Source organism: Bidens hawaiensis, unplaced genomic scaffold (assembly GCF_021521415.1).
Source record: "Bidens hawaiensis isolate Kalapana, Puna unplaced genomic scaffold, B.hawaiensis_p1.1 tig00002717_1, whole genome shotgun sequence".
NCBI lineage: Eukaryota > Viridiplantae > Streptophyta > Magnoliopsida > Asterales > Asteraceae > Bidens > Bidens hawaiensis.
In genome coordinates this window covers 202,482-274,570 of record NW_027491146.1, presented here as the reverse complement: position 1 = coordinate 274,570, position 72,089 = coordinate 202,482, and the positions used below count along the sequence as shown (strand labels likewise).

At 36.5% G+C, this 72,089-nt stretch overlaps 2 protein-coding genes and 1 pseudogene across 2 annotated transcripts; 1 reads left to right on the top strand and 2 right to left on the bottom strand.

Moving 5' to 3' along the window:
- LOC143620841 (F-box protein SKIP23-like) overlaps nt 1–279 on the top strand; it is a 1,086-nt pseudogene extending 807 nt beyond the window's left edge.
- A 21,091-nt stretch (nt 280–21,370) lies between these two features.
- LOC143620845 (mechanosensitive ion channel protein 6-like) lies at nt 21,371–25,894 on the bottom strand. Its single transcript, XM_077092441.1, has 5 exons — nt 24,909–25,894; nt 23,333–23,456; nt 22,860–23,153; nt 22,305–22,507; nt 21,371–21,626 (listed from the first exon to the last, which is right to left on the bottom strand). Exons 1-5 carry the CDS (start codon nt 25,892–25,894, stop codon nt 21,371–21,373), a joined length of 1,863 nt encoding a protein of 620 aa, XP_076948556.1.
- Nucleotides 25,895–28,594: 2,700 nt separating this feature from the next.
- LOC143620803 (mechanosensitive ion channel protein 6-like) lies at nt 28,595–33,358 on the bottom strand. Its single transcript, XM_077092408.1, has 5 exons — nt 31,569–33,358; nt 30,531–30,654; nt 30,102–30,395; nt 29,812–30,014; nt 28,595–29,021 (listed from the first exon to the last, which is right to left on the bottom strand). The coding sequence occupies exons 1-5, from the start codon at nt 33,356–33,358 to the stop codon at nt 28,733–28,735; spliced, it is 2,700 nt and encodes an 899-aa protein (XP_076948523.1). The 3' UTR covers nt 28,595–28,732.
- Nucleotides 33,359–72,089: the final 38,731 nt, after the last annotated feature.

Genomic DNA, 72,089 nt, shown 5'->3' with positions numbered 1-72,089 from the left:
AAGTGTTGATGAGTTGGGTGATTGGGCTTTGTTTGTTGGGGAGAATGCGTCGGTAGCGATTCGGGCGTGTGATTTCGAAGGGTGTGATGGGAATAAGATTTATTTTACGGATGATTATTCGGAGTGGAATTATGATGGGGCGAATGGGGATCATGATTTGGGGGTTTATGATTTGGGAGATGGGAGTGTTGCGGCGTTGCCTTGTTACCCGAGGAAGTTTTATGATGGGAGAAGGTGGCCGCCTCCGATTTGGGTCACTCCGAGTCTAAATTGATGTTGTAAGTGTTTGATGTTGTTTGTGTTTGGGTCCTTGTTTCGTTGGTTACGTGTATATAGATTCGGTCTTCATTTAGTTTGTTGTGTATATGTAAATTTATGCAATGTTGTGACCGGTTTAACTACATAAATAAAAGACCAAGGGATTTAGGCACGTTTAGTGTAAAAGCTTGGGTTGATGCCTCAAATCAGTGTGTTTAGTTTTTTGTTGATTGTTATCTTTGTGTTAGTTTGTATAACAGTGGTGTTAAGTTACTTGTGTAGTCTTATTGGGTTGCTTAAACTAGCATCATTATGTCCTTTTTATTGGTGTTGGTTGATAAATTGAATTTTGATGGTAAACGTTTTTTGAAGCCTTTTGTTCTTTATAACTATTATTATTTTGACATAAATATTGGTTTTTGTTAAAAAGAAACGCTTAAAAAGGCTCAATTGTTCAAAATTATGTTGTGTTCCTGAGTTTAATAAACGAAAGTGTAAGGAAAAGAGAATCAAGAAAAAAAAAAGAAAAAGAGTGGAAAAGAAAGATTTAATTAACTACGTACCCGACTTCGAAGGAAATGGAAAGAAAGCTAAAGATTTGGGTTAAAAATCATTTCCTTCCAAATCTTTTTAACATGGAAGGATTTGGAATGAATGAAATAAACATAATTTTTTCTTCCATTTCTATCCATTTTTAAGAAAAAGATGGGTAAAACGATTTTTTTTACATCCTCCCAAATTCGTCCTATTTCCTTTTTAAATGAGACTCGGAAGCACAACGCTTTCTGAACTCCTTCATTTATCACGCTATGTTTCTTTTAAGTAGTTATGATATGAAATAAATGAGTAGAATTATGGTTTCATCATTCCAATTAACAATTAGCCACATGTTGTGACAATAGAACCAATCCCCTAGAACTCCCAAAGCACGAAATCATTTTCATCATCAACCAATTATTCACCTACTACTTTCTAACTTCAGCATTTCTTGTAACATGTTATGTTCATTGGTAAGGTATCTAACGTTGTTTTCTTATAGTTTCACCCTCAACAATCTCACTGTTACACAAATGTATTAAAATATGATTACCGAAAATCTCCACGCAAACACAACCCGTCAGAAAAATGATGAAACCTTCTCGTATCCCTTATAATAATCACCCGATTCTCAACACGCAATACAAACTTCGTCATGTTATGACAATCACCACAAATCCTCAAATTCCTTGTAATAATCAAAGGCACATTATCACCATACACCAAAAGCCCAAATGCAATAGCAAGTTTCTCACTATGCAATTTTACCAAATCGCCCTTCACGTCTTCCTCACGTCATGAACAACATTTTCTGTATTAACCACATAACCAACCTCCCCAATTTTATTAACTAACTAGTAGTTTGACCCCCGCGTTGCGGGGGCGGGGCAATTGATTTGAATATGTTTAGAGTTTGTGACAAAACAACACAAACCCATAAACATCTGAAAGATGAACTCCACTCAGCATAAATGCAACGAGGAAATACATAACCAAACTTTAAAACAAATCGCCTTGTGACCTAAATTACAAAGTAAACACATATGTATTACCTAGCGCTTTGCGGCGTCTTTAAACACTAATTGTTCATACAAATTGTAAATGCTGCAGAAAAATAACACGATTATAACCAACAAAATTTATTGTAAACTAAACTGCTTAAAATTGTATATCATTAGTGACTCTTAAGGACATCTTTACCAGCAATGAACATTGTTTTCTCCTTCCAAGTTCTTGGATTCAACAATATCATCTGTCAATCAGTTCAGCGAAAACATCTTGCATCAGTTCTTCAAAATTTGCTTCAACGATCGTCCCCAATTGACATAGTTGACATAGTTTTTTATGCTACAGTTCCAATACAATGCATCAGTTACTTTAGTATTTTGTGAAGCAGAAACTTTCTCAAACTTTAATCTTATTAATCAAAATCAATTTTCAAATATCGATTGAAAATACAAAAAACTTAAATGCATTCCCATGTCTAAGATGAACATTTTTTTTGTAAAGTTAGACCAAGGTTTGCATTGCTCAACGAAAGGTGATGTACTTGTTGGCTGTGAGTATGCTCTTTAAAAGTCATTAGTTTGCAGAATAAAAGTTGCTATTTAAAATTTAACTCATCACAGCCTCTTAGCACCTAGATATATATCGGCTCCAAACACACACACGCAAGTAAAAGTTTTACCTATATACGGAGTCAATGCTGTTGAACCGTTAGCCGGACGCCCTGTTTAGCTTGACTGTCTAGCTTGATCTGTCTATTAGACCACCATGGCTGCAACAGAAGATGCATGTGGAGAAACTCGCATCGGATTATGCCACACGAAGAGAGAATCATCACTTAACTCGTCACACCTACACGTATATCACCAAACATAAATTAAAATTTTAAAAGTACAAATGCAGCCATAAAAGTGTAACTAAAAGAAACATACCTTAAACTTTGACTTGCAAAACTCAAAACTATCAAATCAATTAACCTGCATTCAGTTGTATCATCATGTTAATAAACAAATGTGATCATCACATAATGATGTTCATTAGTTTCAAGCTATTACTGTATGCACAATATAATGATCTAGGGATGAGCTCGGTACCGGTACCAAAGGCAAAAATTTGATAAAATATCGGTATCGTACCAAACTGTACCGATCCGGAAAACTCAAAATGTTGGTACCAAATCGGTACCAATTCGGTACTGGTACACCCGGTTTGCAATAAACTGATAAACTAATGCATGTTTGCATATTAACAGTTGTATCAAAGCGTAAAATTAAAACCTCTTACCTTAAACCAATGCTGAATTACTGCAATCTAATGCTGAGTAATAAAATGTAAAAGTTGCTCTCTATTCATGTCCCATACCATAGTTGATGAGACCTAAAGCATACTGCAACCACAAAATATATGTTTTATAAACAAACACAGTTATTAAATTTATGCAGGTCCAACTTTCTACAACACATAAACCTATAATTCTCACATGTATGCATAATATGTAATACCAAACACACCATTGGTGGTGCCTGGTGGGATTTGACATTGCAAATATTAGTGGTCTTATTGAAGTTGACCTTCAAGTGTTTCTGATATCTACAATTAAAGTGTGGTCTGAATAACATGAAACTCTACAAAATCAATAATATATATATAGGCCAAAATCTATCTATCGATAAAAGTGCAAGTGCTAAAATTAACAATAAACCTAACTAAAAGCAGAGTGCATTGAACAAACAACCATAACCCAGCCTACAAACAAACACAAAAACTCCCAAAACCTTAATCAAAATAATTGAAACTAAACCAATACATTCCCTAATTTTATGAACAAACACCAATAACCTAAGACGCTTGATAAAACGGCAACCCGCGGTTACCTTGGTGTTTCATTAACGCTCTGACCTTTGAAAAGTCAACCCAAGAGTATAAGCACGCGGTTCCCACGGGTCTAACTGAATTAACTTCCTCACCGAGCTTGACGTCTCCATAAAGAGTGCACCCGTTAAGCAACGCTCCCCAAACGCCCGAGTCCGGTTCCATTGGCATGCTATCGATCAACGCACGTGCTTCTTTTAAATGCCCCGATTGACCCAAAAGGTCAACCATTCACGAGTAATGGTCCAACCGAGGTTTGACTTGTTGATTATATCGTAAGAACTTGGGCAATGTTAAGAACCACTAACATGTAGACTCAATCATAAACATTAGATAAACGTATTATTGACCATACTTACTTGTAGGAATGTTATCTTTGAACATGATGAAGCCATTATACTAATCTTTCTTACTTTCCTTTAGATGCCTTAGTTTTGATGGAAATAGTGCGCATATATGAGATGGTCATGGTGTTTGATTGTTTCTCTATTTATATGCAAGCAAGGCATCAAAGAGCAAGTGTCCTTTTATCTTTTGTAGTTACATCCATCAAATAACTACTAATAATTACTTAATTTATGGAGACTTTTCATTGTCATTTGGCAAAGTTCAAAAAATGATCTAGAAGACCATATTTACTAGACATTATTTCCATTATTTCCAACATTCTCCCACTTGGTCGAATGATCATTTGTGATGAGTATTAATTTTGGCCAAGTTAAAACACTCATCAAATCCCATATTGAAACTAAAGTAGATAGTTACAGTCATTCGAATTTCTATTAATTCGAGACCCCCAACAGTCATACTAAAGCCTCAATACAAAACAATTAAACGTAAGATTCAAATGACTATGATGAACCCTTATTGTACAATATTTAATTTTTACAATTTTCTATATATCATTAAGTGCGCACATACTTTATTATAGACAAAATAAACATTCGAGGAAATTACATTAGTAAATAATGCACACTTGATATGCTATTACAAAAGATCTTTACTAAAACCCATCCTTATCACTGGTTCTTGGAAAGTTTTGGGTGGTAGACCTTTAGTCATCGGATCCGCAAGCATGTCATCTGTGCTAATGTGATTGATACGAAGTTTATTTTCTTCTACTCGTTCACGTACGAACAAATACTTTGTATCAAGATATAATTCAGTGCCACTCAAACTATTATTGATCGAGAAACTAATGGAACTGAGTTATTAAAGTAAAACTTCAATGATTTTATGTAGCTAAAAATTTTGAGTCCGCTTATAAGATTTATTAACGTCTCATGGCACGTTGCATTGTACACTACATCGTATTCAACCATGTTTATGAAGGTTTGTTGTTAATTATTGCGTATGACTCCTCCATAAAAACTAGTCTGCCCTCTTACATAAAATGTACCTATGCTAAAAGTTGATTTCTTATGAATTTAAATTTAGCAAAGTCATAATCATAATACTTTCTTAGCTGCCTTCCAATTATATAAGCATAAGGTATCAATCTCATTTGTTCTTCTCAACCTTTTATTAAGATATTAAAAAGATTCAAAACATCTCCTTTAACTGGAGCCATTGATGGAGAACAATATTGCATGTTATACCGTGAAGGAAAACTGAGATAGACCATTGGGATGATCCAACGTATTTTGATGCCTATTATATAAGTGGCTTCTCTGAGATCCTCATGTCAAAATTATGTGAAATTAATCGCTTAGACTCATGCAATAATTTTAAATTATCACTTGTCACTCGGATATCATCCATATAAAGGACAAGTGTATATATAAAAGTTGCTTCCACTTATTTCGAGGTAGGTGCATTGATCCACTTAGTTTTTATAAAGCCTTGTTTTTTCATGGTTTCAGCGAACTTTAAGTACCACTGTTGTGATGCTTGTTTTAACCCAATATATTGTTTTCTTTCACTTACAAACTAAGTGGTATTGACCTTTAGGTTTAAAGTCTTCTGGTTGACCAATAAACATATCCTCATGTAAGTCACTATCAAGGAAATCATTTTTGGCATTTATATGATGTATCTCTAAGTCATAATGAGTTACTAATGCTATAACGATCCTCAAGAAAACCTTTCGTCATACAACTGAGTGTTATTATTAAGGAAATCATTTTTGGCATTTTTGGCATTTATATGAAAACCATTAGTAACTCATTATGTCCTTTACGAATACCTGAGAATCGTTATGGCATTAGTAACTCATTAGTAACTCATACAACTGAGTGCTATAACGATCCTCAAGAAAACCTTTAAGTTACTAATGACTACAAGAAAGTTTACTAATGCCATCGTATTCCCTTATTGGTACATGAAACTTAAAACTGTCTTGTAGTCATGACATATAAAATAGTTAAACGAGTTGTATTCATGTTTGAAACTTGTGTTCAGCGCGTCGCTTCATACCTGTTAAACCTGTTAAGACACGAATTGCCAGCCCTGCCTGAGTTTAACCAGTTGCTCTAGCCATCACATTCGTTTATATTTGAGAAAAAATTATATATATATATATATATATATATATAAACATCCAGCTTTATTTGAGAAAAAATTATATATATATATATATATATATATATATATATAAACATCCAGCTTCATCTTCTTCATTGAAACCCTAGAGTTTCAATTGGAAGAATCACTCCATGTTTATAGAATTAAACTTAGGGGTTTTGTTCCTTGTATCATAAACGTTAATTTGCATGTATTAATTACCTTAAATGATGTTGATTTGGTGTTGAACGACACTTCGCTGGAGCCGAAGGTTTGCCGGATTATTACGGCTATATTAGAGAGAGTTAGAGGGAAGGAAGGATATGAGCGAGTTGTAATGAGGCTTCGATCCCTATTTATACAACTAATCGGAGCTTATACGCGTCAATTTAGTTAACCCAATTTCCGGCGAAAATCGCGGGATTTATTAACGGATTAAAGGTTGTTATATCGTAATTAATATATTGATTATGGCATGATATCGATGCTTATTGAATAATTTATATTTTAAATGGGTTAAAGAACGCGTTTACGAGGTTAACGGCCACCTCCGGGCCGAATTCCGCCACCGGAGGTTCGCCGGAAAAACGAGGACGGGGAAGGGGTGGGGGGGGCTAGGTTAATTTATTTTATAAATATTATATTTTGAATATTTTACAGTTTAGCCCCTGAAGTTTCATAAACATTTTAAATGCAACTTAATATCTTTTAAGTTATAATAAGTATTTAAAGTTTATATTTATAACCCCAAACTTTATAATTAAATTATATAGTTTTCGGTTTTGGATTATTTACACGATTAACCCGTACGGTTCGATTAACGTTTAAAGCTCGGAATTTTTATAACAATTGAATAACAAACTTCACAACGAATGTTGAACAATAAATGTCGGAAACATTTTATTAATAATAAATAATACATCAAAATGACCCAACGGGTCGGGTTTACATATACAAATCCGAATTGAAAATTGACGAATGTCACAGCATAATTTGTCCCGAAATTAGTGTAAAGAATCCGTATCAAACAAATAGGGATACTTGGTTTGCATTTGGTCTTCCCGTTCCAAGTGAATTCAGCGCCACGTTTAGATTCCCAACGACCCTTTACCAAATGTATACGGCTACGTTTGGTCTCTTTGTCCATGCGGTCCATAATTTCACCGGTTTCTCAACAAAGTGCATAGACTCATCGATGCGCACTTCGTCAAGTGGTATGTGGAGATTTCCCTCGGCTAAGCATTTCTTAAGATTCGACACATGAAATGTCGGATGAATATTCGCGAGTTCTTGCGAAAGTTCAAGAGTATAGGTCACGCTACCAACACGATTAAGAATTTTGAAAGGTCCAACATATCGAGGGGATAGTTTGCCTTTCTTACCGAAACGAACAACGCCTTTCCAAGGAGATACCTTGAGGAGGATACGATCACCAACATTGAACTCAAGAGGTCGTCGAATATTATCTGCGTAGCTCTTTTGACGACTATGAGCGGCTAATAGATTTTGTCGAATTTGCGCAATTCGATCGGTGATCTCTTGGACAAGTTCGGGGCCGGTGATTTGGGTTTCACCAATCTCATTCCCAAAAATCAAAGAGTGCTTCGAATGGAGCCATACCAATGCTCGTGTGAAAACTGTTATTGTAGAAGAACTCAATCAAATGGAGATGAGAATCCTAGTTTCCACCAAAATCCAAAACACAAGACCTAAGCATATCCTCGAGCGTTTGAATCGTTCGCTCGGATTGCCCATCGGTTTGAGGGTGATAGGCGGTGCTAAGGTCCAAACAAGTTCCCAACGCAGCTTGCAAAGATGACCAAAAGCGAGAAGTAAAACGACTATCATTTGTATTATTATTTTTTTCTTTCTTTATTTATTTATTTATTTATTTTTTTGATATTTCAAAACCGATCTTGGAAAAATTGAGAATGAAGTGACGATAATAACCCGCGAGACAAAGAAACGAACAAACTTTGGTAGGAGAGGTTGGAGTCTTCCGATTCTTGATGGCTTCGACTTTGGCGGGGTCTACGTGAATACCCTTTTCGTTTACTATGTGCCCCAAGAACGGAATTTCGCTCAACCAGAATTCACACTTCGAGAACTTCGCGTAAAGTTGTTCCTTCCTCAAGAGATCAATGATGGAATGAAGGTGCTTTGTATGCTCGGTTTTCGACTTAGAATATATGAGAATGTCGTCAATAAAGACAATCACGAATTTATCTAAGTATGGCTTGCATACGCGGTTCATGAGGTCCATGAATACCGCGGGTGCATTGGTTAACCCAACGGGCATAACCCTAAACTCGTAATGTCCATATCGAGTTCGTAAATTGGGTACATCATCTTCATGCACGCGTAGTTGATGATAACCCGAACGAAGATCAATCTTGGAGAAGCAAGAAGCTCCTTGAAGTTGATCGAAGAGATCGTCGATGCGAGGCAAGGGGTAACGATTCTTGACCGTAAGCTTGTTGAGCTCGCTGTAGTCGATACACATACGAAAGGAACCGTCTTTCTTCTTGACAAACAAAACAGGTGCGCCCCATGGAGACTAGCTAGGGTGGATGAACCCTTTTTTCAAAAGTTCTTGGAGTTGGGTGGACAATTCTTGCATCTCGGAGGGTGCAAGGCGGTAGGGAGCCTTTGCAATCGGAGTTGCACCAGGCACAAATTCAATGTGGAATTCAACTTCTCGAACGGGAGGGAGACCAGAAACGTCAGCGGGAAACACTTCAGATACTCACGAACAACCAGAATGTCTTCAATCTTTTGTCCCTTCTTTTCAACTACGTGAGCCATGAATGCTACATACTTCTTGCGTAAATACGTATGGGCTTGAAAGTAAGTTATGAGGTTAAGGCTCGAGGGAGAAGGCTTTTCACCAATAACACGAAGAGTTTGACCATCGGCAATCGAAATACGAATAATCTTCTCGAAGTAAACGATTTCGGCACGGTGAGAGGATAACCAATCCATTCCTGCTATGATGTCGAAACTTCCCAATTGCATCGGGATGAGGTCGATTGAGAACGTGTGGCCATTAAGATTCATCTTGCAACTTCGAATAACCGAATCGATCGTCACGGATTTACCATTCGCTACTTCAATAGTGTACGAGCTCTTAAGTTTAGACCGGGGTTTAGCAAGCAAGGACTCAAATTCAAAAGACACAAAACTCATATCGGCACCGGTATCAAATAAAATGGTTGCAAAGTGGTCGTTTACAAGAAACGTACCGTTTACCACATCGCCGTTTTGTTGAGCTTGGTGGGCATTCATCATGAAGGCACGACCACGATTATCTTGGGGAGCTTGAATGGCTTTAGTGGCTTGACCCTCTTGGGGTGCGGGTGCTTGAATTTCTGGGAACGGCTGAGCTTAAGCTTGATTAGCCAACAACGGTGGAGCTTGTGGCTGAATGGCTTGGTAGGCTTGATAAGCTTGGAGCTGGAACTGTGGGGCTAGGGCCAGCTGAAGCGAGTTCACGTTCACGAGTTGTGGACACGCATTGCGGAAGTGGCCAGGGTCACCACAGTTATAGCAAGCCCGCACTGGGCTGAGCAAATTGTACGGGGTGGGGGTTTGGCGGAATAAACCGTGGGGGAGCAAAGATAGCGGTCTCACGACAAATGTTGCTAAGGTGTCCAAAACGGTTACAATGGCTGCATTGGCGGCAAGCGGAACTAGCGGGGTGATGGCGTTGACACGTTTTGCAAAACGGATGGGGTCCGTTATAAAGTTTCTTAGGAGGGGGTGCAAGGTTTGGCTGGGGTTGCGGTGCGGTTTGCTGGGTCAGCACGTAGTTCTTCCGCTTGTTGTTTCGGTGGCTCGAGGAATAAGCAGGTTTGGAGGGTTCGGATTTGGTTTCTTTGGGTGAGGGAAAGGGTTTTTCAACGGGTTTCTTGGACCCCTTCAATGTCAAAGTCCCGGCTTTGACATGATTATTGGTCAACGTTGCAGCAAGGTTGATCGCGTCACCAAGTTCCTTGGGAGAACTACTAAAGACACTATCTTGAATTTGTCTTGGTAGTCCCCGAATATACTTATCGATGGCACGCGAATCGGGGGTGACGAGATTCGGCACCAACACACTTAGCTCATTGAAACGGGTGGTGTAAGCGGAGTGCTTACCACCCTCTTGCTTAAGGTTCCAAAACTCAGCCTACAAATTTATAAGCTCATTTGGAGGACAAAACTGTCGGGTCATGAGATCCTTCAATTTGTTCCATGGCAAGGCCATGGCAGCTTCAGTACCGCGGGTCGACTTTTCCTTGACCCACCATGTAAGTGCGCCTTTCTCGAACATACCTGTAGCAAATCGGGTTCGCTTATCATCAGGACATTCAATTTGGTAAAACACGCTTTCCATCTTTTCGTACCACTGAAGTAGGGCAGCGGCACCTTGAGTTCCGTTGAAATAGGCAGGTTTGGCATCGGTAAAGTTCTTGTAGGTCACAACGGGAGCTGAAGGCAGGGGAGGAGGGTTAACGTTCGCCATGATGTTCTGGTGCATCTGGGTCATGATATTAGGGAGAACCGCTGTCAGGTGCTTAGTGATCTAGGAAGTTATCTTGCGGCTAGAGGTTCCAGATGATCGACACTTGAGGTTACGGGAAGCCATTCTGCGAACAAGGGTAACGAAAATCGTGAGACTCGGAATAGTGCATGATATATATAAAGAAAATAAATCTTTGTAAAGTTTGTCAAAGTATGAAAACCATAAATATAATATAAGTGTTGTGAGGGTCTTAGAGTTTTCATGAACCACCATGGACTCTTATGTTCCAACACAAAATCGAAATTTCGAAAATAGATCGAACCAAACGCCGGGTATTCGTGTATCACCACGACTTGACAGACTTTCGAGTAAAACACATTGTAAAACATAGAGGGTCGGAGTCACACGTTGCATGAACCACCATGACTTGTGTGACATCCTAAGGGATGCAACCATATCCATATCACAAAGAGGACATGATCACGGTTGAAAACATAAAGTGGTGACTCGTATGGCGTTTGGATGGTACATTTTGGCCTAATAAGTTTCATGCCCTTCCCGAACTCTCCAAGCAAGCAACTGGGTCCAGCGTTTGATTGGATATATGCGCATTGCTTATCCTTAGGTTTCATGAACCTTGGTGTCAAGAGTTTGGGAAACAAGCACGTCCCCCTTCCAGTTACTACATACCCGCCATGACGAATCATCTTTATGCAGAAGAATTATCGGAACACCCAAACGAAACTTGTTTGTAAATCCTTTGCAAATTTAGATTTTTAGGCCTAAGCCTTGGACTTGTGTGTGTGCTTGTGTTAATGAGGCATAAACGAATTTAAATAGTACAGCAACAATAGTAAGTGCGTTCAAACAATCAAATAGAGGCCCACATAATTTTCTAATCATGCAACCTAAATAATTAAGCTATAGCTACCTAGAACACTACGTCTAATGCCCTATCTTATAGCGACGGCTCTGATACCAATCTGTAACACCCCGGCTTAAAGCGGAAACGCCCGAGTGTGACGTATAGATTATTCAAACACACGTGACACTATTTGGTGACAATAATAATATTAATTAATTTAAAGCATCATGTAACACAATGTTTGAAAGTAACAATACAAATCCAAATTACAATCAAAATGATAATTTTGTTTATTAAATAACTTAATATTCTAAGTGTCTTCTCACCTTCAACCTCTAACAATAGTACCTGTAACATATATATAAAATACGGTCAACTAACTTAATAGTTGGTGAGTTTCCTACAAGTTTGAATAAGTACATAAAAACCTTGCAATTCCATGAAACTTGTGATAATTAAACTACTTCGCATGCAATGTCCTTTCCAGTTGGCAACAGCCAATGTACTTGGATCGGGGGTCCCTTTTCCACTCATAACAAAATGGTCCTGAGTGCAAAGGGGGGCGTATGATCATACTTATTGAGGCAGCCACTTGCTGAGCACATAATCAAGTAAGCACATATAACACACAAGTCCACGATATGAATTGCAGTTTAATAGCTGAGTATAAAATCGATTTGCGTTTAATAGGATATATATGCTACCCTCAAAAGTAAAAGCGTTAAAAAAGGGGGGTGTGAGGAACTCACCTTAAAGATTGAGGCGAAACGGATATGAGTAACTTGAAAGCGTTAAAAATGACCACAACCGAACACGTCACGTAAGCCGAAGCAAGCGATTTGCGCTAACTAAATTGAGTAAAAACAAGACTTAATCGATAATCGTACGGGTTTTATTATTGTGTATCTTGAAAGGTGTTACTTTATATTACTTTTATATTTTTGATTATTTTATTACTATTTAAGCTTCAACGAAAGATTGGTTATTAATACGAGTTAAGCACTTTAATGACGAGAAAACGAAGTTTATATGTTTGAAAAGATTGAACTATTGTTTATAAGTTATATTTATATTTATTGTGTTGACGAAACAAATTTTTAGAAGTTAAAGTTTACTTTACGTTTATTAAGCGATTTTTAATTACGGTTTACGAAAACGGGAAACTTGGTTTTTAAATGTAAAATAGTGAGATTTATTTTATAGTTAATTTACATAATTTTTATATTGTTTAAAAAAAGTTTTTATAAATTTATTTTGATTTTTAATTGATTAAAATGATTAAATATTTAATAAGCTAAAAAAATTTAAATAACAAAAAAATATGTCTGACCGGGTTTCGAACCCGGGTCTTTATGTTGTAAACTCTGTGTGTTAACCAGTTGCATCCGTTTAGGTTTGGTTTTTATTATATATATATATTAACTGTTATTAACAGTTTTATATGTTTTTGATTAATATATATATATATATATATATATATATATATATTGAGCTCCCGGGGTTCAAGTACCGACACGATCTGGTTAGGGATGTGCTCTTTAATATATTCAGGCGAGCTGGAATTTCTGTTAAGAAAGAAGCACCTGTGAATTTCCTGACTGACCCGTCGGAGGGAAGATCATCTCTTCGACCGGCTGACATTTTGGTATTTGGATGGATATGAGGGAAACACGTGTGTGTGGATTTAACAGGGGTTTCTCCTTTGGTGGGCTTAGGGAGTAGTGGTTTCGCAGTCGGTCAAGCCGCATTAAAAGCTACTTCAGGTAAGGTGGCAAAACATGAAAAGGTGTGTCTTGACAACCAACATGTATTTATTCCTTTTGCTTTTGACACTTTTGGTTTCCTCGCGCCTGAAGCTGTGGAGCTACTTACCCGTGTTCAGCGGGTCATGCATAGTAATGTTATGACTCTAAGATCAGCAAATATAGTTTTTAAAAGATTGGGTTTTGCGATTCAAAAAAGGGTAGCGGCGCAGCTTGTTGCCCGCTTGCCTTCTGTTTCGATGTAATCAAATAAACAATTAATAGTAAATTGAGTAGAAGAATAATTAATAATAATAATAATAATAATAACACGCAGTTCAAAAGAAATAATAAAAAGCTTGACCCGGGTTTCGAACCCGGGTATGATGTTTATGAATACCTGAGTTTAACCAGTTGCTCTAGCCATAACATTGGTTTAGATTTGAGAAAATATTATATATATATAAATATCCAGCTTCATCTTCTTCATTGAAACCCTAGAGTTTCAATTGGAAGAATCACTCCATGTTTATAGAATTAAACTTAGGGGTTTTGTTCCTTGTATCATAAACGTTAATTTGCATGTATTAATTACCTTAAATGATGTTGATTTGGTGTTGAACGACACTTCGCCGGAGCCGAAGGTTTGCCGGATTATTACGGCTATATTAGAGAGAGTTAGAGGGAAGGAAGGATATGAGCGAATTGTAATGAGGCTTAGGTCCCTATTTATACAACTAATCGGAGCGTATACACGTCAATTTGGTTAACCCAATTTCCGGCGAAAATCGCGGGATTTATTAACAGATTAAAGGTTGTTATATCGTAATTAATATATTGATTATGGCATGATATCGATGCTTATTGAATAATTTATATTTTAAATGGGTTAAAGAATGCGTTTACGAGGTTAACGGCCACCTCCGGCGCCGAATTCCGGCCACCGGAGGTTCGCCGGAAAAAAGAAGACGGGGAAGGGGTGGGGGGGGGGTGGTTGGGTTAATTTATTTTATAAATATTTTGTTTTAAATATTTTACAGTTTAGCCCCTGGAGTTTCATAAACATTTTAAATGCAACTTAATATCTTTTAAGTTATAATAAGTATTTAAAGTTTATATTTATAACCCCAAACTTTATAATTAAATTATATAGTTTTCGGTTTTGGATTATTTACACGATTAACCCGTATGGCTAGAAATAACGTTTAAAGCTCGGAATTTTTATAACAATTGAATAACAAACTTCACAACGAATGTTGAACAATAAATGTCGGGAACACTTTATTAATATAATAAATAATACATCGAAATGACCCAACGGGTCGGGTTTACAAATACAAATCCGAATAGAAAATTGACGAATGTCACATTAAACCCGCTCTCGATCATAAAGTCAAAGTGGTCAACCACGTGTCTACCGTACGTCCGTACCCGTGCATTGCTTATGCAGCGAGCATCGCAAGTCCACACTATATCATATCCGGTTCTTTCATATCTTCAAATATTTCACGTGAAGCCATTAATCTTCCCGATTTTGCATAAACGTTTAAGAACCAGAGTTCCACGATACTAAATTCGGTAACTTGATCGTTTGAAACAACCAAGAAGCTGCATTTAAGTCAGCATATTTCCCGTACATGTTAACAAGTGAATTCACAACTTTCATTTCGGATAATAAACTTGTTTGCATAGCCAATCCATGAATATAAGTTACATAACCTCCTTCTACATGCCCACAAGCTGAAAGTAATGATATAATTGTTAACAACCTGTTTTAGAAATGACTAATATTTGCTAGGCTAAAAAAGCTACTTTAGAACATTTTTTAGTCAAACTGACCAGGGTCGACTTTCAGAATTCACGTGCCCTGGCCTAGACGAAAAAATATGTCCCTTAACTTTAACGTACAAAATAATACAAACACTTCTTTTTAAGTGGCGATTAAAGTCCCTCGTGGAGAATCAACACGTGTTTATCCCATTCGCCTCTGACACTTTCGGTTACTTAGCTCCAGATGCCGTAGACCTTTTAAATAGAGTTCCAAAAGTTATGCATAGCAATTTATCGGCCCATAAGAATCAAAACTTTGTTTTTAGTAGGGTTGGGTTTGCTATCCAAAAGGGGGTTGCGACGCAGCTTGTTGCCCGCTTACCGGCCACTTCATTGTAAATTGTTTGGTTGTTTTTGATTATTAATGAATCATTCAACATTAAAGTTACGGTAACGAGCATAACAATTAGTTAGCAAAATCATGGTATTAAAATGAGCTTATGACATACTAAATAGGTTAATAGCTAATCGAGAATTTGTGAAGCTCTCCTAACATTGTTGATAACAAATTGGTGAATCAACTCTTCGCAGTGTATGCTCTCTATTATTCCGTTCTCGATAGTTATCATCGCCAACCAGCTAAGTTTTTCTTGGGACATTGTGGATCCAGGGCCGGCTCCGAGAAAACAAAAAAAAATTTTGGGCCAAAGGCGAAAATGTTTTTGGGCCTTAAGTAAAATGCGTATTTTGTTGGGTTTAAACAGTTTAATTTTTATATGGGATTACTTGTTTATAATTTGGGTTGTGTAAAAAACATTTGTATAAAAAAAGAATTAAACATGTCTCAAGTAAGGCTAGAACCACAACCTCTTGGCTATGAGTAATACCAATTTGCCATTAGACCAAGCTAGTGGCTACGTAATTGTGTTTAAACATTAAATATAAATATTGTTTTTAATAAAAACGTATATAATTTTTTTCAAAAAAAAAATATTTCGGGCCTAGCGGGGTATCGGGCCCGTGGCCGTCGACCACTCTGCGACCCCCAAGGGCCGGCCCTGTGTGGATAAATAAGATTTCAATAACTACAATTTCAAAAAACTCTTTTCTGCAGATGCTACCAAGACTGCTAGTGTTTGAAGTCGACGTTGTTTTTATCCCGCCTATTCATTTCAGTTATTTATTTAACATTATTGATTAATTTAAAGTAATGGGTCTTTTTCAATTTTTAATGGACCTATAAGTCTTTGGACAATTTAAAAAATGTTGGTCTAAAAGTGCTTGGGTATTATTGTGCTTGGGTGTGTGTGTGTGTGTGTGTGTGTGTGTGAGAAGTATAGTTTGAAAACCCTCTTGAGTTGAGAAAACCCTATATAACATCGTTTTTTTATTTATTTTTTTGTTACATGTAATATATGTTGTTACATTTAATACAAAACATCGAAAATATAAAGAAAAATGTTTTGTTATTTTTTTTACATTTTTTTAGTAATTTTTATATATGTTTTTAGGAGGGAGAAAATGCAAATAAACTTTAACATTTTTTATTAACTTTAATTGTGAACCACAAGATTTAATCTTTAATTAAAAACATGTGGTTAAGAATGAGTTTCTAGAGTTTTCACAACTCAAGTGGGTTTTTATTCTAACTTAACCATATATATATATATATATATATATATATATATAGTATGTATGTATATATGTATATATATAATATCAGGAACTTTTAAAATTTGTTGTGCCCCCCAAAAAAACATGACCCAGCCGGACGCCCACATCACCCAACCTTAGAGCCGGCCATAAAAGAGACTATTTTGGTCTCTTTACTCTTACCGAGTAAAGTGCCATTTTCGTCCCTGTGGTTTGGTCACTTATGCGAGTTTCATTCAAAATTTTTTTTTTCGCAACTGGAACCTTGAGGTTTCACGATTCATGCCAATTTAGTCCAAATCGCTAACTCAGTTTATTATGTATCGTTAAGTCAGGGGCATGTATGTCTTTTTTCTTTTTTGTTAAGTTTATTATTTGTTTATAAAAAAGACAAGTGAATAAATTTATAATAAAACAAAGATATATTAAGAAACTAAGGTGCTGTTTGTTTTTTAAGACAAAAACTGTCTGCAATTTGATTTCATGTCTGTAACTCAATCTGAAAATATAATACTGTTTGTTTTATAAACTGGGTATCGTTTGCATAAGCTGAAAATTAGTTATCTATCATACATATCACAGTAGATAGAAATCATTTAACATCTGTAGACTAGTAAAATAGTTGGTGGTGGGCGGTGGACGGTGGGTGGTGGTGGTGATGGGGGTGATGGTGGTGGGTAATGGACGGTGTTGGTGGTGGATGGTAGATGGTGGTGGTGGGTGGTGGTGGCGGACGGTGGGTGGTGGTGGTGATGGTGGTAGGTGGTCGACAGTGTTGGTGGCGGATGGTAGGTGGTGGTGGACGGTGGGTGGTGGTAGTGGACGATGGTTGTGGCCGACGGGTGGGTGGTGGTGGTGGGTGGTGGATGGTGTTGGTGGCGGATGGTAGGTGGTGGTGGTGGGTGGTGGTGGCGGATGGTGGGTGGTGGTAGTGGATGATGGTTGTGGCTGACAGGTGGGTGGTGGTGGTGATGGACGGTGGTGGTGGGTGGTGGATGGTGGTGGTGGTGGTGGTGGGTGGTGGCGGTGATGGACGGTGGTGGCGGCGGACGGTGGGTGGTGGTGGCGGACGGTGGTGGTGGGTGGTGGTGGTGGCGGACGGTGAGTGGTGGCGGCGCATGATGGGTGGTGGTGGTGGTGTTGGACATTGGGTGTTGGTAGGATGTTAAGAAGTGTGAAGATGTGTGAAGAAGTTGAAAAATAGCTTCTTTTTTAAGACCATAAAAGCAGTTTGCAAATCTTATTTAAAGAAAAAAACAAACAGTCTTCAGAAGCTTATGTCTGCGCGCCTGCAGACATAAGCCTCCTGCATATGTTTTAAGCAAAAACAAACACAACTTAAATAATATACTTTATCTAACCTTCCCCTTCCCTATCCTTGCCTGCAATCCACAGCAACCTCACTTAAAACTCCGGCGAGCCCATCGGCACTGGCCATCCATCTTTGTCTTCCTAGCTTCTGTTAAGCTACTCAACACCACCATCCAAACAACCATCACCAATTCAATATTTTCAGATCTTCACTGGAATAGGATAAAGGGTTTTTCCCTTAATAATTATCTTCAACCTTCAACCCATGGCGACGGTGGTGAACTGGTTATGTCGAATCAATAAAGGGTTTTGCCCTAATAACTCTCGTCGGCATCTCGTTTCTAGGTTTTTATGGGAAAAAAAAGGAAGAAGAAACACCATCGATCTTCTTTACCATCCATTACAATACCGATCGAGAGTGGGTTCGGAGCGGCTGCTGCCGGTGGCAACCACTCATTGTGGCGTTCGATTTGCAACACATTAAGCACCAGTGCTAGTGACCACGCGGTGTTAAGTACTAAGACGGTGGCAACCGAATACTTTTGCGGTGGTGGTGTTTTTCGATGGCGGCGGAGAATGGTAGCGATGGTGGGTGGTATGTAAAGCGATGAGATAGAAAGAAATCTTTTTTCTTTTTATTATTGTTACTAGGTTATGAACCGTGTGATACACGGGTTTGGGTAAAACAGATTCTAAAAGTAATATAAATTTATATGTAAATACAAATTATATTTTCATAATTTTAAATTTGTAATCTATATTTTAATCAAATTGATACGTTTGATGTTTTGTTAATGTTTCTTTTGGTTTTAAAATAAAGGAAAATGCAGCTAAAAAATACAGTAACATATTCTCATGTCTATATATGTATTAGTATTACCGTTAACTAATATAATTTAAATCATACTAACAAAATGTCCTGCTCAATTACTCACAACCTTTAAATCAAATATTTACTTGTTATCATCCAAAAGTATGATCAACCAAAATAATTTTGCATATTATATTTTAATAATGTTACATTTGAATTAGTACTACAACTAAGTAACAACAATTACAGGTTACTGTAAATAAGAAATAAACTTCAAAATCCATACATAATTCATAATATTTAGTCACCCAAAGCAAAGCTAGTACATATTTTAAAATATTAGTGTAAAATAATGTTATTTGATAATAATGAAAATTACATAATATAAGTTATTATTACTACTTACCAACAACAGAATTCTGAGTTAAAGAATTGTTTAGAAGCATTTCAAAGTCAATGAATGAGAAGCCACATAAAGATCCAACTGGATCATTGCACCTCTTAACAACAAAATTATCATTCAAAAACCGTTTATGAGGATGATTTGTTAATCGATAGGTACAAAGGTTGTCGTCAATGGCAAACTTCTTAATTAAAACACATTCTTTCTCAACCAAGAATCTTTCATGCTTGAATAAGTAAGCATTCATAACAATTGCTTGAATCTTTGTACCCTGAAAAGGAGTAAAATTGTTAGCTGAAAAGGATTAAAAAATCATTAAATAATTAAATACTTGACTGAAAATTTTAAAAGTTACCTCCTCATCTATAAGGATCAATTCTACTGCGTGAGTAGTATTAGGATGCCTGAATGAAGGTAGCTTCCACAACTTGACAATTCTAACCTTAATAGTAGCATCAAGGGTTGATACATCAAGTGAACTAAGCTTTGTAACTTAAGAATTGTCAAGTAACCTGTATTTATTTTCCAAAATTATGTATCAGAATTGAATGAAGAAAATATGATATAATAAGTATAATATACCTGGAACTCATTTTTGGAGAAACCCTGCCACCAATATTCTCCATATAGAAACCAGATGGGGATAAGTATGTTTATGCGAGGGTTCATATTTATAGGCATTCTAGTCAACTGCAAAATAAGATCATGCAAAACCAACTCAAGTCAGTTAAGCTAAAAATGTGCAAAAAAACTGAATAAAAGCAGTTTTAACCGGTTATTCAACAATAAAATGCGATAAAGAAGTTTTAAATAGTTACTCTTTTTGTTTTCAATTTGAATTACAACCTTTAGGATAACAAATTATTAACTTAAATACAATTACGATCAAATTCTGATTTGAAAAAAGAGACACCATTAATAATTCACCATGTGATCAAATTAAAGGAAACCTAATTTAAAAAATTCAAGTAAATTAAAAATGAAGTGCTGGATACTAATGTGTAGATCTGTAATCTATATTCTTCAACAATAATATAAATGAAACATTAAAAGGATTCGATTAGAGATTTTTTACAAAACCCAAAATACCTAAAAAAAGAGACGGTTTACAATTTAAACAAAATTATAAAACAATATCCCATGATTTATCTATAAACGCTTGAATCAGGGATTAGGGTTTACCATAAATGTATCTCCAAAGCTGTTGATCGGGAGGAAGGACGGAGGAGGCGGTCTTGTGTCAACGGCTATTGGAGGGGAGAAAGAAATTAGGGATTAGGGTTTGATGAAGATGAACGTGACAGCTGATATGTTTTATTTTATTTTATTTTTGAACTGCAGATATGTTTTATTTGAGGAATTTTATTATTTTTTATAATAAATGATATTTGTTTTGTTTATTTATTTTGTTTAATGTTTAATCTCTGTAACGGTTAAATAAAGAAAAATATTGAGAACATGCCACTTGTCAGAATTTAAAGGAGGGGCTTTCTCTAGATGACACATGTTCATAAATAGCTTTCTTTTATTACTATAGAGATTGTTTATAGGATCTTATAAAAGATTTGAATTTTCTGATATAGTGGTTTTAAAATGTTAAGGGTATTTTGGTCTTCTCCAAATAAATTAACAGAAATTTTAGATGCAGTTAGTGATTTGGATAAAATTGGCAAGAATCGTGAAACCTCAAGGTTCCGGTTGCGAAGAAACTCGCATAAATGACAAAACCTCAGGGACAAAAATGGCACTTTACTCTTTTGGTAATTTTCCTTTAATATTGACAACTTTGCTCTCTAAAATTTCCTAAATTAACTTTTTGTGGAGATATTCATATGAGGTATCTCATCCTAAAATTCACTCACCCAAAAAAAACAAACAAACTATAGTTGTGAAGTTTTTTCTCATCCATAACCAATGCATTCAAAACACGTTAATAATGTTGAGTATTGATTAGTTTTGAATGAGGAACATAGATCCAAATTGAGACTATTATCTTAAATTCCGTTTATGGTTATGTGTCGTACATATTATTCAAAACCAGAACTATCCGATGAGCACCTTCAAAACATTACACATAGATTTATTTGTTTTATATTATCGGGTGCTATGTATAATCATATACTGACAAGTGTCCCAATCAAAATTTTCGCACTCCTTCGATGTTATCAATGTTAACACTGAGAGCAGGCAACCTGAAGTCGATTTCAAGATCTTTAAACACCTTTATCATCTCTAAAATCAACTCACTTCTTCTTTCCCATCGTTGTGACATATAGTGATGGTTTACCACATGCGTAGGCCACACCACCATCTTTAGCGTGTTCATGTCGTCTACGCCTTTTACAACTATTGTTGGATCGTCAAACCAATAATCACTCTTGTTGCTGATATACCTAAAAATAGATAACGCATCATTGACTTATCTAGTTAAATATGATTATAAAAAGGAAAATTGGTTTTAAACAACTATACCCTATTGTTTAGTAACAGTCAAAACTTCACACTTGGCTGATGACAGTCTCAACTAAATGTGTATTTTTTTACAATGGTCCGCGATTAACAGAACCCTAACGCCTTTAGTTGCAAGTCGCCGGAAAAACGTTTTTTATCAGAAAAATCACATTTTTGCTAGAAAACTCAATTTTTTCGACTGAAATCTCTTTTTAACCTTAGATCGGACCTTTATGAACATTTTTCTAGTTAAAGCCTCAGTTATTGAGGTCACCTGAACCTTAAAAACTCTGTCGGGGTCAATTGATGGTGGTGATTCATTGGTGGTGAGTCAATCGGTGGTGGTGTTCATGTTGAGTATTCCAACGAAAAATGTAAGTTTTCTGGCAAAAAAATGTTTTTCCGGCGACCTGCAACTAACGGCGTTAGGATTCTGTTAGTCGCGAACCGTTGTAAACAAATACATCTTTAGTTGAGACCGCCACCAGCCAATTGTGAAATTGTGACTGTTATTTGTCAACAAGGCATAGTTTGAGTTATTTAAAACCAATATTCCTTATAAAAGCTAAAAGCCTGATATTGAAAGTTAAGAATATAAGTTTTGTAGCTTGTATGCATACTTTTTGATCTGTTTTTTTATTTCTTCAATCTTATCTCGCGGTGTAGAGATGTTGATGGAGAATTCAATCTCGTCATCCATTGCGGGGCTACGACTAAAGTTACCAATCGATTTGGTAGCTAACACGCTGTTTGGGTATATAACTTTCTGGTTGTCTGATCTCATAAAGACCGTGGTAAGCATAGTCATCTCATCCACTGTTAGCTAAAACCAAAAAAAACAAGGTGGGATATGAGTAATGAGTTAAAACAAACTTGTACTGAAATAGTTAACCTTTTTAGTTAAGAGAAAACAAGCATGGTTGGGTTAATAAAAAAAAAAGTTTTGTTCATTTCTTTAAATAAATAAATAATCTTAGTTATGATCACAGAAATATTATTAATATTAATATTAATATCATACTAATTAAAATCTTTGAATATAATGTATTCGAAGGTTGTATACTTTAAAAATAAATTTTGTCCGGCTTTCAACTAGGATGATGTCAAAATACTTATGAATTTATTTGTTTGAGATAAAACAATAAGATTGACCAATTAATAAGTAAATAGCTTACCTGCTTGCCATCTACTTCACATCTATCACCAACATCGTAAGGATGCATGATAAATAAGAATACTATAGACTCAAACACTCCCTTTCCAGTGTTACCAATCACATACGCACCAAGGGCAAGTTGAGTTGTGACGAATATCAAGAAATGTGTAACCGGGACACCACATATTATAAGCCAGATGATCGCGATCATAATCACCACAGTCACGTCCATGATACGATGGAGATCATCCACTGCTGTTTTTGTATCGTTGACCGATAATGCTAGAGTCCTCCTTTCTGTATATGCTTCCTTCTTCATTAATAAGAGAAAAATAAATTTGCCACACTAAATTGTGCAGATATTTAACTTTTTTAAAAATATTTGTGTCAAATTATAAATTATGAAATTTTCGTTCTAACTATAAACTAATCGGTGTACACTTTTCGTGTACATAGTTCTAATCAACAAGCGTTTGATAAGAACTTGTTTACCATCCAATGCTTGAAACCGTCCTCGGTTATATGAACTTCACGGATTGATCCAACAAACAGTTCTTTTGCTTTGGAAACCTTTTCTTTACCCAACCGATCCTCCAAATCTCCGATAGTGATATACCTTTTTCAAATTCATAAATCATTAAGACTAATGTTGAACTAGAGTGAACATAGACATAACTCTTAAGATACATTATTGACTTTCTTAATCAAACCAATAAGTAAAAAAAAATAATAAAAAGTTAACGGAATTTATATATTATTTATTTTCTTGAAACTAAAGAACATGTGAAAAGTCAAACAAAGTATATTTTTATCCATAAACCTTTTAACGAGAGTTTACTAAATTAATTCCATTGTTATTAGAATAATATGATTGTTATTAAAATAGTATAATATTCCTGATTATATTTGACATAGTTATGTATTAAAATAATATAATATTTCTGGTGATCTTGATACTTTGATATCAACAAAAACAGAGTAATTAATGAATAACCAAAAATTAAGTCTAAATAATCAAAACTGTTTTCTATTGTAAAAAAAGGTACTGACCAGTTTGTTGTCTACTTGTCTTTTATTTCTATGTAAATTAGATAACTGATATTAGTTTTTTAATGATTTAAGCTTCTTTTGACAATTTTAAGCTGCATCTAAATTATTCAGCATGCCTCTGAAACTTAATCATTAAAAGGCTTTATGAGCCATTAAGAGATGTAACCAAACGCATGATACCTCAGACCGATTCAAAGGTAATCTCTTAATGAAATCATTAAGAGACTACCAAATAACCCCTAAGTGGTTTTACTTATCTCGCTATATATTAGTACTAGCTTTTGAACCTATATATTACACAAGATTTGTCAAATAACCAAAATTTAGGTATTCAATCATACATAATTTAAGGATTTTCTTCTGTATGCATAGATTAATTTTAATATTATCACACACTTCAAACGTTACATATATTTAAATTTTACATTTTCCTAAGGTTAAAATAATGTTTTTAGATGGCATAAAGTCAAATATTGGTAATTACCTAAACATATTAAAAATGTTTAATATAATCAATACGAATGTAAGTTAAATAGTGTTTTATAAACTGCAAGATTATAAATATTGTATTTATTCAACAAAATTTGTCGTGCACACATAATTAAATATCTATTATAAACATAGGTCGCTAATTATTATACAATAATGGTTCGTAAATCATTATTTAACTAATTTTATAATTCATTGTTTGATTTTAAACTTATTATAGATATTCAATCGTTTATATGTTTTTTAAAAATTTCATGTTCAAACTTTCATATTTAATAGTAAAGTTAGATGTGACGGGTTAGTTAATTTAGTGTGATTTAAATTATATTAAATACATTTTTTTTATATGGGTTATAACTAATGGGTTATACCAACTAAATCCATGACCAATTAATAGCATGGATTAAAAAGAGTAAAAATTAGAAAATAAGAATGAAATTGAAGTTAGGACTGAATATGGTTAAAACACATCATCTTTTTGTTTATTAGTATAACTAGATAGGTGGATTAAAAGAGTAAGATTGTTTACTTGGATTGTTGAGTCACGCTTAGATAAATTTCACGAGCATCGTTTGTAACTTTTCGGTATTGGGCGCGCAACGAACACTCGTCCTCTTCCTCCTCATCTGACCGAACGGGTAGATCCTCGTCTACTATAGACAAGCGCGGTAAATCTCCCGCTTGTACAGTTTCTATCATGCGTCTCACTTTTAACGCGGTTACTTTCTTCTTCCCGAGCACCCAACTAGACAACTTAGTATGACCGCACGCTTCCTCTCGGTCTCTCCCCTTAACGAGATCCCCGCCGAGCTTCTTTATCACATATTGCTTGTATAACGACACTTTAATACGTCTAAAGAACGCGATCAAATGGAAAGAAGCCGCGAGAACCTTAACAATAATCGTCTTTAAAAGCCACACAAGCGCGCCCACTATTAAACATACCGTAACTTTTGTAAAAAAATGACGAATATGATTTTTGCGTGCGACAACAAAATGCGATGCAATCACGAATAAACTCAACCAAATGAGGTTTCGGATTGATTTCCTTATACCGTACACGACATACAAAACGCCTATTTTCAAATGAAACTTGGACTCCACTAGTGAGACGATCACTTCCACGACCAGATTAGCGATTAACCTCCCGCATATAATCACTAACACGAGTAATTCCCATTTCCAAACCGCAACATCCCACATTTCTAGCTGTTTTAAACGAGAAATCGAAAGTGAGCATATAAACAATGCTAAAAGTAACAAAAGCAACACCCATTGAGTGATTTGTAGATAGCAGTTTTGCTTTAGGTTGCTCGTGTCTTCGATGATGCAATCGATATTGAAATCGTCTTCCTTGAACCATGCGTAGTCTTGCTTGGGACCGCGCTTTCGTTTCACATTCGAAACATGATCAAGTAGGGGGCAGTAAGCATGAGTTTGTGAAGGTGCATCATCTTTGACCTTGATAAGAACCTCATTTAGTGAGTTGTTGGTTGAGGTTGTGGACCGGTCCATGGGAGATATTGGATGTGGTTGAATGAAGACCTCTTATTGATGCATTTATAGGCATAAAAGACCTTTAACCAGAAGTTGGTATTACAACTCATTACATGATATTAGTCATGACACGAATATAACAGATTTTGAGTTGTCACGTCTTACATGCTTTTGTTTAATAAACATGTTGTTTTCAGAGTGACATGTTTAACCCTTTTAATAGTTTACCTATTAACCTGTAAAATAAAATAAAAGTGGTCAACTTGGCGTGTCTAACCTATTTATTACAATTGGCCAACTCGTCAACATGTCTGACTCGTTTGGATAGACATGTTACACAGTCATGCTCATGTAACACGATTTTCAATGTGTTTGAGTTAGGGCTAATGCCTTTAACATATCTGAATAAATATTTGGGGCCGTGCCCGGGTTTAAAAAATATTCAGGTTTTGAGTTGTCATGTCTAACCCATTTAATTAAACAAGTAGGCCCTTGAATCCACAATTAAAAATAAAAACAAGCCAACTTATCTAGTTTAACAAATTTATTATAACAATCACACGCCTTGTTTAGAACTTTATTATAGCCTATTTACATACAACTCATCAACTTGGTTAACTCATTTAGATACATACGTTAGACGGGTTGTATTCAAGTTACACGATGTTTTAACATATATAAATAAATCGATACAGGGGTTTCTGTAAGGGTCGAGAAACACATGGAAAATCAAGAATAAGAACTTGATTCGTAGAGAACCATAGAGCATGAAACACACTTGTCATTGGGGACTTTAGTGGAGCAAAGGGTAGAATATTAAGTCAAAAAAATTAGTGAATTACAACATGGAACCAAACTCTTCTTTTATTATGCGAATAACATGACCAAATCAATCACTTTATATTTTGGATTAAGTTCTCCTTCAAGGCACACCAACGATCACAAATTAAAGAAAGAGACTTCACTAATGGACCACAAACTTTAAAAAAAAAAAAAAAAATCTTTGTACAGGATTCCAATGGTGTAACAATAACAAGGGAGACATGAATAGACATTTATAGAAAGGAATGGTAAATATAAATAAAAATGATTTTGGATACCATATATATGTCAAATGTCATAAGTTAACTAATACTTATAACAAATTAAGTAAACATCAATATAAATAAGAGAAAATACATTTTTTAAATACTAAATTATTCTAAAACTTGCTAAATATTAATTAAAAAAATGATATTCGTTCTCTAATATTATAAAAAATACGAATTATATTTTATTTTTGTTTTTGAGTCAAATCGGTCTAATTAGAACGACTAGATCTGATTCTGACTGAGGCTAATCACATATGATTGATTCTTAGTAACTAAGCGGAGTTAAAGAAAGTCACATTGACGTCATATATACCCTGTAGCGATTACTTGATGAGTACTCGACTTTCTAGACTTACTTTTACAGCATTACCTATAGTAATTTGTAATTGACTGAAGTTTGTTTCAATTGCTAGTCAAAGTCATACTTGATCCTAATTAAGCAAAGTTTGTAATATTTTTGTGTGTTCACTATTTGTAACTAGAAAGGTTCTCAAAAATGGAGTTGTAGGAAAGACATGAAAAGAAATAAGGGAGATTAAAGAGAAAAACCAAGTGTTGAAATTTCAAGTTGATTTCACTCAAGCTCACTAGCACGTATAAATGCCCAAGCCGAGTCCGAGCTCAAGGCATCTCACCGTACAAAACTTGAGTTGATTTGTCATCTCCCTAGTTTGAATAAGTGTTTTTCTGAGTTTGAGTTGAAGGCAACATGCTCGTTTAGAAAGTCGAGTTGATTTGGCTCTAAGTCCGTTTTCTCATATATAAATGTTTGAGATCAATCTAGTTCACTAGTAAAAAAAACGCGAGTTGATTTGATTTGTTGGCTAGTGTTTGGGATTGCTTATTATTTAAGTGAAAAATGACTTTTTGTTTAAAGGACTTATTAGCTTATGAATTTTTTAAAAGAAGTTTTTTAAAAAATGTTTGGATTAGCTTATGTATTGGGGAAAACCAAAATGACTAAAAAACACACTCTTTTTTAAAAAGAAGTGTAATGGATTTTGAGGATTATAGGGGTGCAATAGTTAATCAAACCCATTAAGTTAATAAGTTACAGATTCCTAACTTTTTAAAACCCCTTTATTTTGCATTCTCTATAAGTTAAAATCCTTAAGGCCTTATGGTTTGCCAAACGCATTATATAACTTATTAACTTTTTAAAAAGTTTATAAGTTATAAGTTGATAAAAATAAAGAATTCCAAACACCCACTAAATAAATCATTTGTTTTTTTTAATTTGTAAAATACAAGAAAATAGTTAAAATGAAATTTTTATTCGTCTCATCCCTTTTAAAATTCTATTGGAAAAAAAACCATAAAGAACCATTCATTTATTGAACAAACACATGTATTGTTCGGGTTAGTAAACAAGCTAAGCCCGAGACGAAGGCAGCTCGGTTTGCTTGGATTTTGAAATACATATGTTTAAACCAAGCAGCTCAGTTTTTCAGCTCGGTTTGAAACCAAGCTGAGCCCAAGCTTGCACTAAAAGCAACAAATTAACATATATGCAAAAAAAACCACCACACAATCTTGCTCCATCTGCTTAATCCTTCATTCGCCATTTACCATTTACGATCCACAAAACCGCAAGAAACAAAACAAATGGACTGAATAAAATGTACTATCACCGAAGATCCTATTCTTTCAAGAATCTTATATAACGAGGTATTTACATATCTATCTAGTATTATTCTACCATGTAACAAAAGCAAAGAGTAAAACATAACGAAAACGAGTTCCAAGTGTCTAAATGAATGATTAATTAATTCGTGCATGCGGTCCAAGTCGAGGGAAGCCGGTTTGAGGCCAAAGACGGCATGTTGCGGACATTAACATCAACAGGTAGCATGCGGTATTCAATATCAAGGTCTCTAAAGACTTTAATCATTTCCTCAACTAAAAGAGCTCGACGTTTCCACCTTTCACCCATGTCTTGGAAGTTCATACGGTGTGATATCCATACCGAGATCTTTAGCCGGTTCAAGTCTTCAACGTCCCTCAGAACAATCGTAGGTGCCGGGTACCAATGATCACTCTTGTTCTCAATATAGCTGAAATAATAACAAAGCCGTTCAGACCATTAATATAGAACGCGTTTTTTATCGTGCGTGCATCTAGTATACTCGTTAATGATATACTAATATATTCAGTTTCGATACATATAAAACGGGTATGAATCTTTTCGAGTAGTCAGACCGTTATCACCCCCTAATACCATACCTGCCTCAAACCCATGAACATTTTTATAATTAATATCATACCCGAATACCCTCCTGCTAGGGGTGGCAAATGTGACCCATGGGTTGTAATAAAATGTATATAATGGGGGGTCAAGCTAAAAAAAATGATTGAAATGGGTCAAAACGGGTTGACATTTCTTGAGTTTTTTTTATGGAACGAGAAAAACGGAGGAAACTTTTTATTTTTTTTTACTTTTTTAGTTTTTGATTTATATTTCGAGTTATGATTTTTTAATTAATTTTTTATTGAGGGGTTTTTGAAATGGGTGGAGATTTCAGAAACCCCTCACTAAAATATTCAAAAAAAATAATTAAAAAATCATAACTCGAAATATAAATCAAAACCTTAAAATGTAAAAAAACTAAAAAAGCTTCCTCCGTTTTTCTCGTTCCACAAAAAAAAAATAAAAAAAAAATCAAGAAATGTCAACCCGTTTTGACCTATTTCAATCATTTTCTTTTTTTAGCTTGACCCATTCTAACCCATTATATACATTTTATTACAACCCAATCAACCCATGGGCCACATTTGCCACCCCTACATCCCGCATTAGGTAATTTTATGGAAAAGAACTGTCACTAAAATAAAACAAGCAGGTACCTTGTAATCCTTTCTTTCATCAAAGAAATCTTTTCTACAGGAGTCGATACATGTATACAGAAATCGATAGCATCTCCCATATCCGGACTACGATAGTAATTAGCAATCGGTTTCGTGGCCAACACGCTGTTCGGGTATATAATTTTCTGATTGTCAAACCTCAAGAAAACCGTCGTTAATATATTCATCTCCTCCACTACCATCTACAATAAAAATCATCAAAATAAACATGATCATAAGTACACGAGTCAAAATTTAATCTTCAAAATAAATTATGATTAAATGTTTACATGAACACTGTCAATTTCACAACGATCACCGACATCAAACGGGTGCATCACGAACAAGAAAATAATGGCCTCGAAAGTTGTCTTGCACGTGTTACCAAACACGAACACGACCAGAAGCAGCTGTGAACTTAGGAATATAAAGAAATGTGTGGTTGCCAATTTAAGTATAAGAAGCCAAATAACAATAATTAAGATCCCGACAACCACGTTTAACATTTGATGAAGTTTGTTTACAGCTGTCTTTGTGTCATTGAGAGATAATGCAAGCGCTCTTCGCTCTCGGAATACATTAACCTGAAAGAGAAATAACATATTATTTTTCAAATATCTTATTCAGGTTATGGTTAATCCCTAACGAGTTAAATGGGTAAGTTTAAAATAATATTAATTTTATTAAACTTAAATAAACACGATTGGAAACATTCGTACCACCCAGTTTTTGAGAGCTCCTTTGCTAATTCCTTTTGTTTCACATTCTCCATCAAAGAGCCGTATTGCTTTCAAAGCTTCATCCTCTCTCAAAAAACGCATCAAATCCTCTAAAAAAATGCGTCTGTCAAAGCAAAATTACAAAAAATGGTGAAAAGACGTTCAACATGAATAATGATCCATCTATACGGTAACATGTCTAACGTTTTTGGTTCTCAATTTTTTTTATAATAAAAATTATAATAATCTTTCGTAAGTCAACCGACCCATATAAAGCTCAGTTATGTTTGTCAATCACAAATTCATGAGACATGACAAAACTCTGGATCCTAAAAATAAAGCTGAGTTGTAAGTAGTTCTCAAGCTTGAGTTTGGATTGGGCTCGTCTCGTTTATAATTAAATAATTATTTTATTAAATCATTTTTATAAGACCATTCTTTTATATATGTTTATATAATTATAATAGCTACTAAACTTAATATATACCGCTTAGCTATTTTTATCATATTTTAATCTATATTAATAATTATTAAGAATAGGCTCGTTTATGCTCGCAAGCCTAACCAGGCTTCTATATGGGAAGCTCGGGCTCAAACTTGTTTATTAACTAAGGTACAACAAAGACTCAAGCTTGGATAGCTCAAGAACAGCTCGGATGTTAAAAGTACTCAATTCAAGCTTTTAGCGAGCTGATCTCGAGTTAACCTAATAAACCGTTTAAAGTTTAAACTGATTTAAGATATTCATTATTTGGTTAAACATTTTGAAAGTTGAATATAGATTTTCAACCATAACCGATAACCAACTTAGGAGTTGAACTCGCTTAAACCAAAACCAACCAGAATTGGTTCCGTTTGAACCATATTGAATTCGTTTTGGTTCGGTTTTTGGGTATCACCGAATAAAATACCTGGCCAAAAAACCCGAAAACCGAACCAATGAACAACCTAATTACAAGTTACAACACGAACAACCGGTCGAAAATATTCGAACACAAAATCGATCAAGACAACATTAAATAAAGATCAAGAACTTACTTGGAGCCTTGTTTAGCCACATTGTTAAAAATTTTCTTGGCTGCAACTTTTGCTTGCTTTTCGTTCGTAATCTGCACCGCAGACTCATCCTCATCCCCGGTCGCACCCTGCAACTGCTCATCTAAAGTAGACAACACGCCCGTACGAACAATATTCATCAACCTTTTCATATTCCAAGCGGATATATTCTTCTGATTCAACCGATGCAAGTGATCAATCGTAATCCCCTCATCAACCTTCTTAGGCGTAACAACTTCCGAAAATTTACCACTTTTACCGGTCATGGGCGGGTTAACATTAGTTCTCGGAGTACCAATAAACCTCCCACTTTTCTTAAATATATTCGCCTTCAAATCGGCCGGTAACGTGGCCCCCGCGCTCTCAAGCTTCTCAACCTCCTCCAACATTTTATATTCTTCCTCGCGCACATGTTGAATCTCAATCAACGGTGGGCCCGATAACGACTCGATCACGTACTGGTTGAACAAAGATTCCTGAATCCGGTCAAAAAACGTGCTCACATGGAACGACGAAGCGAGTACTTTCACCAACAATGTCTTTAATAACCAGACAATCGTCCCAACCAACAGACAAACCCAAACCTTAGTCACATATGGCAAAAAATCCTTCCCGTTTTTTATTCGTTCTTCGACTTTCTCATCAAATATGCATTGCCACGCGATTAAAATCAGCGTTAACCACAAGCAGTTTTGAACTGCTTTTCGCAGGCCGTATACGAAATACAGAACTCGTTTTCGTAACACAAAGTTGCGCTCGATAAATATAACAATAACGCGTATCCCCCAACCCGAAACTAATCTTCCACATACCACAACTAAAAGCATAACCCCCCATTTCCATAATTCAAGATCAAACGCGGTTTTGTGCTTTAAAAATGGAAGTGTGAGTGTGCAAGTTAACGCGGCTAAAATCAAGATCAAACTAAACAACTGAAACAATGTCCATTTGCTATACCTTAATTGCTTATACTCGTCCGGTAAATCATCTTCAAGAAACGGATCATCCTCGTCGATTTCGCTTCCGCCTTTATTCAAAACCCCAGATTTCGACAACCTGCCGGATCTCTGATCCGGCTCGGGCTGATCTAGCAGCCTCGACTTGGTTTTCGTCCTCAACAAGTTCGATTTCGCCCTGAACGAGGCGTTGGCGGAAGCAATGACAACTTCATTGCTTCCGCCAGCAGCTCCGGTCGAACGGCCCGAGACGTTCGACCGGTGCCGAACCTGTTGCGGCGGCTCGACCACTTCCTCGTGGAAGGAAACCCTAACGTCTTTCGGCGTTAGGATTCCGTAGTTGTTCGGACTCGGACTCTCCGCGATCCTCGACAGCGTCGGGGATTGCTGCGGAGAGGCCGAATCCGATGTTATGAAGTCGAATTTGTCTCCGTCGTTGGAGAAGTCATAGCTTGAGTCTCTCCAAACTTTGTTTGGTGGGTAATTTGAGTAGTTGAAGTTTGCCAACTCTACTGCTTCTTTGGAGGAAGAAGTAGTAGTGGAGCCCAAAGAAGCAGTAGTGTCTAGAATTCTTTGGAAGGAGGAGTAGAGCCCAAAGAAGCAGTAGAGCTTGGAGCAGCATTGTGTTCGCCGATGCCCTTTTCGACGTCCGTTGTTTGTTTTTCGTAGTCCGTAGACGGACGCATGGTTGTAACGGAAGCGAGGTCGATGACTTTGTGATCGGTTTGGTTTAGTAAGATTTGGTGTTCGTCTGGGATGGTTTGTGGTGGGTGTGGTGGTTGGTGTTCGGTTGAAAGATTTTCTGAATTTATCCATGTGAATGGAAAGGTTTAAATCGGAGATTTGAGAATAAAATAATGGGTTAATCGGTGGACTGTAAACGAAGCAGATGATGAATCATCAAAGTTACTTATAATAAAGTAGTATAACAAAGAGACGGAACGGACATGCTTTTTGTCTAAGATAATACACCCTTGAGTTTATAATGTTTTGTAAGTTGAGTCCTTTGGGTTGTTTTTGTTCTAGAAACTCCTGATGTTCTTTGATGTTTTTGATGTGACAATTATCAATTTTGTGCCTGTTTGAACCATATTTGAACCAATAAGCTATTTTGATATCCTTGTGACAATTTTTAAAAAAAATGAGTTTTTTATTTTAAGTATATATTGTGTTTACTTTTGTGATGATATCAATTTATGCCCATTTGAACCTTAAAACTATTTTTGATATCCTTGTCAAATTATGAAAATGAGTTTCTTTATTTTAAGTATATATTGTCTTTACTTTTGTGACTTTTAGTAATTTATGATTTGTAGAAACTTAAATAGGTTGTGATATTGGTTTGTTAATTATTATTTGGGTGTAAATTTTAGAAAATTTGACTCCTATAAGTTAATTAAGATTCATATATTAATGAGGCATTGAAGTTTTATTATAAAAACAAAATATATGAAGTATGTTTATTTTTAACTAAAGTATATTTAAAATAAAAGTCCTAAAGTTTAAACTTTGAGTTGTTACATCCAATGCTCACATTGAAGATGCCAGTAAGAAATGTTAAGGTGCATGTGGTAGGACCACTTTACCTTTATCCTACTTTAGAAAGAAAAAAATAATAAAGAAATTGTTATAAATTATAGTTTTACTATTGCTTTTGAAATAGTTGTTTGTAATTTTATTTATATTTATTTATATTTTGATACTAACTTTATTAGCATACCAAATTATATAGAATGCATTCATAACATGAGACTTGATTTTTCATAAAATTCATATCGATAAATAAATAAATGAAATCGACACATTACAACACTGTTTTCAAATTATACATTTATTTTATTTACTTCTAAAATACTTTTTCGTAAAAACAAAATCGTACCGAATATAATACCTTTTTAGATACAATATAATTTTGGTAAAAACATATACCAAAAGTTGGATAAAATTATGCGACAAAATTAATGCAAAAAATAACATTGTGTCATAAAATCCATACCTTTTAACGAAAAAGGAATAAAATGTATTAAAAAGGGAAAAACAATACAGATTTTGTGAAGTATAGATGATTGAGGGACCTGTTTTGTATAAATTTTTATGGTTTCTTTTTAAAAGGGGAGAAAGATTATTTAGATGTATATTGTTGATGGTCCGATCATGGACGTACAGTTGTCAACTTGGTTTGTATTTGTCGGGAGGCCGCGTTTACAAAACAGTGCAAAATTATTGCACGTCTTCTTTCTACTTATAAAAAAGGTGGTACCAAATTTTATAATATATTTCCCCATATATGTTTATAAAGTTTTAATAAAAAAATCATTTCTAAAAAGTGAAGATACCAAATTTTATTTTATTTTTAAAAACATATTTTTTATTAATAAAAAAGGATCCAATTACTATAAATATGTTTTTTTCTTTTTTTAAAAAAAAGCATATTGTATGTTTATATTAAAATATTTTGTCTTATAAGAGCAAAATATTAGTTAAATCTACTAAAAATAATATATATTACGACATATATTATCTTAAATATCATTGTTTCTGAAAAAATGAATGAAGATGATCGGATAGATCAATGACCATTAATGATTCAAATTGACATTAAAAAAAAGTAAGTGTTCAACTGGTTTTATACATTTTTACGTAACTTTTGTTTTGCAATAAAGTTTTTCTTGTATGTATATAAGGAGATTACGACTATCTACATTAAAGTTTATCCATGCCTAAGATATCAAAATAATTAAGTAAATTCATGTAATAATGTCAAATTTGTAAAAGATCATAACAAATAATTAAGCACGTATCTCTTAAACAATAACAAAATGTGTGTTGAGATAAATAAAATAGATTAACAAAATAGTGTCCCTAAAGGAAAAATAGAAAGTAATTGTAACAAACTTTTAAGTTGGAAACCGCATAATCAGTTTTATTTAGCGTTTAACAGAGAAGAAAACGAGAGTAACTTTTTTTTTACTTTTAAACGGCCAACAAACATAAAACGCCCAAGTATTTTGTACAAGGTGGTCCAATGGCAAAAGACCAGCGCCATCTGGCACAATCTAGCCATACGAAGCCCTTAAGCATCTCTAAGTTATCTCCAGTTATGGGGAAAACCCACCGGCCGAAGGCCCACTGGTAGTAAACCCAGGCGTCCTCAGGATCGAACTGAAGATCACAAAGATCTCAGTCTTCCTTTATCGAGCCACTCATGCTCCTAAAGTTTGTAAGTAAAGATTGAACTTGAGTCTACAATAAAAAAATTTATGCTTCCTACAACTACACTACATTACTACATTGATAAGTACCCATTTATATGTATACATAATGGGATTAGGATGAGACATGGCTATTCAGATGTAATTTTTTAGTTTATCTTATGTAAGATGTCACAATGAACAACTTCATCAACTTATGTCGAAGATGTAAAAAATCCTGAAACTAGACAACAAAATCTTGTGTTTACATAAATAATTACAACAATAAAATAATGTTCGTACCGGAAAATGAAATGGTAAATATAAAAAACAAGAGTTTAAACGATCTCAAATATAATGTTTTTAATGTAGTTAATATAATATTATAAATTATATAGTTCTGTTTTATATTTATACTAATTACGTTTCATTAATTTAAATCTCTAGTGGGTAATCGCATTACTGCCAATTTATCAACGCTCATGCATGAATAAATGAATTTATGTATCTTTTTATGTATAGTTATTATTGTCTAAATCCTTTAATTAATATTGTATTATTCGTTTAATTTTTAAAGTAAATTATATCTTGTTCTAAATCACATTTTGTTGAAACTTTCAAAACATAATTCATTAGCTTTTGATAATTTTTTTAACAACGAATTGCTTTTAATCCTTGTCGTTTATAGAACTTAAACCAAGAAACCCCTCATCTCAAATTCAGGTGTTTAAAGGCTTTGTATTTATAATGGACAACCAAGTCACCGACCCCATTAGTAGCTTTTAATCAACCCATCACTCACCCGTCACTCTTTTAATCTTTAATTTATTTTTCAAAATGTTTTTTTTTTTGCTACTAATAAGTAAGGTTATGCATCGGTATTCATTTATAAATTGTAAAGTATAACTTTCATATACAACTTTTAACTTTGTAATGGATGCTTTAAATTATAACAAATGAGTCTAGTTTTAAATCATATTCTATTCAGCTACTAAGATTTTCCTATGCGTCTCTTTCATTTCATGAATTGTGACCATCTCTTTTTGTTTGCATCTTGATTAAAAAATTTGGTTTATTTTGTTTTTAGCTATTTGAAACCTTTTATAACCAAAGCAACAACTTATTAGCTTTTTAATCACATTTTAGTAATATTAACTCCTCGTATATCACATCTATTGTTAGTTTTATTAAGTTTCTTTCTCTTTCTATCATTTTTAAGTTAAAAACCTTATTTATATATTTTCTTTCAAAGAAGGACGTACACGATACTCAAACGAGCTACCAAATTGTTAGAACTAAATGACAACGATAGTAGTTAGGATGTAAAAGAAGATATTTGAGTTGAGCAAGTATCATCGACCATCAACAGCAGGGGAGGTTTTAAGGGTAGGTACAAAATTTTTAAAAAAATCCTGATATTATATATATATTTTTTAGGATTCCGACTCACTAAGTCACTATTTTTATAATACTCAAACACTTTATTAGCTAAGTTTTTTAAATTACCTAAAAGCTTAGGTCCATAAAATATTGAATAGACTCATCCCTTTTAATTAATCAATAAAATTTAAATAAATTAGTTTATCGCTATAAACTATTGCCATAAAATATTGCTTCTAATATCATGAGTTTGCTAATTATTATGTATATTGCTATAACGTTAAACGTCGTTTAAAAAAATAGTTTGTGTTGGCATGTTTGTTGGTACATAAATGTCAGTAGTTCATAGTCTAGCGTTTGTAATCGAGTCTGTAATGTAATTATGTTTAAGTTTATGTTTATGTATGTAAGCGAAGTTGTCAACAAGTTCGCTTAGGCGAACTTGTTGAACAAGCGAAGTTGTCGACAAGTTCGCCTAGGCGAACTTGTTGAACGAGCGAAGTTATGGACAACTTCGCCTGAACATATCGAGCGAAGTTGTCGTGTCTATATATACTGTAGCCGACGGATTGTTTAGGTTACGAGAGAGGAGTCAGTTGTTGAGTTCAGTGAACGTGCCGAGAGTCTGTAATAGACGTGTTTCAAGTTATAATATATAACGTGTTCGTTTGTATCGCGTGTGATTGTTTTACGTATTCTACGCTCGTAACTACCTACGCAGGGATTCCGCACCTACGTAGATAGCGATATCCCGTGTAAGATCCGTCCGGGAACCTACAATTGGTATCAGAGCTTTGGCTCGATTGTGTGGTTCGGGATTTCACGCGGGTGTAGAAAACGTCTCGTTTGACCTATTCGCGGGACGCGTTTTCGTTGATATTGTGTTATACTCACCTTATACCGTCATATTCAAGCCGTCACACCGACCGGAAACTGCTAAATCGTCGAAAACAGATCTGAATATTTTCAGTGTTCTTCGGGCGAAGTTGTTGTTCTTCAGGCGAAGTTGCCGACGCTGGAAGTAGGGTTTCGGCGAAGATATAAGGTTGAGCGAAGTTATCCACAACTTCGCCTACCTCATAAGTTCGCCTAAGCGAAGTTATCCTCAACTTCGCTTACCTCCTAAGTTCGCTTATCTTAAGCGAAGTTATTCTCAACTTCGCCAAGTCACGCGAATTTAAGGATTTTCCAGCGAAGTTAACACTTAAGCGAAGTTATCCTTAACTTCGCCTATAGTACTGTTTGGAAGAATTTTTGTTTTTTCGGGTTTTTTTTTTCTTGTTTTCGAGAAGATGTCGCCGATTAACATCTCAGAGTTAGTCAAAATGGAAGTTGAAGCGGGGTCGGCTACTAAGGCCCCAAGGTTGATGAAAGGAACCGACTTTGTGGCGTGGAAGGATAGGTTCATTCAGTATATTAAATACCAGGATGCAAAGATGTGGGTGTGCATCCAGGATGGATATATTCCACCGACAATGGAATACGAAGGTCGGGATGTGATAAAGAAGTACAGCAAGATGGAGGAAGAAGAGAAGAAGATGTATGAGGCCGAGAGCAATGCCCATGCTGCAATTACTATGGCTCTTCCTCAAGAGATTCTCCATACATTCCGGAAGTACACTTCTGCACGAGAGCTTTGGGATGCTCTTGAGAATAGATTCGAAGGGAACGTGGGTATTCGTGCCTCGAAGATTAAGCTGTTAAAGACCCAGTTTTCTGTCTTCAAGTATTTGAAGAACGAATCGCTCGATGATATTATCACCCGATATTATCATTTAATGACAGAGCTGAACAAATATTCTATTGCTTACAGAGAGGAGGAAATAGTTGAGAAGCTTCTCGATGCTCTCCCACCGAAGTGGGAAATGTACACTGTTCTAATGAGGGAAGACAAAGACTTTCCTAATTATGACTTGGAGACAGCAGTAAACAAGCTCAGAACCTTTGAGCTTAATATGGTTCGTAAAGAGACACCAACGGATCAGGTTCAAGACCCTGGTATGTATGGTGCCAAAGTTAACTCAGGCTCAAGTTCGAAGTCTGAATCTGCTGCTTACTACTCCAAAGGAGAGTCAGGTTCTAACTCTTCTCATGAAGGAAATGTGTCAGTAAACATGAACGGTGATGTTTGCTTTGTTGCTGGAGGATCAAGTGCTTCGAAACCTCAAGCATCCAAGAGTAGTTTCTCTCCCAGTGCTTCAAGCAATAACTACACTAAGATGCCAATGAGTGTCAAATCTGCTGAAGAGCAGTTTGCACTCTATGCATCTTTTATTGCTTCTTACGAGAACTACATACAAGGGAAGATTGTGGACCCTGCTGCTTTGGAAGAAGACTATGACCAGATCGATCCTGATGATCTGGAGGAGATGGATCTGCAGTGGCAGATGGCGATGATAGTCAGAAGAGTGAAGCGTTTCATGAAGAAGACTGGCAGAAAGTTTGTAGGTGGAAAGCCAGGATTTGATAAGTCAAGGGTGAGGTGTTACAATTGTCAACAAAATTGACACTTTGCAAAGGAGTGCACTAATGTACGTGTAGAACGTAGTCAGAGGAGGACTACACAGCAAAGTGGAAATAACAATGGGAATAATGCCATGATGTCTGATGCTGGTGAATACAACTGGAACATGTTCTCTGGAGAACTCTTTGAGCAGGCACACATGGCGAAGGTTGCAGCTGAAGAATGTATGAAAGCTGCTGAAAATGAAAAAGCTTTCATGGCTAATGACCAGAACTCCGAGGTATGTACTAAACCTATCTGTACTAAATGTGAGAACATGTCTGAACAGCTTGCTACAATTACTGATCAGTATGTTAAGTTGGATGCCGAATTTAAAACCTTGAAAGAAGATCATCACTTCACAAAGACAAGAGAAAATAATTATAAAATAAAAATTAAAGCTTGTGAAAAAGACGTTAAAAGTTTAAAAACAAAATTAGCTGAGAAAATTGATGTGATCGATCTAAGCTACGAGGTTTTAGAAGAGAAAACCAAGTTAATCGCTGAGAAAGAAAAACAGATTGCTGATCACCAGGTAAAAGTGGTGGAACTAAATAGGAAACTGGAGCAATTCCGGAATTCCTCTGCTATTCTTGATCACCTCGTTAGTGATCAAGGTTCCTCACCTAAGAGGGGAGGAATTGGTTACCATGAGGTTCCACCACCTTATAACCATAATTATACTTTCAATCCTAGTGTTCATGAATCTGTTAATTTTGTAGCTGATCAGACAGGTCCTGCTAAGGAAACTGGTAAAGTACCGGAAGTTAGTAAAGGCGAAACAAGTTCGCCTGTCTCAAAAGTTAAAATTTCTATTTCAAGTCCAGTCTCATCTGATTCGGATAAGTCATCCAAGTCGGGTAAGACAAAAGAGAAGGAAGTGTTACTCACTAGTGGAGAAAAAGTTAAATCAACTAAAAGGAGTACTCCACTCAACCCATATGTCCCACCTTATGTGAGACGTACGGTTGGTAATACTGCCTCCACATCTAAAACATCTGCTGAAAAGAAAGCTGAACATAGGTGTTGTTTTAGATGTAATCAAACAGGGCACCTTGTTGCTGATTGCCCTCTGAAGCAGCGTTTCAGAGAGGTGAGGCCCTCGAAAACTGAGACTAAGGTTTTTGGTAATCGTTTAAATGTTAAAAATGAAAACCATTCAAATTTGAGAGATAATACAGGTTTTCAAAGAAACACATCTCGTTTTTACACTACTAATAACCAAACCAAATGCTATAATTCTTTTGATTCTCTTAATGTACGTCGGTTTGGTTGGCCTCACTATCAGTCTCCAAGGAGGTATCCTGTTAGGACTCGTGGAAATTTTTCTAATGCTAACTTTGGTCAGCCAAGGTGTGTGAGTTCTGTTAAGAAGGTTAATCGACCCAAGACCAAGAGGTCTTGGGTCCCCAAATTTTAATAATCTCTTTTGTTTGTGCAGGAACAGTTGAACAGGGCTTCCAATAATCTTTGGGTTGTGGACAGCGGCTGTTCCCGGCACATGACTGGTAACAAGGATTTGTTACAAGATTTAAAACCTGTTCAAGGAGCAAGAGTCAGTTTTGCCGGTGAGAGTGGAGGCAAAATAACAGGAAGGGGTACGGTAACTAACGGGAAGATGACGTTAGAAAATGTGAACTTTGTTGAAGAACTGAAGCACAATCTGCTGAGTGTGTCGCAGATTTGTGATAAAGATTATACCGTACACTTCACGAAGACTGATGCGATTGTGTTGAAGCCTGGTTTTCAAATACCAGAGGAGTGGATAGTAATGAAGGCTCCACGTGATCGAAATACGTATATGATGGATTTAAGTTCAACTGAAATGTCAACGGAAGAATCGTGCCTTTTGACGAAAGCAAGCGAATCGGAATCTGAACTGTGGCACAGGAGAATGGGGCACATTCATCTTCGGAAGATGAACCATATTGTCAGACATGGGCTTGTGTTGGGTGTTCCCTTAAAAAGTTTCAATTTTGAAGACAAATGTCTTGCGTGCAAAAAGGGAAAACAGCACAAGAAGTCTCATCTCACCAAGAAAGTAAATTCAATTGCCAGTACACTAGAGCTGCTTCACATGGATCTCTTCGGTCCTGTGAATGTAAGAAGTCTAGGTGGTACAACTTATTGCTTGGTGATCACTGATGACTACTCACGATACTCGTGGGTATACTTCCTGAAATCAAAGGACGAAACGGCTCAAATGGTGAAGAATCTGATTACCAAAGTTGAGAACATTATGGATAAACGAGTGAAGTTCATCAGAAGTGACAATGGTTCCGAGTTTAAAAATTTTGAAATGGAGATCTTCTGTCTGTCAAGAGGGATTGAACACCAATTCAGCGTTCCGTATACTCCGCAACAGAATGGAGTGGCTGAAAGGAAGAATAGAACTTTAATTGAAGGAGCCAGAACTATGCTGGCTGATTCGAAGCTTCCGGTGGTGTTCTGGGCTGAAGCTGTTTCTACAGCTTGCTATGTACTGAATAGAGTTTTAACGGTAAAAAGACTTAATAAAACATGCTACGAGCTTATGCATGGGAGAAAGCCCAATTTGTGTGGACTTGAAGCTTTCGAGTCCCCGTGTTCAATTTTAAAGGCACATTCAAAGTTTGGTGAAGCAGCCGATGAAGGAATCTTAGTCGGCTATGAAGTTGGGACTCCCAACAGGCGTGTCTTTAATACAACGAACGGCAAGGTTGAGGTGGTATGTAACACCGACATTACGAGCTACAGATCGCCAAGACCGAGCATCGGACCTCCTGGGATTTTCGACTATGATAGGCTCTTCAAGTCTTTTAACATACCTGATTTGTTTTGTACAGAAGAAGAAGAACGTGTTGCTACGAAGATGATTCTAGATGAGGAGGAAAATTTGGCACATAGACAGCTATTTGATGATTGTCAACCTTCCTCATCAAATTCTATCGGTTCCCCTGCAGTCTCTCCTGAAGAAGAGTTTATCAATCCATTTCACTCTCAGCCAGAAACAACCATTGATGAGCTCTCTTCTAATTTAGAAGATAATTTGCATGTCGGTGCTGTTCCGACCACGAGAATTCACAAAGAACATCCTTTGGAGAATGTTATAGGTGATGTGTCCTCCGGTGTACAAACCAGAAGTAGCTTGAATGAGCACACCTGTGTTTATACAAGCATTAAGGAAACGGGTATAATGAACGAATGTTTGTACTCATGCTTTATTAGCCAGATTGAACCGAAAAATTATCAAATGGCTCTTAAGGACAGCTCGTGGGTCGATTGTGAGCACTGGCAGTCTTGTCTCTTAGAGTTGGTCCCGATCTGATTACACCCTTGTTGAAACCCAGACATACACATGTTGCGCGCAGATTTATTGTTATCTATGTATTGTATTAAACTTGATTTCTCACCAACACGCAAGTGTTTGACGTTTATTTTAACACATGTTCAGGTTTGCAGTAGCTGTTTTGGAGCTTGTGGACACGTAGGAAGTTTTCTTTATTTTGGACCTAGATTAAAATGTATCAAGACAAGTTATTGCTGTTCGAATATTATGATTTATAATTTGTGATGATTTATGTTATCTTATTTATACTTTGCGTTTGCGCGAATGAATGTATTTATTAAATATTGACACCCAATAGTGTCACGAGTAATGAAACAATATGTGGCGCCCCGATGTATAATCCGCCTTTGGTCGGGGTGTTACAGATTGGTATCAGAGCTCGTTGACTTTAGGATAGGTGGTTAGACGTAACGGCCTAGAATACCTAAGAGTCCCTTCTCGCGCATGAGAGAAATCTCATGTTTGCGCGCTTATTGTTAATTACTCGTTATTTATGAATATGCTCGCGCTTGCGCAGTATATGATTTTATGTTTTATTCCGCGATATTTCGATTTTTGTGAATTTCGATTTTTATTGATTTTTCTTACATATTCGTTTGTTGGGTTTGAAAATCCGAAAAGTCATGGTGATACATGAATAGTTGATTTTCAATTTCCATTTACGATTATGTTCTGAGGTTGGAGACTTGAAAAGTCATGGTGATACATGAATTTTCAACCTCCAATACTCATTTTCTTGTGTATTTTATATTGAAGATTGAAAAGTCATGGTGATACATGAATCGTCAATCTCCAATACTCGTTTGCTCGTATATTTTAAATTGGGAATTCGGAAAGTCATGGTGATACGTGAATTGTCGATTCTTGATTCGAATTTGTTACCTTTATTAAGTCTGCATTTAGGGTCATTTAATCTACTTTAACTTTTGATAGTATCTAACTTTGCGAAACCAAGCTTTATAAAGTTATACTTTGCGATAAAACCAAGATATTAACTAAAATTAAAACTTTTATAGAATGCCTCCGCTATCTCGCCGATTTCAGAGAAGAGAAGCCTCGCGCATGCGTAGACAGCAACGTTCCCAGGAAATGGCCGCCGTGATAGCCCAAGCCTTGAGCCAAAACAATACCTCCAGTTACAACATTAAGTCCTTTAACGCGGGTAACCCTCCAAAGTTCACAGGTCTTGAAGGAGCCACCGTGATGCTCCAATGGCTCGAAAAGATTGAAAACACTTTCCTCCATACCCAATGCCCCTCAGACAGACGAACCCTATATGCTTCCAGTGTCATGGAATCCAGAGCGCTTACATGGTGGAATGGAGTAGCTCATGCGCGTGGCGCAGAGGCTGCTTCTAGCATGACATGGGAGGAATTCAAGGAAATTCTTACGCGAGAATTCTGCCCTCCCAACGAAGTTAAGCGCCTGGAGGAAGAATTCTGGAACTTGAAGCAATACAGCGGAGAAGCGCGCGAGTACGCGACGCGCTTCCATGAACTAAGCCTGCTTGTCCCTCACCTTGTTACCCCTTCCCGCCGAGCCATAGAGAAATTTCTTGGGGGTCTCCCCATGGAAATTCAAGATTCTGTATGGGCCAGAAACCCAGTTACCCTCTCTGACGCCATCGAGTTGGCCGCTGTGCTCAGCGACAACCATGTCAGAGCAGGAACCCTGTTCCTGCGGGGAACAGAAAAGACCACACTCACCAAGACTGTCCCTGAACCAACAGAAACCAAACCAGAACCCTCAAACCGTAACAACCTTAAGCGCAGGCGCAAAGCCTATGCGCTTACCAACCCGCCCATTGTCCAGCAACCCGCATACCAACCCCCAGTTTACGCGCCTAACCCTCTGTCAGCCTACCCAACTCCCCCTATAGTCCACAACTATGCCTTAACCAATCCAGCACTCCCTGCCCCGCCAACTAAGAAACCTTACACAGGAAACCACCCCTTTTGCCCAACCTGTAGATTTCACCACCCAACCCAAACCCCGTGTCGACTTTGTAACCGATGTGGCCGTACTGGTCACACTGCTGAGAACTGTAGAGTCCTTCCCGCCAATCCAATTGCGCCAACACCACCAGTCTACCCGCAGAACCCACAACCAACCTACCAAAACCCACGACCCAGATCGTGCTTTAACTGCGGTGATCCCAGTCATTTCCGGAACGCGTGCCCGAGACTGCAAGTGCAAATCACACAAGCGAATCCGGTGAACCAGATTTCAAACCAAGTAACGCGTGGACGAGCTTTTAACATAACCGCGCACCAAGCGCAAGCGAATAATGACGTAGTTAATGGTACATTTTTGCTTAACGGATTTTATGCTTCTATACTTTTTGATACTGGCGCCGATCGAAGTTTTATCTCTCGCGCCTTCGAGCAGAAGCTTGCGCGACCGCGCAGCGATTTAAAAGAAGATTTTTCAGTTGAATTGGCTAATGGCGAAACTGTTTTAATTAACTCTGTGATTAAAGATTGCACGCTTAACCTTAACGAAAACGATTTTCTGATTGACCTCATCCCTATGCCTCTTGGAAGCTTTGATGTTATCATTGGTATGGACTGGCTTTCGCATAATCGCGCCGAAGTTATTTGCGCCAAGAAGTTGATTCGCATTCCTCGAGAAAATGGTGATCTTCATATTTACGACGAAAAACCCTCCAGCGGTCTTAAACTTATGTCTTGCGCCGAAGCCCAAAGACTCATGCGGAAGAAGTGTATTGCATTTCTAGCCCATGTGGTCAAACCTGCTGAAGAAAAGAAGCTTCGCGATATCCCTGTTGTGCGTGATTTCCCTGAAGTTTTTCCTGATGATCTTCCTGGTATCCCTCCCGCTCGTGAAGTCGAGTTCCGTATTGATCTTGTCCCTGGTGCTTCCCCCGTGGCTAAATCTCCTTACCGTCTTGCGCCCGCTGAGATGCAAGAATTGGCAAGCCAACTTCAAGAGTTGACTGCTAAAGGATTCATTCGCCCTAGCTCTTCGCCCTGGGGTGCTCCGGTGTTGTTCGTTAAAAAGAAAGATGGATCGTTTCGCATGTGTATTGATTACCGCGAGTTGAACAAACTCACCATTAAAAACCGGTATCCCTTACCGCGTATTGACGACCTCTTTGATCAACTCCAAGGTGCCTCTTGTTTCTCGAAGATTGATCTCCGCTCTGGCTATCACCAGTTGCGCATCCGCGATGAAGATGTTCCGAAGACTGCTTTTCGAACTCGTTATGGCCATTTTGAATTCTTGGTCATGTCCTTCGGTCTAACCAATGCACCCGCCGTTTTCATGGATCTAATGAATCGGGTGTGTAGGCCTTTCTTGGATAAATTCGTGATTGTGTTTATCGATGATGTTCTGGTGTATTCTAAGACCAAGGCCGAGCACGAGCAACATCTTCGGTTGGTGTTGCAAAAGCTTCGAACCGAGCAGCTCTATGCTAAGCTTTCCAAGTGTGAATTCTGGTCTGATGAAGTACAGTTTCTTGGCCATGTTGTGAACAAGATGGGTATACATGTCGACCCATCCAAGATTGAAGCAATCAAGAACTGGATTACGCCATCCTCTCCTTCTGAGATCCGTTCCTTTCTGGGCTTAGCTGGTTACTACCGGCGATTCATTTCGAACTTCTCAAAGATCGCTTTGCCTTTAACAGCTCTGACGCACAAAGGTAAACCGTATATTTGGGGCTCGAAGCAAGAAGAAGCCTTTCTAACGCTCAAGCGTTTGTTGTGTGAAGCTCCTGTTCTTGCGCTACCTGAGGGTAATGATGATTTTGTCGTGTATTGCGATGCATCCAACCAAGGTCTCGGTTGTGTTCTTATGCAACGAGGCAAGGTTATCGCTTACGCATCAAGGCAACTTAAGGTTCATGAAAAGAATTATACAACTCACGACCTCGAACTTGGTGCAGTTGTTTTTGCCTTGAAGATCTGGAGACACTACATTTATGGTACTAAGTGTATCCTCTACACTGACCATAAAAGCCTTCAGCATATCTTTGATCAAAAGGAACTTAACATGAGGCAACGCCGATGGAACGAACTCATCAGCGATTACGAATGTGAGATCCGGTATCATCCTGGTAAGGCTAATGTGGTAGCCGATGCGCTCAGCCGAAAACCCTGCCAGCTTAACTGTATTTTGCCGCGCACGCAGCTTCACTTCGCGCCGATCCAAAGCAACCTTGAATCGCGTATTCGTGACGCGCAGCGCGCATCCATCAGTAATGGTAACCTTCGCGCCGAGTTAGCGTGTGGCGCGGAAGCACTCTTTGTCCCTAATCTGAGTGGAATTCTCTGCTATCTCAATCGCATCTGGATTCCCTTTGATGAGAATCTTCGCGCTGATATCCTGAGTGAAGCGCACAAATCTCGGTATTCTATTCATCCTGGCGCTGATAAGATGTACAAGGATTTGCGCATAACTTATTGGTGGCCCGGTATGAAAAAGGATATTGCTGTGTTCGTAGCTAAATGCCTGACTTGTTCTAAAGTAAAAGCTGAACACCAACGCCCATCTGGTTTGCTCGAACAACCAGAAATTCCTACGTGGAAATGGGAATGTGTAGCAATGGACTTTATTACCAAGTTACCTTTGACAGCAAGCAAACATGATAGCATTTGGGTAATAGTGGATCGTTTGACTAAGTCTGCTCACTTCCTGCCCATTCGTGAAAACTACCGTGTTGAGCAACTCGCGCAGCTTTATGTCAAGGAAATTGTCTGCCGCCATGGTACTCCTTTGAGCATCATATCCGATCGCGATGGCCGTTTTATATCTCGCTTTTGGAAATCTCTCCAATCTGCGCTAGGAACTCGCTTGGACATGAGTACGGCATATCATCCTCAGACTGACGGTCAGTCTGAGCGAACTATTCAAACTCTTGAGGATATGCTCCGATCTTGTGTTCTTGATTTTGGAGGTAATTGGGATTCACACCTGCCTTTGATCGAGTTCTCTTATAATAACAGCTATCATTCCAGTATTGGTATGGCCCCATTTGAAGCACTTTACGGTCGTAAGTGCCGCTCCCCGATTTGTTGGAGCGAGGTGGGAGAAGCTCAAATCACAGGACCCGAACTTGTTCAAGAGACAACCGATAAAATCGCCAAGATCCGTGATCACCTGCTGACTGCCAGAAGCCGACAGAAGAGTTACGCAGATCGTAGGCGAAAGCCTCTCGAATTTCAAGTTGGTGATCTTGTTCTCCTCAAAGTGTCGCCTTGGAAAGGTGTTGTCCGCTTTGGGAAGAAAGGTAAGCTTGCTCCTCGTTATGTTGGTCCATTCAAGATTCTCGCGCGTGTGGGAAAAGTTGCCTACAGACTTGACCTGCCGCCCGCGCTCAGTAATGTGCATCCAACGTTCCATGTATCCAATCTCAAGAAGTGTTTAGCTGACGAGAACCTTCACATTCCACTTGATGAAGTTCAAATTGATGAATCTATGCATTTCATTGAGAAGCCTGTTGAGATTATGGATCGCGAGGTTAAGCAAACCAAGCGCAGTCGTATCCCTATCGTGAAAGTTCGCTGGGAGTCCAAGCGCGGAGCCGAGTTTACATGGGAAAGGGAAGATCAAATGAAGATCAAGTACCCGCACCTGTTCTCTGCGCAACCTACTTCGAGATAAATTTCGGGACGAAATTTCTTAAAGTAGGGGAGACTGTGACATCTGCCCGATCCGACCCGACCCAGGTACCCGTTTCTCTGACCCGATCTCTTTCTTTTATTATTTATACTTATATTTTATTTTTAATAATAATAATATATATTTCCTTCCCGCCTCTTTCTCTCTCTTTCTTTCCGCCGTCCCCTCCCTCTTCCTTCTCTCTTTCCGCCTTCTTTTCCCTCTTGTCGCCGTCCCGCCCTTACGCCTTGTTTCCCTCTAACTCTTTGCTTGTCCTTTGGTTCTTCCCGCCTAAGGATGTCTGCAGCTCCACGCGCCAGACTCCTTTCATGGAAGCCTGCGTGGAGACATCTTGTTCCTGCGATGCGTGAAGAGAACTCTTCTCGCAGCGCGCTAAGAATGTATGTTCTTCCCGCGATGCGCTTAGAATTCTAGTTCTTCACGCAGCACGCTAAGGATTTGTGATTCTTCCCGCAGTGCGCTAAGGATTGTTGTGCCAGCCTTCGCGCTCGCGCACTCAGCCTTCCCGCGCTTAACCCTTGTATCTTCTGTTTATTCTAGCCGTTTGCTTTTGTAAATGTCTTTTCTTCTGAGCTGTTGACCTAACCTATCTAATGTCTGAATAGTTACTTTCGGCGCAGCATGCGTACCAACCCCATTGGTTGGTAGAAAAAGTGACTGACATTATCTTTTGAGATCTGCTTTTGCCATGTTTTAACCAGTAACTTTATCTGTCCTCTCCCATGCCTTTTTCTGAATCCTGTCAGCCTCTCTTTTTCCCTGCTACCATATCTTTTGATATCTTTATTTTTCAGAACTTTTTACTGTTGATATCTTTTCTTTTACTTTTGGAGATCTTTTCTAGGGTTTGTGTCCCCTAGGGTTTGCCTATATATAGTACTATTTTTCTTAACACTTCACACACTACACTTATTCTCTTCCTCCCTTTTTGCTCTCTGCCGTTGTTCTTCAGCCGCCTCCCTCCTCTCTTGCCTCCGTCTTCCTCCCTGTTCTGTCCTGCTTTTCCGGTAATATATATATATAATAATTTACTTATTAATTATGCTAACTTATAATCAAGACTTAAAACCGATCGTTAAAACAATAATCTTATTTATAGGTTAACTTGTGCTTGTTTAAAGTTGGTTCTTGCTTTATCTTACACCGCATCGTTTATCAAGTGAGTAATCTCGTACCTAATCCCTTTTTGCTTTTAATGTTTTGGGATGTTCATGTGTTCATACAAACTTGGAGTCTTAAACTTGTTTATGAACTTTAGTCGCGCAGTATCCCATGTGTTGAGGACGTAGACTTGGCTGTTATTTGTATGTGTGGATCATTAACCGTCTTGTCGGTCTATTCCGCAGTTTTCATGGTACCATTAGATGAACACGGGAGAACTATCGTTTATGATTTTCTCTTTTGTTACACTTGCACAGTTAGTCTTGTTTGTGAGCTCAATTGTGAGCACTGGCAGTCTTGTCTCTTAGAGTTGGTCCCGATCTGATTACACCCTTGTTGAAACCCAGACATACACATGTTGCGCGCAGATTTATTGTTATCTATGTATTGTATTAAACTTGATTTCTCACCAACACGCAAGTGTTTGACGTTTATTTTAACACATGTTCAGGTTTGCAGTAGCTGTTTTGGAGCTTGTGGACACGTAGGAAGTTTTCTTTATTTTGGACCTAGATTAAAATGTATCAAGACAAGTTATTGCTGTTCGAATATTATGATTTATAATTTGTGATGATTTATGTTATCTTATTTATACTTTGCGTTTGCGCGAATGAATGTATTTATTAAATATTGACACCCAATAGTGTCACGAGTAATGAAACAATATGTGGCGCCCCGATGTATAATCCGCCTTTGGTCGGGGTGTTACACTTCAGACTCGGAACGAATAGCTTCACTAGAGCGGATTGTAGCTGAGCAGTCCAAGACTATTCAAAGCCTAGTGGAAGCAAATCAACTGCAGGCATCCCTCCTGGTTGAGCACGGGAAAGTTATAGATGCCTTGAAGGTGTTCTTGGCATCTCAGGGGGAGATGAGCTGTAGAGGAGATGAGCTGAGGACCAAAAGAAGAGAAGACCGAGACGATGATCCCAATGCATCGAAAGATGCAGGTGGTGAGTTGCCAATAACTACTATAGCTCTTGGGGCTTCCACAGCTGAGGGGGAGTCTGCATCTGGTGATGATGTGGTTGCTGTTGGTGATGATGTGGATGTGGTTGAAGATGTTGAGATTGTTGATGATATGATTGATGCGCTGAATGAGATAGACGATATGTTAGAGGATGATGAGTTGATAAATGAAGATGATGTTCTGCCAATCGATGAGATCGAAAAGATTGGTGCAGAAATTGTGGTTGAGAATGTGATAGAAGAAGGAGAGATTGTTGAAGAAAATGTAGAGCATGAGATCCCTGTGGTTGAACAGTCGACTATATGTGAAGATGCTGCGGTTGACAACACTGAGTGGGAAGATCAGCCAAACTGGAAGGAAGGCTGCGCTCAGTGGTTTGTAAAGACGAAGAAGCCAGCAGTACCGACGATGTTCAAAAAGTCGTATAATATAAAGGGATATGCAGAATCAAAGAAGGGAATCATATGCTGGTTGTACGATGAAGAGTTGAAACTATTTGTGATCAAACGTTACGACGGCATTCAGTACTTCAAGAAGATGTTAAGATCCCTGAATACCTTACCGGAGTGTGAGGTGAAAGACTTAGCAAGACTGGGGCTGATAAACAGAAGTGATGATAACATGGCGAGAGTAATTGGGAAAATTGTTTGGAAGGAGGCCATTAAAGATAAAAAGTTTGAACTTCTGAAGCCTCAGAAAGGGAAATTAGTAGAAGACAAAGATAGAGGGATGAGGGCAGACGGCAAACCATGGATGGTTATGAAGTATAAACCAGTCCGTCATTTAAAAGAAGTGCCGATGAAGGTGATGCCCAAGAACGTCTTGAAAGACTTGAAGTGGTGGTACGTGGATTGTGAAACTGCTGAAGCGGTCATGGAGGATGAAGATGAGCAAGAAATCATGAGAGTGTATGATCCTATGCACTTAGTCAATCTGTCTCAAGCTGACTTGCAGGTACTACATGCTAAGAAGATTTTCTACATTCCTGCTTGGAAAGAGGAAGCTAAGAAGTACCAGAAGTTGGTTTCTGTATGTGTTAGACAGGGAGTGCATGCTTGAAGAGATGAAGAGAGAAGACGAGAGATTACAAGACACAAGCTTTGAAGATCAAGATATGAAGCTACTGCCAAGGGGGAGTCTGTTGGTACATAAATGTCAGTAGTTCATAGTCTAGCGTTTGTAATCGAGTCTGTAATGTAATTATGTTTAAGTTTATGTTTATGTATGTAAGCGAAGTTGTCAACAAGTTCGCTTAGGCGAACTTGTTGAACAAGCGAAGTTGTCGACAAGTTCGCCTAGGCGAACTTGTTGAACGAGCGAAGTTATGGACAACTTCGCCTGAACATATCGGGCGAAGTTGTCGTGTCTATATATACTGTAGCCGACGGATTGTTTAGGTTACGAGAGAGGAGTCAGTTGTTGAGTTCAGTGAACGTGCCGAGAGTCTGTAATAGACGTGTTTCAAGTTATAATATATAACGTGTTCGTTTGTATCGCGTGTGATTGTTTTACGTATTCTACGCTCGTAACTACCTACGCAGGGATTCCGCACCTACGTAGATAGCGATATCCCGTGTAAGATCCGTTCGAGAACCTACAATGTTAAGGCTTAAAGACATTTTTCCCACTCGGTCGAGACACATGAATTCTCACTAATATTAACTAAGCACACAACAAAATTATGTGGTTTCGGCTTGAGTTAACTTGGGCTTGAATTTTCAAATTCTTATAAAAATTAAATCTCATCAAAATTAGCTTTAGGAATTCTTAATTCATTTATATTAAAAGAAAACTAATGCTAGGTGACTACACATAATTTCACAAGATTGTTAGAATTGTTAGAAAAGAGTTTCAAATTTCGATTTTAAGTTAATTAAAAATATTTTATGTACATATTTAGTTGATTACCATTTACCAATGTTATAAATTATAACTTGTACTTTTGCGGGACACGTAGTCAATATGAGGATACAAGATGATTTTTATCAATTAAGAAATATCCATGTGCTGCGAGGTTATTTTAATTAATTATTATTCATATAGACAACGAAATTTTGCAATTATTCTATTCAAGCCCTTGTTAAAGTTTCATTTATATGATATAGATATTATATATCTGCTACAAAATGATGGCTTCATCCTAATAGATTTTTAATGACCATTTAGATCAGTGAGAGATCGTTGTCTATCCGATCATATTCATTTTATTTTTAAGAGAAAACCGATAATTTGTGAGAAAAACCATTAGCCCAATCTGAAACCCCCTATTATTTTTTGTCTTAGGTTGGACTTAAACGAAAAATCACCTTATTTTAAAATTGAAATATTTGAATACCTAACTCCAATCATTTAAGCTAGGGATTATATTAACTATTCATCTTAATAATTAGAATGATGAAAATTCTATATCTTTGCTACAAAATCAATTTATATTGAAAAAACAATTTTTTTACTCTTGGTGTATCTTTAAGTTACAACGTAAACATACATTATGATGTTCTCATAACTCTCTATTTAAAACTGATTTTATATTCAACACATCACATAATAATAAACTAAGCAACTTTTTTAAGTCATGTCTTACTTTCACTAATGAAATTATTATTCATAAAAAATAATTATTTGTATAAAATATATTTTATAAGTTCCGCAACTCTAAAATTGAGAAAAAAAAAGGTGGGTTTTTCCTTTTTCTTTTTTCTTTTTTTTTTTTTTGGGGGGGGGGGGGGGGGGGGCGGTAAAAGTAAATTCTCAAACCACATTTCTTAAAAAACTAATTTAATCACGCCTTCACTTTTACTATATGAACTTCGATTTAACATGTAGATTTTTGACTGTTTAAATTTAGAAAAAGAAAAAAAGCTAAAATTTAATATTGTTTTTATCACCTTTATTACATGATTTTTTAAGAAAAAAATTAAATGTTGCGCTCTTTTTTTTTTAACGGCAAAATTTTTTGCACTCGATAGGGTTTGAATCCATAATCTTCTATTTCATGCCTTAACTTTCTTAGAGCATTTTCAATCCGTTCTCTAAAATTATGTGAGGGGGATTTGCAAATTATATGGTATGGTTATGAGTAGTTGTGAGTAGTGAAGAGAGAAAATTTACATAAGTTAAATTTGGGGTTTCACTGTAGATATCGTATAATTTTTTAATATTTTCATAAAGTAGTTGTGAGTGAAAGAGAGAGAAAATATGATGATAAAGGTATAAAAAATATTATTTAATTAAACATGAGAGTGAAAATACAGTGTTTTTTAGTTTAAGAGCATCCACACCCATAAACCAATTCAAACATCCATATCATCGCCACATCGTATTCTAAACTTTTCACCAAAAAACCCCACTTTTTTTTCACCCATAAATCAATCTAAACTCTATTAAAACATAACAAATTTGTATATATGTGTATATATATAGAATGTGTATAAGATAAAAACTCATATGAGTTGAAAAAACTCATGGAAACTCAACACTTGGATATGATTCTTTCACATCACTCTAATTCAATATATGGTAGATTTGTTTTAAAGGGTATTTGTGTCTTTTTATTCCCTTTTACTTTTGTACCTTAACTCCATGCACTTATCTTTGATGTCGACCGTATCATTATAAAGGAGATAAAATATGTGGACAAAGAATGTATTTTGTATTCTTTAAATGTTTAAATACCCCAAATGTGAGTTAGTCAATAAAAAAATATTATGTGAAAAGTTGACATAATACGTAAAAAACTATGTAAAAAATATTAAGTGTGTACCTATAATATATGATCAATAAAAAAATGTGAATTAGTAAAAAAATTAATGTGTGCAAAGTCTTTCGATCACTCTTCGTTCTTTTTGTCTAGGCTCACTTTGGGATTTTATTAAGGGGTGTTTGGGATTCCTTATTTTTGTCTTCATGTGGCTTATGAAAAAATCATAAATTACTTAAGAAAATTTTCCTCTTACATACTAAACAAACTGAAACACCCTATTGTAGTTATTATTTTTTATTTTGTACTGAAAGGTGGAGAAGATTAATAGATTGTACTAAAAAGTCGGTGAATGGTGTTCAAAAGATCTATAGATTGTATTCTCTAAATATTTAAAATACCCCAAAATATATGTTAAATATGTAATTAAACATAAATTTTAAACTTTAAAATGTGTACCTTTTTATTTAAATATATAATTATGTTAATTATCTAAATTAACATAAATATTTAAACTTTAAAACATGTAAATTCCTATTAAAATATGCTAATTATGTTAAAAACATAAATTAACATAATTTGAATCTTTAAAATATGTAAATATTTATTAAAATATGTAAATTATGTTGTATATATAAGTATTTACATTTTTAACATAATTTACATAGTTTAATAAAAAAACCTATTTTGAAGATTAAAAATTTATGTTAATTTTACATTTTTAACATAAATTACATATTTTAATATATATGTAATATTCGCAAAATTTATTTTATAGATGTAAATTCACCCTTAAAGTCTTAGTTAAAAGTTGATGTACATTAATTGAATGCAAAAAAGAAAAAATCTAATTGATGTACATTAACGAATGCAGAAAAATAAATAATATATTTTGACCCTCTATAAGATGTCCGTTCCGCTTTACATGCAACATTAAAAAAAAGTTTCTAATAACATAATAAATGTGTGACATTGTTTATTAAATGTTAAGTATATTTTAAAAACCTGTGTAAATAAATTAGTAAAAGAAATGTAACATTTAAAAGATTGGTTTTTTATGTCTTTATATTTTGTGTAACTTTATTGTTTTAGAAATAGTAACATTCAAAAGAAAAGTTTTCTAATGCCTTTTTATTTGTTAACTTTAATATTTTAGAAGTAGTAATACGTTGTAATATGTTGTAATTTTGTTTAAAAATAGTGGTTTATGAAGAAATATAAACGAAATGTACTGAGTATAATTTTGATTTGATTTTTGTACTTTCAGGAGTGTCAACTCAAAACGTAGGAGAGAGATGCAGATTTTGTGTATGACTTTATTGCCCTTGATTGTGCTCCTTACTAGTGGCACACCTCAACCTACGACGGAATATGCCGGGGCGCGACATAATTGTATCATAGCTTAAAAGACACTAAAATAAATACACGTGTCAATATCTAAATTATTAAATTCATATTATTCAAGTACGCAAAAGCACAACCATTGTCTCATGGAAATAAACATAACCATTAAATAAAAACAAATAAATAGTCTTTAATTCATCATGCATCCTAAGGTCTAACTACTCTTTAATCCCTTGTTTCTTCATCCAATATAGCTACCTGCGCCATACGGGAAAATACATAGTTTGTCAACATAAAGTTGAGCAAGTAATCACGGTTTTTGAATACATATAATATAAAAATGACAATTCCTTGCGATAATATGAAATACTACAACTAGCATAACAACAATATAAAAGTTGTCTTTTCACTTGAATCCCATGGATAACGAGCTACTCCAACGGCGTATGATCATACTAATGAGGATAAGGATGAGGATGAGGATGAGGATGAGATACCAACCACCAAACATAAAATAAACACATAGCCACATTTGCACGTATAACTAATTGAGCAATATCATATAACGCAAATAGCGGAATTGTAGTGAAAATGATTTAACGCATAACGCCCCCAAAATATAAAACGGTAAAAAAAAGGGGGATGTGAGTTACTTACCTTTAGCGAGTAGATTAATGAAGATGAAACGACAATAACAATTAAAGTGAAAACGGTCGAGCTCCTCGATATGCGTAAAGGGCCTATTTGTTAACAATAATATTAAACGAAGAACATTTAATGAGACATAATGACTTGAGATTTGATGGTGGTTTGAGATTAACGAATTACTAGTTTATTGTTAGAATAAATTTGGAGATTAATAAATATATATTAATGATTTGTATTGTTATTATTATCATTAATATTAATGTTAGCGGTTGCCTTAATCCTTACTTATAAGCATGTACTTATAAATAAATAAATAATCACTATTAATTAACCATAAACTTATATATAATACATGTTTGATAAAAAAGAATGTTATACACATGCATATTTATTTATTAACGGAATAAATTATTTGAAACTACAATTTAGCTCGGTTTATTATTATTATTATTATTATTATTATTATTATGTGCTTATACATAATTACTCGGACAATATTAATTATATAGCATCTATATGAATTTATATATAGATTAATATAAAAAAATGAGGGTTCATGACAAGGAAAACGTAAATCCGGGGCTCGGTTTAGAAGGACCATCAATATCATATTATACATACATAAATGTATACACACACATAAGTTTACTTATATTAAAAGAATGTAAGTTATGATCATGGGTCAAAAATGAGGCAAAACAATAATCCGGGGGTTTAGTTTTGTTAAAATAATGATTATTAATTCATATATTATGATAAGTAAGTTAAAAAAACAAAACAAATAAAAACAATGGCAAAACCGGGCCTGAGGAGTCGAACTCGCGGCCCAGGCCGGTTCTCTGAGTTAAGAAACATGTACTGGCCATCAGGCCAAGGCATCAAATTAATTATAATATGAAAATAGTTAACTAAATAATGCAGTTACGTTCTTTCCCAATTCCATCATAAACCCTGGGATTTAGATCCGTTTAATTGCTTGTCATTGATTCAAATTGAGTTAGGGTTATCGTTAATGATTAAAAAACGAATAGAAAACATGTTTCAATTACCGAATTGTGTGCCGAATTATGGGAGAACGACAACTAGGGTTTGCGGCCCGTTCTTGATATGAAAGCTGATACAGACGACCTTGAATGGTAAAATTGAGTTAGGGCTATGTGTCGTGATGATGAAGGGATGGTGTGGTATGATTTAATTGAGTTTTTAAAAAGTATTTATAGTGGTTTAAGAAAGAGTAGGCCGCGGCTTTACCTTAAACGAATTAGCTGACAATTTTGATTCGTTTTCCTTGATTAAGCTGTCGGTGGGATGCGATTTTGATTGCCAGTTGATTTGGTATGATCAATTTCACAATTAGGCTTGTTAATTACGGATCAAGAAATGGGGGGGGGGGGTAGTCGACGGTGCAAGATGAAAGGAAGAGGAAAGAGGGGGGGGGGGGGGGGGTAGTCGACGATGCAAGATGAAAGGAAGAGGAAAGAATATTTTATTAATATAATTTTGAATAATAATTGCATATTAGTCCTTTCTTTTTGATCTTGGATGCATAAATGGTTATGGTAATAGTTAGGGGTTGTTTTGTATAGTTTTGATACTTAGAATAAAAATAATAATCGAAACTAAGTCGGTGACGAGAAATCAAATAAATGATCAATAAATTTGATTTAATAAAATAGAACGAAGAATAAAATTTTAAACGGGTCGGGTTTTAGAACACGAAATTTAACGAATGTTACAACTAGTATTATATGTCACACCCCGGGTTAGGGCCTGGGCGTGACACCCAACGTTGGTATCTTTTTTGTAAATATATCAGAGTTTAGGGTTATAAAGCGGAAGACTTTATTAAAATATTATTATATTTAAAAGACGGGATTTTTAAAAACACCCGTTAATTTGTACATAAGTGTTTGGATTACAAAACCATGTTTCACATTATTTTATTTATAAAACATTCGTTGAGCCATCAGATCGTCTAACGGCTACCCTTCTTCTCCAAACACCTATTCTCCATTACCTGTAAAACAGTTATAAAAATACGTCAACAACACATGCTGGTGAACACGCTGACACAAAATATTTAAGTTACTTAGTTATTCCCTCGGTTATCTTATGACCCGGCCCATCGTGGCTTAGGAAACAACCAAGTTAAATATACTATTATAAACCTTCAGTTATACTTGAAACCTCTCAGCGATACCGCAGCATCGAGGTCTTAGCAACTATTCCATATACACGAGGTAATCCCCTCTCGGACATTACTTAGGTCCGACCCATCGTGGCGGAGGCATTAGCAAGTGTGATGCGGTGTGCCCACCGTCTACCCACATATGTAAGGATCTAGACAAACGTATACAATAGCCTGAGGGCCAGCATTACTTTTGTTTATAAAGTTTTAGGGATATAATCCCATGCAAACATTCAAGACTTTGTTTTATAAAAAGTTGGACGTATTCACCTTTCTTCTTGGTTGGTGTTTCTCACCAATTCGTCTTGTTACCAGGGATCTATAGTACGAGAATAACATTTTATAAGTACTAGATCAACGATCTAGCTTCAGACCTTTAGTCTGATTGCATAACCTTTACCTTGACATTTTGTCTTTTCAATACAATACCTCTAATCCTTTCTTTTGTTAATCATTTATAAACCTTTGTTTCTTCTTCGTGAAGAAACGTATATTTCAAATTTATAATAAAATCTTTATATATAATAAAGAAGTATTATTTTATCTATAATCTCGACTTTATGAAATCTTATTTTCACTTTATAAAATCAAGGTACGAGCTATAGCCCTGACTAGGGTCTAAGCTATTTATAATATAATAATCAGACAAGACCCCTACCTTGAATAGCTTATTACTCGAAATGTCTATGCTTTACTTGGACCACACTTCTACTTGGACCGCACTTCTACTTGGAGAGAGGTCGAGAGAGAGTAACTAGGTAGAGTTATGGCACGCATTTCGAGGTAAGGTTTGGTGGGATATTGACATATCGGAAATCATGGCACGCATATCGAGGCAATATGTGTATATTGAAGTGTGTGGAATGAATGGGGATCACCCCCATGGCCGACCTATTTATAGAATTTTTCGTGCAACTTCGCGTATCGCGAAGCAACTTCGCGTATCGCGAAGCTGCACTAGCTTCGCTGAGTTGCCGCGTAGACCTGCCACGTGTCGCTACATGTCACCTAGGCCTGCCACGTGTCGCTACGATACGCGAAGATGCAAAACGTGGATTCTTTGCGTATCGTGAAGATGCAAAACTTTGAATCTGTTCATTTTTAGTCCCTGATCTTTTGGTAACTTGCCATATCTTGATTTCATATCATCATTATCCAAAATTACAAAGGCAGCTCTTAAGCGGCGATGCGAGCATGTGAAGTGCAAAGTGCGCCATCAAAGCGCCACATTGCGCCCGTCGCCTTTCACCCGAGCCCGTGCCCGTGCGCGTGCGCATCGGGTGCTTTGCACCCTCTGCTAGGACTAGGGAGAGTGATTGGCTACCTAAGAACATTATCATGGAATGTTTTCTCCTTATAAAGTGCTTAATTTTTCTTTCTCCGATATGGGATGGAGTCTCCTTACTCCATTCCTTAACATAAGCTACTTTCATTCTTTGTCTTATTTTTCTCTTTACTTTTGCCATGAATATTTTTAGTCCTTAAGTTTTATTAGTTTGTCAAATTTGGACCAAAATTTTCGTGATGTTAAATCCTCCCCACCTTAGAATGAATCTCGTCCTCGAGATTCGCTTAGAACAGATGCGGGTATTTCCTTCTCATTTCTGACTCTAATTCCCAAGTAAACTCGGGTCCTCTTCGAGAATTCCATCGTATCTTGACTAATTTTAGCCTTCGACACTTAAGTTGCTTGACTTGAAAATCTTCAACTTGTAGGGGTTGTTCTACAAATTTTAGATTTTCATTGACTTCAACATCCTTTAAGGGCATGACTCAAGTTTCGTCAGCCAGACATTTACGTAAATTAGAGACGTGAAATACATCGTGTATTCCTTACATCTCTTCTGGCAATCGTAAGCGATAAGCAACAGTACCGATTCGTTCTAGTACTCCAAATGGTCCTACGAAACGTGGACTTAACTTTCCTTTCTTGCCGAATCGTACAACTCCTTTCCATGGTGATACTTTTAGTAAAACCTTATCGCCTACTTGAAATTCCAACGGCTTACGGCGGACGTCTGCATAGCTCTTTTGTCGATCTCTTGCCGCCTTAAGTCGTTCACGAATTTGTAATACTTTATCCGTGGTTTCTTGGACTACTTGGGGTCCAGATATTTGATTATCTCCTGTTTCGGACCAACATACAGGTGTTCTACATTTCCCCCCATACAAAGCTTCAAACGGTGCAGCTTGAATACTTGTGTGGTAACTATTATTATATGAGAATTCCATTAGAGGTAGATGATCATCCCAACATCCGCCTAAATCGATCACACAAGCTCGAAGCATGTCCTCAAGCGTTTGAATTATTCTTTCGCTCTGCCCATCAGTTTGAGGATGATAAGCAGTGCTAAGATTCAACTTAGTTCCTAACGCTTGCTAGAAACTATTCCAGAAATGAGACGTAAATCTACTGTCTCAGTCAGATATGATAAATAATGGCACACCATGTAATGCTACAATGTTGTTCACGTAAATTCGTGCCAATCTATCCATAGAATAGGATTCATTGATAGGTAAGAAATGAGCGGATTTAGTTAACCTATCAACGATTACCCAAATAGCATTATGCTACCGGGTAGTTTTAGGGAGTTTCGTAATGAAATCCATTGTTATCATTTCCCATTTCCATATAGGAAGTTCAGGTTGTTGGAGTAAACCTGAAGGCTTTTGATGTTCTACCTTGACTTGTAAACATGTTAAGCACTTAGCAACATAAAAAGCAATATCTCTCTTCATCCCATTCCACCAGTAGTTCGGCCTAAGATTTTGATACATTTTATCACTACCGGGATGCATCATATACTTTGATTTATGAGCTTCACTCATGATCCTTTTGCACAAATCTCCAATAATCGGTACCCAGATTCCGTTTCCAAGTCTGAGTATGTCATCATCTCCTTTTACTAAAGAATCAATGGTGCCGTTACGCTTTTCTTCAGAGATTTGGTTTTCTTCAATTGCTTGTTTCTGAGCTTTCTTGATTTGTTCGATTAGATCTATTTGTAGTTCCAATCTCAAAGCTCGAACCCTTTTGGGCTTCTCATGTTCTTTTCGGCTCAATGCGTCAGCTACAACATTTGCTTTTCCTTCATGATAGATGATTTCACAGTCGTAATCATTTAAAGTTTCCATCCATCTTCTTTGACGCATGTTAAGTTCCTTCTGATCAAAGATGTGTTTTAAGCTCTTATGATCAGTGTATACAATAAATTTGACTCCATAGAGATAGTGCCTCCATAACTTTAAGGCAAAAATTATGGCACCTAACTCTAGATCGTGAGTCGTATAATTCTTTTCGTGCACTTTCAATTGACGAGAAGCATAAGCTATTACTTTCTTTCTTTGCATAAGTACGCAACCCAAACCTGAATGAGATGCGTCACTAAACACAACGAAATCCTCTATACCCTCTGGCAAGGCCAGTATAGGTGCATTCGTAAGCTTTTGTTTAAGTAACTCAAATGCTTCTTGTTTTTTGGTTCCCCATTCATACTTAACATTCTTTTGGGTTAATGAAGTTAAGGGAACTGCTATACGGGAGAAGTTCTCGATGAATCTTCTGTAATATCCAGCCAAACCCAGGAAACTTCGAACCTCGGTTGGCGATCTAGGAATCTCCCATTTAGCTATTTCTTCAATCTTTGCGGGGTCCACTTGAATTCCATTTGCATTGATAACATGGCAAAGAAATTGTACTTCATGTAGCCAGAATTCGCACTTGGAAAATTTGGTATACAACTTCTCGTTTCGGAGTATCTTAAGCAAGATTCTAAGATGAACTTTGTGATCTTCTTCTGATTTAGAGTAAATAAGTATATCGTCGATGGATACGATTACAAATTTATCTAAATAAGGCTTGCAAACCCTGTTCATCAAGTCCATAAAAGCGGTTGGGGCATTAGTGAGTCCAAATGGCATTACAGTGAACTCATAATGTCTGTACCTTGTTCGGAAAGCTGTCTTTCGAATATCTTCTTCTTGAACTTTCAACTGATGGTATCCAGAACGTAAGTCTATTTTCGAAAAGAAACTTGCTCTTTGCAATTGATCGAATAGGTCTTCAATTCTAGGCAGCGGATATCGATTCTTAATAGTTACTTTTTTCAAGGCTCTGTAATCGATGCACATTCTCATGGAACCATCTTTCTTCTTGACAAATAAAATCGGAGGTCCCCAAGGTGATGAATTTGGACGAATAAACCCTTTCTCTAACAACTCATCCAGTTGTTTCTTTAATTCCTTCATTTCCATCGGTGCCAAACGATAGGGGGTTTTGGCTATTGGAGCTGTTCCCGACATTAAGTCTATTCTGAATTCGACTTCTCGATTGGGTGGGATTCCTGGAAGTTCATCAGGAAAGACATCAGAAAATTCGGATACTATGGGCACATCTTTGATTTCCTTCGGGTTTGATTCTTCCGTCACATAAGCCATAAATGCTAAACATCCTTGGTTTAAACATTTGTTAGCTTTCATCATGGAGATTATGCTAACATGACCAGCGTCTTTGTCTCCCGCTATTTGAATCGTTCGCTTGTCAGGGGCTTGAAGTTTTATGGTTTTCTTATTGCAAATGATATGAGCATGGTTGTCGGATAACCAGTCCATACCTAGAACTATATCAAAACCTGCTAATGTTATGGGTAGTAATTGTACAGGTATGACGTAGCCTGCTAATAAGATCTTTCCATTTTCTAAGGTCTCGGAAATTTTAACTATCTCACCACTGGCCGTCTCAACATTTATGGTTTTATTTAACTTCTTTAAAGGTTCGTTTAATAGACTACAAAATTTATAATCTATAAAACTTTGATTTGCACCTGAATCAAATAAAACTCTTGCGTAAACGTTATTGACTAAGAACGTACCGGTGATGGTTTCCGGTATGTTGGCGGCCTTCTGGGTGTCAAGTACAAAGACTCGTGCATTTCCCTTCTTTCCTTTATTCTTGGTGCCGCTTCCCCCAGCACCTCCAATACCGCCACTCCCAGCAACATTCTTCTTAGGACATTCAAAACTAAGATGCCCCATTTCCTTGCAAGTGAAGCAAGTCATCTTGTTCTTCCAACAATCAGTAGTGGTATGTCCTGGCTTCTTGCATGTATCACAGATGATGGATGAAGATACTGCAAATTGGCCTCGACCCATATGATGCCTCTTACAAATCTTGCACAACGGGTAGTTGGAATTAAAACCACCTCTCCTCCTATCCACATCTTTTCCATTGAAACGATTATTTCCTTTTCCCTTCTTGTCATTTGTTGAATATTCCTTTTTGTCTTCCTCTTTGTTGCGGATCAAACCGTTCATCAAATAACCAGCAAGCTCCATAGCGGATTCAGCTGTCTGTGGCAAATGAGACCTCACCATGTCTCTTATCTCTCTCGGTAAACCCCATATGTAGCGGGTTACCCTGCTCGATTCAGGTGTTACCAACTGTGGCACAAGTCTACAATATTCCTGGAATTTGGTATTGTAATCTCTCAGATTGGTCCCTACTACCTTGTGATTCAAAAACTTGGTTTGAACTAAATCAGTTTCATGCATCGGACAATACTTTTGCATCACCAGATCTTTAAACTCTTCTCATGTCAACTGATACATGGTCCTCCTTTCTCTTGCCATCAATAGAGTGTTCCACCACTCTAAGGCTTCCCCTTTGAACATCTGTGTCGTGTACTAAATCTTTTCCTCCTCAGTACATTTGCTTATAATAACAATCGTTTCCATCTCTTCGAGCCATCTTATGGCAGCTATGGCACCCTTGTCGCCATAAAATTCTTTTGGTCCACATCTTTTGAAATCTTTAAACAAACAACCTTCGATTCGTAACTTTTTCTTAAAGGTTTGATGGATATTTTCACCATTAGTTGATCCTTGATCACTTCCTTCGTCTTGAGGGGTAGGATTAGGTCGAGATTTTTTTTTTCAAATGACCGTAAGGACATGAATATCAATACGTTTACTATTAATTGTTTATTGGATTACATCGAAACAGAAGGCAAGCAGGCAACAAGCTGCGCCGCTACCCATTTTTGAATCGCAAAACCCAATCTTTTAAAAACTATATTTGCTGATCTTGGAGTCATAACATTACTATGCATGACCCGCTGAACACGGGTAAATAGCTCCACAGCTTCAGGCGCGAGGAAACCAAAAGTGTCAAAAGCAAAAGGAATAAATACATGTTGGTTGTCAAGACACGCCTTTTCATGTTTTGCCACTTTACCTGAAGCAGCTTTTAATGCGGCTTGACCGACCGCGAAACCACTACTCCCTAAGCCCACCAAAGGAGAAACCCTTGTTAAATCCACACACACGTGTTTCCCTCCTATCCATCCAAACACCAAAATGTCAGCCGGTTGAAGAGATGATCTTCCCTCCGACGGGTCAGTCAGGAAATTCACAGGTGATTCTTTCTTAACAGAAATTCCAGCTCGCCTGAATATATCAAAGAGCACATCCCTAACCAGATCGTGTAGGTACTTGAACCCCGGGAGCTCTTTACAGTGCACCGCGTGCTCCCCATATGAGTCTAAACACGCTTTACGACAAACAGGACATATCTCATCAACCGGAAATAGAGGAATCATAAGGCGATACTTAAGGATACTACGATACTCCACTGGAGACATATGCTGGCCTAACCCATCTATAGGGATAGCAAGAAGAAAATCTTGAGCATGTGGTGCTTGTAGACACTCAAAAATGACTCTTTGTCTGCTTGTCATGTTAAAGTGTGACTCCATGTCGAGATTTGGATTTGATAGACTTACTGGGTTGTCGGTTTTCATTTTGATGGACAGATTTTTCTTTCAAGGTGGGTAATAAGGTATTCATGGCATTGATCATTTCTTGCATTTTGGTTATCAACTGCTCATTGTTTCCTTGAGCATGCTCAGTTTTTGATTTGTTGCTTTTTGAAGCTTCTTTATTTTGAGAGGGATTATTTTGATTCGACATTTTGAAATTATAAGGAAATTGATTCATTACTTAAAAGTTTTTATTTATTTCACAAACAGGAGTATATTATGACAACTCCTATCACCACCAACTCTAGGAACAATGATACTATCACAAGTACTACGGACTTATTCTAAAAACAACCGATATTACGACAATGGAACAAGGAACAACGATAGAACCACAACAGAACAGGGAACAACGGTACTGTCACAATAGAAGGGGATCTTCAATCCTTCACGTATTTCATTATTATCTTCTTCAACTTACTACACTTGTGTAGTAACTTCCTTTCCATCTTTTTCTTTTTGTTACTTTCCGTAGCCAACTTTTTCCTCAATTCATCCATCTCATGCAGTGCCCAATCCAAATGCTCTTCATGGGACTGAGGAATGAGACTTGGATATCCATACTGGGGTGGTGGATCACGATACCCCATCATGACTGTGTCATAATGGTTCCTTGGATACTGTGGTGGTGGACTGGATTCAACCGGCATGTTGTGAAAAACTTCTGCACCCTCTTCTTGCTGCCTGATTTCTTCTGCTTGTTCCGAGATGGTTGGAATGACACCTGTGAAGGGTGGGAAACTACCTGTGAGTGCTTGGACGTACGGGTCTTGTGGATCATAATGAGGGGTCAGGTGAAACAACGATTGCTGGCAGCCCATACTCGGTGGACAGTCACATCCTGGGTGGTTTTGCACCTCAGGGTTCCTCTCATCAATGCTCATCTCCCTTGAAACCTCTTCCTCTGGTTCTTCTTCCGGGTCTTCTTCCGATTCTTCTTCTGGTTCTTCTTCCGTCTCCTCTTCAACTTCTTCCTCGAGGTCTTCTTCTAGTTCAATTTCCGCATTACTTTGATTCACCTCAATCCGAATGGTCTCCGGTTGCATCACACTAATCTTAGGTTTCCTTGATGGACTTGAAATAGAATGAGGAGAACCTGTGGGGTTGTAAACTGGGGTTCTTGGGTCAGAGTAAATTTGCATCCAACTTGGGGTACCATCCTTAGGATTGGTCTTAGCTTGCTCATCAATCTCCATATTATTGGAAGGATGATTCTTCGGGGATGGCGGATCACTTGGAATGTTGATTGGCAATTGCTCTGTGCCTGGGAAGTAAATGGGTTGATTCCCATATGGGACCACTGGTGTGAGGGGTCTTTCCTGGTCGAAGAAGTTAGCATAGTATTCATCACTTTGACCATCGGGAGGAACGATGGGTTCTGGATGGCCTGCTTGTCTCATTTCTTCGTAAAAGGATTTTATCATCTTCTTGAATATCGACATCTATGAGGATAAGAATGATAAGGGGTAGAAAAGATTAGAATGATAAGGGATAGGAAAGAATATCAACATATCTTATCCTTATATAATAACTATTGAAACTTATCTCTGATCAAAGCTTAGGTATACTTATATACCTAATTCGCTAAGATTGATGGCTCTGATACCAACACTTGTCACACCCCAGCTCAGGGACTGGGCGTGACACCCAACATTGGTACCTGTTTTGTAAATATATCAGAGTTTAGGGTTATAAAGCGGAAGACTTTAATAAAATATTATTATATTTAAAAGACAGGATTTTTAAAAACACCCGTTAATTTGTACATAAGTGTTTGGATTACAAAACCATGTTTCACATTATTTTATTTATAAAACATTCGTTGAGCCATCAGATCGTCTAACGGCTATCCTTCTTCTCCAAACACCTATTCTCAATTACCTGTAAAACAGTTATAAAATACGTCAGCAACACATGCTGGTGAACACGCTGACACAAAATATTTAAGTTACATAGTTATTCCCTCGGGTATCTTATGACCCGGCCCATCGTGGCTTAGGAAACAACCAAGTTAAATATACTATTATAAACCTTCAGTTATACTTGAAACCTCTCAGCGGTACCGCAACATCGAGGTCGTAGCAACTATTCATATACACGAGATAATCCCCTCTCGGACATTACTTAGGTCCGGCCCAACGTGGCGGAGGCATTAGCAAGTGTGGTGCGGTGTGCCCACCGTCTACCCACATATGAAAGGATCCAGACAAACGTATACAATAGCCTGAGGGCCAGCATTACTTTTGTTTATAAAGTTTTAGGGATATAATCCCATGCAAACATTCAAGACTTTGTTTTATAAAAAGTTGGACGTATTCACCTTTCTTCTTGGTTGGTGTTTCTCACCAATTCGTCTTGTTACCTCGGACCTATAGTACGAGAATAACATTTTGTAAGTACTAGATCAATGATCTAGCTTCAGAACTTTAGTCTGATTGCATAACCTTTACCTTGACATTTTGTCTTTTCAATACAAGGACCTCTAGTCCTTTCTTTTGTTAATCATTTATAAACCTTTGTTTCTTCTTCGTGAAGAAACGTATATTTCAAATTTATAATAAAATTTTTATATATAATAAAGAAGTATTATTTTATCTATAATCTCGACTTTATGAAATCTTATTTTCACTTTATAAAATCAAGGTACGAGCTATAGCCCTGACTAGGGTCTAAGCTATTTATAATATAATAATCAGACAAGACCCCTACCTTGAATGTCTTATTACTCGAAATGCCTATGCTTTACTTGGACCACACTTCTACTTGGACCGCACTTCTATTTGGAGAGAGGTTGAGAGAGAGAGTAACTAGGAAGAGTTATGGCACGCATTTCGAGGTAAGGTTTGGTGGGATATCGACATATCGGAAATCATGGCACGTATATCTAGGCAATGTGTGTATATTGAAGTGTGTGGAATGAATGGGGATCACCCCCATGGCCAACCTATTTATAAAATTTTTCGTGCAACTTCGCGTATCGCGAAGCAGCTTCGCTGAGTCGCGCGTAGACCTGCCACGTGTCGCCACGGTCTCGCCACGTGTACTGCATCTTCGCGTATCGCGAAGATGCAAAACGTGGATTTTTCGCGTATCGCGAAGATGCAAAACTTTGCATATGTTCATTTTTAGTCCCTGATCTTTTGGTAACTTGCCATATCTTGATTTCGTCTCATCATTATCCTAAAATACAAAAGCGACTCGCGACGATGCGAGCGTGCAAAGTGCGCCATCAAAGCCCCACATTGCGCCCATCGCCCTTCACCCGTGCGCGTGCGCGTGCGCATCGGGTGCTTCGCACCCTCTGCTAGGACTAGGGAGAGTGATTGGCTATCTAAGAACATTATCATGGAATGTTCTTTTCTTATAAAGTGCTTAATTTTTCTTTTTTTCTCCAATATGGGATGGAGTCTCCTTACTCCATTCCTTAACATTAGTTACTTCCATTCTTTGTCTTATTTTTCACTTTACTTTTGCCATGAATATTTTTAGTCCTTAAGTTTTATTAGTTTGTTAAATTTGGACCAAAATTTTTGTGATGTTGCATTATATTACTAGTTTTAGAGCCCGTGTTACACACGGGATAATTCAAATGTTAAAATTATAAGTAAAACAAATAATTACATAACGTATATGAAAAACAAATGTATTACATCTATGTTTGTATCTATACAACGTGTACATAAATTGACTTTATTTATATCACAAAATGATTTTTTTAAATGAACTTAATAAAAAAAAATGACCGTGCAAATCGTACCCGAGAATTCTTCTTTCTATTGAAAAATTTATTCTCGGTGTCATATATGTATAATTGAAAGACTTTTGGTTATGAACCGATTTCGAAAATAAGACATCTCATACGATAGTGCTTCTAACCACTCAGCCTAAATACAAAAGAGGCGTTATCTTTATTGATATATTTATCAATTTACCACCCATAAAAGGAAAGTAGGATATTAAATTGTAGCAATTGATGTTCTTTAAGAACTATGTTTTTCTGAACTATATCATAAAAAAGATTTTGATAAGTTTTAGAGGGATTCTCGACTTTGTCATAATGACAACATAAAAAATAACATGTTAACCCATTCAATTTTGTGAATATTTTGTTTCATTTGAGCATAGTTTTGCATGACATGCTTTCCATAGAACGTTCTAATCACCATTGAAGGAAAAATTAATGTTGACATAAATATTTCAAATTTGATAAAAGTTAGAATCATTGATAGCGTGAAGGTGGCATGTCGAAAGTGTTCACAATCTTTTCTTAAATTTCAATAGTTGAGGGAAAAATAATCAATTTGTCAAATCCCGAATCTTTTGATTATTTCAAAAAATGCCCTTAAAAATAAACTTGAAACCCAAATCATGTTTAAAATTCCAACTTTCATACTTTTGACATTTTAAAGTCAACAGTTTGAACCCATAACAAATTTGACGATAAATTTATTTTGCATTCTCAAACTTTTAAAAATACTCAAAATTCGTGTTGACTAGCCATGGTAGCGCCTGGTTTTACTGATTACAATTGTTTTTTTTTAATATATTCATCTTACGAATTTACTTTTAGCGTTTAATTTCTGTGTCATAATGACCTAACCGATACCCGCATCAACTAGTCACCGCAAAGCCCGGGTTTTACAATGATTGAGTTTTATAGATTTTTATTTTAAAGATGCTTTTTTGTTATCCTTTTTTTTTAAATATGGTTTTTTTGCTTTAGTGCTGGTTACGTAACGAACATAACCGATTGAATTCATATCGCTTTGATTATAAGTTGTATGTGTATTGATATGTTTTTGGGTGTTTATAGATTTATTTATTGGATTTAGTGTTAGGATCATAACATGCTTAACCGATAACGATTAAATTCGCATCGCTGCGTCACCACAACGTAGTGTTTAATTACCTAGTTTTATATAAAATACAAAAAATAATGATGAAAATGATCGATCCTCTTCGGAATAATATACTTTCAAAAGCGTTTTTTTGTTCTTGGATATAACACGTATTAGTGTTTATGGTCACAATATATGATTCTTTCTTTGGACCTTGCAACATCTAGTCGATCCAAAATAGACGGGCATCTTTGAGTTCGTAGAATATGAATCCACTAATTCTTAAAGGTCGGGAGAGACTGATCGAATATGAACTACGAAGGTTGTTCTATACATGATGCTAGGTCACTAACAAGCAAAAAGATGAAAATATGTTTTAGATTTTGACCGCTTATAATAGTCTTCTTTTTTATATTCGATGAAAAGAAACAAACATTTTTGTTATATGTTATACTAGATTTTATCTCCCGTATTACGGGGGGTTGTTTTACATTATTCGTTTTTAATGTTTAATGATTAATATATACTTGATGTTTAATGATAAAATGGTTTCACAAATAAATGATATGTTATAATTCGGTTTAAAAGCTATCTGGGTTTGGTGATACCCATTACCCGTTTATTTTCTTTATTATAAAATTGTTTCTTAATTATAAATAATATCTTTTTTTAAATAAAATAGGATATTAATTTTTAGTATATCCTCATTTTATAGGATTTTCACATCAAATATTTGATGAGATTAATTTTTAATATAATGAGATGTTGTAACCCGTTTAAGAGCTATCTGGGTTTGGTGAAACCTTTACCCGTGAATTCGGGTCAAATGCGTGAGAAGCCTTCATTTACAAATAAAGTAATCTGATGGCTTGAGAGAATGGTTGTTTTACATTTTTCGTTTTTTAATATTTATTTTTTGGATTTTAATTTTCTTTATTGTAAGAAAGTTAATAATATACTTAGGGTTTGATGATGAAAGGGTTCATAAATAAATGATATGTTATAACCCGTTTAAAAGCTATCTGGATTTGGTGACCCATGACCCGTTTATGTTTTTTACTATAAAATTGTTTATTAATTATAAATAATATCTTTTTCTTTTTAAATTGGATATTAAATTTTAGTATATCCCTATTTTATAGGATTTTCATATCAAATAATTGGTAAGACTAATTTTTAATTTGATGAGATGTTATAACCCGTTTAAGAGCTATCTGGTTTTGGTAAGACTCATACCCATGAATTTGGGTTAAAAATCAATGAGAGATCTCCATTTAAAAATCAAGAAATCTGGTAGCTTCCATAAAAAGGGGGAGTGACCACATCGTGACACATAGGATTTTTGGGTTTTCGTTTATATATATTATAGATTCAATATATACCTTACCTAGATGTAACATATTTTTAATCTTTATTGATGTTTAACAAAGCAATTGCGATTTTAGTCTTTTGATGTAAATGCTGATAACAAAAGATGATATATTTTAAGAATTTTGATTCTAAACACCAGAATACTACTAATTTGAAGTCGAATTCCTAAAAGAAAGTAAAACAAAGCGCTCTGTCAACTGAAATAAACTAAACTTGAAGTCCATGGATGTTAAGCTGTCATCGGTCTCAAATTTTCCGTTAATAGGGGCCAAAATTGGCCAGATTAGAACAGGCCGAGGTCACTATTTTTTAACCGAACATAACTTTTGGGTTGCCACTATGAGAAATGGTGATAATGAATCGCCCTATCGAACTCCTTTTAACGTTGCTTGAAATTTCTTTGTATGTGTTTCATTTATTAGAATCGGTGATCTAGATGATAATAAACAACAGCTATTTATTTA

Coding starts and splice junctions, on each gene's coding strand:
- LOC143620845 (XM_077092441.1), bottom strand. CDS start 25,894: ATGGACCGGTCCACAACCTCAACCAACAACTCACTAAATGAGGTTCTT. Junction 23,457..24,908: donor AGCGTGACTCAACAATCCAA/GTAAACAATCTT, acceptor AATTTGAAAAAG/GTATATCACTATCGGAGATT. Junction 21,627..22,304: donor ATAAAAAAACAGATCAAAAA/GTATGCATACAA, acceptor ATCTATTTTTAG/GTATATCAGCAACAAGAGTG.
- LOC143620803 (XM_077092408.1), bottom strand. CDS start 33,358: ATGGATAAATTCAGAAAATCTTTCAACCGAACACCAACCACCACACCC. Junction 30,396..30,530: donor GAGCTCTCAAAAACTGGGTG/GTACGAATGTTT, acceptor TTTCTCTTTCAG/GTTAATGTATTCCGAGAGCG. Junction 29,022..29,811: donor ATGAAAGAAAGGATTACAAG/GTACCTGCTTGT, acceptor TTATTATTTCAG/CTATATTGAGAACAAGAGTG.